This window comes from Rhea pennata, chromosome 1, assembly GCF_028389875.1.
Source record: "Rhea pennata isolate bPtePen1 chromosome 1, bPtePen1.pri, whole genome shotgun sequence".
NCBI lineage: Eukaryota > Metazoa > Chordata > Aves > Rheiformes > Rheidae > Rhea > Rhea pennata.
In genome coordinates, this window is record NC_084663.1 from 11,549,848 (window position 1) to 11,621,936 (window position 72,089).

Below are 72,089 nucleotides of genomic sequence, written 5' to 3' on the forward strand. Positions count from 1 at the left end.
ATGCATGTAGGTATATGTTGAGCACTCTACATCCCAGGCTCAGCAGCCTAATCATACCTTGAAATATGGTTACTCAATGCCGTGTTAGGATTTTTTGACTGTGACAGGAGGAGTAGGAATAGTTTGTATAGCATTCCTCAGACTAAAGCACATGACCAGGAGATGAGACTTGAGTATTATGTTCTCTTCAGTCTGAGACAACTGAAAGCTAAAGTTGCTGTTTCTCAAGGGGAGGAAGCTCTCGATACCTGCTATAACTACGGCTGCTATGAGGACATTCAGCAGCTCTCGTGTTGAAGAACAGGCCTCTATATCTATAGTTCAGGTGTTCAGGGAGAAGGAAGCATGGATTCTAACCTTGTTCATAACGACATTTATTTACTTACTGTAGTTAGGAATTAATGAAAAATGCCCAAGCAGTTTCTAGGAGCCATGTGCCTGGAGAATGCCCGTAGTAGCAGGCAAGAAGTTGCATCCTTCTTGCCTACCATCTCTCTAAATATAAGTTTTCCTTTACTTTCTGCACAGTGGCACTGCTTCAGTGGGAGGAATGGTTTCATTGTAGGCTTCCTTAGATGCTTTCTGGGCAAATACAAGGAATTCTTGAATTCAGATCCAAAATTTCTGCTAAGTGCCTTAGACTGGACATGCCTATTTTCGTTTCTCAGAAAGCTTAGCCAGTCTGACACTGAGCAATAACAGTTCCAGGAAACTGAAGTCTGCCATGAGTGAAATGTAAATACTTAGAGAAACACAAAATCTTGTCTTACTACCTTGATGAGGCCCTATGGATCTAAGTTTTACCACCTAAAATGCAGTAACCACCTTCAGAAAGGTATTTTTGATTCATAAACCTGTGGTCCCACAAATTTTCTAGCCCTTTATTTCTGTATCTTTTCAGCATGACTTTCACCTGCTTAACAGATATTGCTTTCTGTCTATTAGTGACAATGAGTCAATTTCTGACATATTTCCAAAGATGTTAGAATAATACATATGCTCACAATAGCTAAATGCTTTTTTTTTTTAATTTCATACCTTATGTGATCTATACCATTCAAATGATTAAAAGAAAAAAAAGTTTGAACATGTTTCTAGAATATACTGCTCAAGAAGTTTAAAAAATTGCAGATATTAAAAATTTTAATGTGCATGTTTTGATTTAATGCAGTACCTTCTGATTTTCTTTTGTTGGATGCATCATAAATAAACTTCAGTTACAGCATGCAGTTTCTGTGGGTGTTTTCTTTCCATAAAATGAAAATGAAAAATAAGTATGGGGTGACTCACTTTGAATTTATGTGTATCACTGTTTCACATTTAAACAAAACCAATACCTTTTCTATTTACATTTTCTTCTCATTTAAAACTGTGCAGCCTATCTAATTTCATAGGAAAGAAGTAGTATAAGCCATTGTAGTGCAGCTATTCTCAAAAGCAACAAATAACTTCCAAAGGCTACATATATGACTAATTTAACATTTCTGAACATAAAAAGACTGCAAAAAATTCCTAAACAAATTTGTGTTTTACAAAAGACAAGTATTGGAATATTAAATCATAAATAGTAAACATGGAATATTATTATTGTTATTATAATCAATCATATTCTCTTCTTATTTCTCAAAATATTCCAGAACAAATGATAAAACAGCACATATCAAGAGCCTAGCTTCTTCTGATTTCTTATCTGGTAATCCAAACAATCCCAATCACTGTAATGGTGCTAAAGCTTAATGCAGTCTACTCAGGAACAGGTAGTGATCTATTGTTTTTTTAAAAAAAGTCTTGTATTTGGATTGTACTTTATATAACACTAACTGAAACTGAAGATTTTTGGCAGCTAGCTACTATTCAAGCAAAATGGTCATTTTTTGGACTCTTCAAATACTTTATTTTAGTATGAATATATTGTTTAAACTTCTTTCTTACAGGATCAATTGATTTATGTTGTTGCACAGATATAAACAAAGCCAGTATAGAAATCTGATGAATCTCCTTTTATAAACATATCTCACATATCTAAGTATTCTCTCTTATGATCCCGGAAATGTTAGATTGAGTCAGATCCAGATGTTACTGTGTGTATGACGAGAGTTTTATACATGTGTTTGAAGGCCATAATTTGAGGGTAGATTCTCCCTGCTTAAATCTTCGCTGAAGCTGCTGGAAGCTGGACTCCAGCACTTAACTCTCCTAGTGATTTCTGTCCTGCATGAAAGAAAATAAAAGATAGATAAGAAATGTTCTTAAGGGAAGAAAATAATTTTATTATGGAAAAGATAAATATATAGTGGGAAAAAAATTACTACCCAGATTAGACAACATTTATTTCTGGGACAGATATACAATGTTAAGAACTGAGTACAGAGATCATTCAGGCAAGGCAGATGATGTTAATAGAACTGGAAGAGAATGATGTAGGCTACAAATTTTGACATCTATCCAACAAGACTATACTTTCGAAATGAAAGTGTATTTTTCTTAGTTTGGCAATTTTGTATTTGTCACATAGCTTTCCACTTATTGCATTTTATGATATTTTAATATTAATAGAAATAACAAATATGATGATGATGATATATTTCCACGATGCTAAATTTTGAATGCTCTTTCAGCAATTCAGAGGTTTATCCAAACTGCTAGCAAACCTCTAGCAGTTCCCTTTTGCCAGTAGTCCTTCAGCATCCTGCATGCTGCTTTTGCTTTAGCTGCATGAGAACTCTCTGCAATTCTGTTGTCTATTCCCATCTCCAAGCTACCAAGCTACTATGAGATTCTTACCTGTGTGCTCATAACCAAGTGTTTAGAAGAAAGTACTGTAGCTAGCAGTCATTTTCATGCTAGCCACTGAACAGCCTTCAAATGGCATCAAAGCCAGATTCTGGATAGAATACCTGTCACTGAACCGAGAAAGCCAATGACGGTGAGATCAAAGTGAATAGTTCACACATCGAGATGGTGACAAAGATTCTTCAGAACCCAAAGCTATACACCATACTCTGTAAAGATAAAAAGGATTCCTCACAGTCCTCCTCACATCACTTCATTTACGGTTTCTGCTGGAAAGGGTATGTTCCCTCTTTCTGCTTTTGTCTTTGGGTAGAACTCGTCTCTCTTCCTCTGTCCTCCTGGGCTCCAGACTATGGGAGCTGGGACCTGGCAGGAGGATCTCAGAATTTACCTGCCACATATCAGACAGGCTAGGCTCTTCAGAATGAAAGTCTAAGTTTTGTTTGTTTTTTAAATGTGGGCAAGGAAGTAGACACTTGGGTTAATCTGCTATTTACTGATGCACTGGTAATTACCTGTGGGATGGTCCCTGTGGGGGTTTGGGTCCCCTTGTGTCTCAGCACACAGCGAGTTAATTACCCTGAGCAGGGAGGGCTCTGTCATCCAGTGAGGCAGGGAAGGCAGTGGAGGCACTTTTGCTGTCTTCGAGGAGGCACCTCAAAAACAGTCCAGAGAGAGCTCTGCACTTAAATGTCACATCTTAATGCTCTCTAATACAGAGGTAGAAAGCGTCATACGATTCTTCTGTCTAGTTCTATTTAATGTGTCTAAAGGAAGATTTATAACGGCTGCAAAATTTGTATCTCTTTTCTACACAGGTACTGGTCAGTGCAGCTTCTGTGCAGGTATCTGGCTGCAGCGTAGTCCTCACGGCAATCATGCTGATCTGCCACAGGCTCCCTGTCTTCCCAATCGCCTGCCACATTGGCTTCAACCCTCTTATCTCCCTGAAGGGCTAAGCTATGCTACAGAATGGGCAGGGCTGTCTGGGGAGGATGGACTGAAGCCATCGGAGAGGTGGGAAGCCCTGAATGCCCTAGGATCCTAAATCACCTGGGCTGGAGGGGCTGGTGTCCAGGAAACAAGTCATTAGCCAGAGAAACATCTAGTGCTTAGAAATTCCTTAAACTCAAGACACTTTCTCAACATGCATACCCAGGATATAAATCCAAAACCAGCTATCTGGTCAAAGGGAGAAGCCTGTATTTGTCTGCGACAGTTTGGTTATTCTTCATCAATCTTAAAGAAGAATAGCAGCCCCCAGCAGTTTCTGTAGCATTTTTTTTTCCAGCCAAGTATAAAGTAATAGTAAATGCAATCATTATGATTTGCTTAAAAAAGCATGTTTTAGCAATAGAGAAAAAAATCCCTCCATACATTCCGAGTCTGTTCAGTACTATTGATGGAATGAGAGGAAAGGTAACACTACTGTGTGTTAACATATTATTGTTTTTATATCAACTAAAAATTTATTTCTGTAGACACCAGATGTTACATGGCAACATAGAACATTCTTAAGATATGCTGGCAGCTTTGATATTTGGCCAAGACAGTAGTATTTTCAGGGAAAATGATACTAATCTATTTTTTGAAAAATAACAGGAATAATTAGTGAAACAGCTTGTTTGTTATATTTGCTTTATAAGTGTCTGAAATGTCAATGAAAATGTTTAGAATACCTGAAAAGATTAAGTAGCAAGTTTCAATGTTGCATCAACATACAAAAGCAGCATATAGCAATATATATTATTATCTGAGCACTGTTCAGTGATCTTGACACAGTCAGAAATAAGAAAGGAAAATATGTAAGTTAACTGAAAAAAGTAGCAATCTACACATCTTAAAAATATCCCAAATTATGTAAAGAAAATATCAGTCTACGAGCAATATTAATTCAGAAATATCAATAAAAATTTAATCTTCTAAAATTGTATTTTGAATATAAGGTTTAGTCTTTTGCATGGATTAACATTCCTAAAGTATGAAAGATTTCCTTTTTGGTTTTGTTGTTTTTGATGCTTAGTAAAGTATAAAAGTTATTCTTAACCATAACAAGCCATGCAACAGGCATGAACCTGTTGTTTATAAAAGTATAAAGATTTCTTCTGCTTTTTATGAAGGAGGAATTATAATGCCAAAGGACTTTTAACTAATAAATGAAGGAAAAATGTGACTGAAAATTTTATAGTAAAATATTAGATAGATTTAAGGATAAGTCAATAGGAAAGATTCCACTTCCTAAACTGAAGAAACTTAGTGTTATCCATTATATGTGATGTTAATAATGTTAAAGATGTGGAAAGGTAATTAAAAGATTATTGAAATGCTTCATCCTTTTTTGTATCAGCTGTAATTTGAATTTATTCAGCCCTAGTCCAAGGCCTGACATTTCTCAGTGGATATTTTAAGGCTATTTCCTTCCTTTGGAAACACTGGGAAGTGAGATGGAGATGGTAGGTGTTTGAGACTTGAGACCACCATTAGAAAGAAAGAAAGAAATAAAAAGTAGGAACAAATTTGGGTGAGAAAAAAAAAAAAAAAAAGAATAGGGTGCTACAGATGAAAAATACCTTAAACTAATGCTGACAGGGAGCAGATAGTTGAATGTATGTGTGCAGAGGGTGAATGTCCAAAACTGAACTTTTGAACTCAAGCGGAAGCTTGCTACTTGCTAACTGCAGCTGGTATAGGCTGGTTGTAAATTTTGGAAACACCTGGACTACAGAGAAGTAGCTTGTCCTGAGCCATCTAATTAGTAATGAGATAAGAGAAAGAGTCACCAGTCTGTGGGATGATCGTGTGTTATATGTTTGCACATAGAAAAAATAAGGGTAGTGGGTCTAGAAAGAAACAGTCAAAAGTGAGATTTGAACCCCCAACACCAAGGGCACCTCATGGGTGAGATGTCGTAAATGACAACTCACAGTGGATATGGATCCTGGGGTTCATTAAAGAGCCAAGGAGACTGCAGCCCTCACCCTCCCAAGCGCTCTCGCACATTTTTGCTCACTGCCCAGTACTGTGCCCACGGTGTCTCCACTCCCCTTCCCAGCAGGGAGGTCACTACAAGTCCAAGAAGGTCATGCAGAAAGTCATATACCTGTAATGGTAATTAATGAGTAAATAATTCAGAAAATTAATGTTAATCAAGTTGTTTTTATTTCCTTTTCTTTAGGTGATTGGCATCCAAAAATTAGGAATTGGCACAGCTCACACACTGCTGATAACACGGACTGTTGTTCCAAACATCTTGGACAGGACAGTCTGCTGCCAGTTTTCTTAAATTTCTCCCTTTCCTGAAGATTTAAGAACAGTATTGTGTGTCAATCTTGCAAGATCCTCCGTGAGCGATGTGACTGGGTGTTCTCAATTTTCCGTGCTGCTGCTGCTGAAAAGCCAAACTTTGCTGTCAGCTGAGCTCATCTGTGTGTGGAGCAAAGGGCCAGCTTCTCCAACACACTCGTGTGACCCCCTCCTGAGGTTGTCCGGGTGTGACCAAGAACAGCTGTTGGCACTAGGAATTAAATAAAGAATTTTCTGTTGTGGACTAATGGTAATAATTGTCCTTTACTCATACTAAAAATATTCACGTGCAGCCCAGCGTGCATTAAGCAATCCTACAGTTGATTGCACTCTGAAAAAAGTCATCCCATGAAACCAAATACCTGAACCAGTAATGTGTAAACCCATTTTAACACTGATAGTAAGGTAAAGTGTTTGGTGTTTGAAATGTTCACTAGAAACATTAAGTTTTAATACAAGAACTTGATAAATTCAGCTACATGCGCCTGAAATTTTATCTCAAGGTGGCTCATTAAATTTATAAATCTAGTCATGTAAAGTGCTATACTTCATGATAATAAATATGAAGGGATTAATGGCTAGAGATCACTAGAAATCTTCAAAGTTTGGAGCTGTTAGAAATCTAAGTCCATTATGATCTCCAAATCTTTTAAACATCCAACCTTGTGTGGTCCTCTAGATGATCTTTTGATAGTTCCAGAAACACTTACAAAGTAAAACTCTATAATGATTCAAAGATGCGGCCTGTCCTTTCTCTCCAGACTGTAGCCATAATTTCCTAACTAATACACGTCTTATATAGCATAACTGTAGCATAAATGTGTGCATGTATAAATATATAGAGTTAATTTTCATCAGCAAAAATAATACTCTAGCTCTGTGCGTTGTCGTTAGACTGCAGAAATACATAGTAAACTGTACAGAATTGTCACTGTCTATAGTATAAAGGGACAAAAAAAGACCTTGCTTATAATTTAGAAAGGCAAAGCTGCTGATTAAATGTTAAATTTTATAAATGAATTAATAAACTGTAATGCTAATAAAAGAATAGTTTAACTCAAAGGAGAAATTAATATTACTTTGATTTAAATATTGATATAGTCTATTGTTCCCTTCTTTTTATTAAAAAAATTGTATTCCTTATTGTGCGTATAATTTGTAATTAACAAAATTCTACAGTTAAAAAAAGCAAAATTCTACAGTTAAAACTATTTCATTATCTGATATAAACCTTTATAAAAGGGCCATTATTCCTACTTTCAGTGAACTAGGCCTCCAAAATTTTTTATTGCTACACTTTCAAAATGAAATGTTTCCATTATCGTTTTTTTTCATTCTGAAATCCTCCTCAATCCGAGTTTTAAAATGTTATGAAATCACAATGTAATGTCCAAAATAAAATGTACTTTTACAGCCACCACATTTTTAGTGTCTCAAGAATGTTAGCAAATTGAAAAGGATCAGTAGCTTTCACAATTAAAATGAGCTTTCTTAGCGTCACAAGCTTTAAAGCGCAAGCTTAACTTGAATTTAAAGCAATATCCTCCTGAATACTTCCTTGTCTAGTATTTATCAAATTACCAAAGCAATAGCAGTTAATTTCCTTGAGTTAATTAATTTGGAATAACATTTGGCATGAGATGCATTACCTGACTTAACCTCAGAAGTCTGCAGCATGTTAGCATCTGACCTGGACTCTTCTGGTTCCCCCACTCTGCAGCTTTTGCATAGAAAACAGTACTTTGGGGGAAAAATTGATTTCCTGCACTCTAGAAGCACCATAATGGGAGCCTCACTCAAATGCGTGCTTTTGGTCAGATGATTTCACGTGGCTGTGAAGCAGATTTCCAAAAACACAGAAAGCAGCAGTAGAATTAAGGATCCCGGTGCCCGGTGAAAAGCGGGCTCTCCTGCGGTGCAGACTGACTCAGACAAAGCAAGGACATGCTTATGCCTGTTTTATGCCTAGAGAAGAAAAACCTCCCTATTTCAAGGCTCTCAATAAGAGTGAGATGCAATATATCTCCCTCTTACCTCCCCATACACAAATTTCCTCCATATCCAAATGCCCTCTTGCCCTTCCTAGTCTTTGAGGCATTCGGATTTAGCTCCATACAATAACCATACTTATGGTTATTAATGGTCTGAATCAAAATTCAGATTGAATCAGATTCAGTCTGAATCCAAAACCAAATGTTGCTGGATGCAGCATTTCTTTTATTTCTGCTCCTGCTTGCCAGCTCATGACTTTCTTTAAGGCTCAATGTCCAACACTGAGAATTAGGCCATCTCTGTCTAATTTTAAAAAGAAACAGGTGATGTTTTCATAGCTGAGCTGTATTAGAGTTAAAAATAACCATATTCCTTTAAATGAAGTCTTCTGATTTCTGAGGTAATCTAATACACAGAAAAGTCATTTGGATTAAAATTTGTACGGCTAGCTCCAGAACTGCTGACTGTGATCAGCTGTGTATCAGGTCAGAGGCTTTCGTTTCTGGCGCTCTCATCTTTAGTCTCTACTCTCAATCTGTTTCTAATGACTTGTTCTTTTATTGTTAAGGTTTAAGTCACTGCAGCTATTTAAAGGAACATTGATTTGTAGTGTTGCAGTTAATACAATTCAAATTGATTTTCAAAGATTCACAAGAACAGATTTTTTTTTTTTTTTTTTTTTTTTTTTAAAAAAAAGTAATCTCAGGTCTCACAGACCTTGGTGTTTGCCACCTAAACAACGGACAGGAGGATGTTCTGCTTGGACTACCTGTCAAGGGATATTAATGTAATCTCTAATGTACATTCCTCAGAACTTTTAACATTTATAGCAACATCATAAGGCTGAATTTTTTTGTTTTTTTCTTCTTCCCCAGAAAAATCCCTAACAATTCAATTTAACTCTATGGTCTAGCAGTTAGGGCTCCTATCAGGCTTGTAGTAGGCCCAATTTGATGTTTTTTCTAGGCTTGAAGATGTTGTATCTTGGCTGGAAGGTATGTTTTTCCTTACATGACATGTTTGGGATGGGAGAAAGTTTCCACTTCTGTTGAGGAAACTTCTGCCTTTTTTGTGGGTTAATTCTAACCAATAGTTAATGAGGTAAATTGAATTTTCTGATTAAAAGTCATATCAAAGTTTTAATGTCAATTACTTAACTTCTGGTAAAGTTGCCCAAAATAGAAATAAATCTGAAAGGAGATTGTGTGGGAGATTTAAATCAAATTTAATTTGATCAATTTTCTTTCAAGAAAATAAGCATAACTATTTCTCTATTTTGTCCATCAAAAAGAGGCATAACTTTATTTCCTAAAATTTCACTGAAGTAGTCAGATTTTTTCTCTCTGATGTGAAACTGAGTTACAAAGGAAATGGACAGTGGACTAGACTTCAATAATTCTGAAATGAAAAAATATCTTTTTAGAATTTTTTTATATGAACTTTTTTCTTCAAAGAACATTTAACAAGCTATCTTCTCAAAATGATAATTTTCATTAAACATATGATTCAATTAAAGAAATGAGTATAAAAGTGTAATGTCTGAAAAAGACTAAAATAAAACATTCAGTTTGAAACAAATAACTACTTTTTCCTGTGTTTAAAAAAACAAGAAAAAGAATCAGGCAGACCCAATCTGACTTTTTGATTTGGCCAAATAAAACATGGCAGGAATGAGTGGTCCATGGTACAAGAGCCACCACTGGCAATACCATGCTTAGAAAGAGTATTCTTATGCGGCTCCACGTTGCTTTCCTGCAAGCTAAATTGAGGCTTATGTAAGGCTTAAATAATTGATTAGCATGCATTAGCAGGTTTGAAATTACTGTGTAGACTGCAAAGGCAGTGAGGATTTGTGCCAAGCTCTGTTTGTCAGGCTAGTTATGTGAACACGTAAAAATATCATGTTCAATAGGGATTAAAACGATGCAGTGTCCTAGAATGGTATAAAATTTTCTGAAAGCTTTATGTATAAAACAGGTTAAAGGGATATATTCATAATTAACTGCCTTTGTAATCAGATATTAATACTAAAAAGAATAAATTAAATTCTAAATGAATGCTATTATCTGTAAATTTCCCTAATATATGCATCGTAGTTATAATAAAAAAACAACTGTTTTTCAGGAACTTCTCATCAAAATTATTTAACTCTCTGGGCACCATTCATCTCAGAATCTCTGGTCTTTCACTGCTACCTGACTTCACCACAATAAAAACACCCTCCAACTCCTCAATGTAAGACAGCCTTCCGGTAAGACAGAGATATTCAGAAAATACCTTTGCAAGATATTTGTATTTAGTTAATATAAAAATATATATATATATTGGGAAAAATATCAAAGTCCCCCAGACATTTTTTTTTTTTTTTGCACTTACCAATTTCCTTCATTCTGAGTTGCTTCTTTGTACTAGGTTTATCTCCTACTTATTTTCACTACAGCCCTGATATACCTGTCCATGTTTATTCACTACAAAATAGTTCAAAACAAACAAACAAAAAGGATCTAAATCCCCATAGTGAAGTGTTCGTGGGCTGATAGACTTCTGCTACCAGTATTTCACATGCTAAAATCCTGCTGATACCCGGGTTTTCCTGAGAGAACGGTGCTGCGCTGCGCCTGGTTAATCACCGCGGCTGGAGGGGGCACCGGGAGGTGGGTACCACGGGTGGGATTCTCGTGTCAGAAATTCTCACGCCTTGTATGCCTAGTGGAAGGTGAGGAAAACATCTCTGGCCCAGCTTAAGGTGGCGAGGAAGACAGGCTGGAGAGGACCGCTGAAGGCTGGAGACATCCTGTGCGAGGAGAATTGACTATTTGTAGAAGATAAGGAGAAGCCAGTCAAGAAGAACCAGGCAAGAGAGGGCACCGCACCTGAGCGAAAGACAGCACTGCACAACTCCCTCTTTATACCTGTGGCATCTCAAGGAAGTATTTTTATGTCCTATAATTAATTTTTCTTTTCTTTGCTTTTCTTTTCCTGTTCACATAAAAGGAGCTATTGATAAACTCTTACTGAATATGCCATTCTGTAGGTTTTTTTTTTTTATATATCAACTAAGTCAGAAAGTGTCTGGACTCTTCCCCTTGATTGTCTTATTCCTTACATTACTTACACACTGATAGTATTTGGAGTTTTGTGTTTCCCTTTTCCAGGAAAAGCTTCCACCTTCTGATTATTTCTATTTTTTCTGTAACCTTCAAACATCAGGGTCTCAGTCCTTGCCAAGACCAGTTGTAAACCTGATAAATCTGATGGAGCAAATCCTTCTCTCACTTCCTCACCTTGCTGCCTGACATGCTATAAACTTATAGTATTACATAAGGAAAGAATCTTTTATTATTATTATTATTTATTATTATTATTATAGTGTCTTTCCCTTCCTGCTGCACTGGAGTAAGCATATGGAGTCTCACAGACTCTTTTTTACTGTGAAAGAAAAATCAGAGATATAAAGTCTGGGTTTATTTCAAGTACAAACTGTTTTTATTTGACTTCACACCTGCCCTGGAATAGAGATGAAAAAGAGCATGCCAGCCACACTCTTTTTCCAGAATATTTTCTTTTCCAGATGCTCAGCATATGCTTCTCAGGGAGTAACTCTGCCTCAAGGGCCGGATTCAAATAAAGCTCAAACTGAAAAACCTCTTAGTGCTTATATATCTGCCTTTTTGTGCAACTCCAGTTTACTCAGAATCCCATGACAACTTCATATCTTTCCAAGACTGACTTTTTTAGGGAACATAATGATAATAATAATAATTACAAAGACTCAGTGTTGACTCAGACACATGAACTGCTTTGTGTTCAGAGCTCTAAAATACCAATTTAAGCTTGAATTATTAGCTAACTGAATGCACAGTCACTGAGATACAACAAAAACTACTAGGTTCCTCTGCTTCTGTACCACTTACTAGATTTATCTATTTTCACTTTAACTTTACACACCAGTTGTAAGTGGATTCCCTATATTCATTTTCTCTTCTTCTCATTAATAAATGAGAATAAAACATGGAAGTACAAAAGAAGATATACATTATGGATTGAATTGTACAAACTTCCCATTAATTGTAGTGAGAAACAGTTCAGAAGGGAGAAATGTAGACCTTGATAGCGCAACAGTAACCGGGAGAGCTCCGCGTGCAAAGGGCAGCACTACAACATCACGTGGAGCGCAGCTATTTCTTTCCTCTGAACTCCCGTGCCTCTTGGCTTTTTCTAGGCTGTCATGTGCTCTCAGCAAGGACAGGAGACAGATTTCATCTTTCTTTAGCTTGTAAGAAATACAGAGCATCGGCGTCTTCCTGATTCTTTCATTTGTTTTGAAGCTAATGACAAGTCTGACAAATTACCCACGTACAGGCAATAATGAGCAGCTCTTAGAAGATACTTATAAACACTTCTTTAGTTTGAGCTCTCAGTTCAACGTTCACTTTGCAGATTTCAGTATTTGCTTTTTCTAATTGGCATAGAATCTTAATCCCTTTCATTGGTTTCTTCTTATATTAGAAAATGATAAGTAGATCACAGTTATCTTAAGGATAAGAACGATTTCCAATAAGCGTTGAACAGTTGGACAGCCCTGCTGGAAGCAAAGTTGATCTAAATCTATCCCAGATGTATTCAATCTGACACCAATTGTATAAAACCTTAGAAAACACTTCTTGTGGAGGTCTGCAGGGTTCAGCAGTGCTACCTCTGGGGAGTTCACTGTATTACTGTAAATTTGTTTGACATGGGTTCTATGCTGAGCTCATAAATCAGCACAAAAGCGCATGGTGAAAGGAGATTTGGGATTACTTTGTTGACAGAGATAACCCTTTTTGTGTGATTTCACCACCAAAGTATATCTCTTTTTTTCTTTAGAAAAACTAAGTTTACCCAGAAGCATGTGTAAGGCATTAGTATGTGTGCAATGGACATAGAACTAGTTTGGGGTTCTATAAAATATTCTAGTTACTACCTTACGGTATTTTGTTTAAGAGAAATTACAAAAAAAAAATCAAAAGATTTCAGGTAAAATAGATAAAAGCAGCTAATAATTATATTTTCACATATGAATCTTACAAATTACAAGTTTAATTTGTTTTCTTCCTATTAAAACTAAGAAATGTGGTTTTAGGAATGGGCTATTAAAAACCAGTCTATAGTTAGGTAAATAAGCTTTTTAACATTTTAATCTTCCAAGTACTGTTAAGAATGAAGTCAAACACATTGATTTATCTTTCTAGCGCATGTTTTATCGCATTATAATTGCGTTTTGTGTCTGTAAGGAAAGACTGTAGTCTGCTCTTGAGTAACCCAGTGTGACAGCTAAGAAGGTGATCGTCATCTGCTCTGGTGACACCTCACCCCTCTACAAATATCTTAACTTTGCATATGCTACCAAAGTCTTTTATCAGATGATTTGTCTCCTATTTTATAATCTGATTAAGCATAAATCCAGATAGTTGATTTAAATCCTGGCTTTACATCCTGATGGAATCACATGTCCTTTGGTTAATATTATCAGATCTTTCTCCTTTAATGGCAGACGTCGGAATTTCAGCCACCCCCCCACACCTATTCAACCCAAGTCTGATGTGACAGAATTTTGTTAGGTTCGGTGGTGGAATTGCTGAAGTTCATTGCCCACAAGGACTTTAATACTCATTGAACTTTATGCAATGACATAAGTGCATAAATGTGATGTCAGTCTCTGACATTAATTCAAGAGTGAGAGAATAGGAAGGTTTAATTCATCCGTCTGTGTCTTGAGTAAGGGCTAGCACTTGTTTCTGTTAAGTGCAGCCAATGGGGAATGGAATAGTGTTGTGTTTTACACGGCTTTGAGAAACAATAATGTGCAGCTGAGGAACTGACATGTCTTTAGATACATTTAGCTACATGTTTGAATACATCATTATGGAGTTTATAAGGGGTTTTTATCTTAACATTTTGATATCTTGATGCCGCTTATCCAGTAATGCTAGAGCAGAGAGGTGATGGATAGCAAGTTTAACTAACTGAATAAGGTTGGAGGACCAGCAGGAGCTGACTTCTATTTTAGAATACCTATGACATTCACTGTTTTGAAACTCACTGGGTAGGTCCTTGCTTCTGGCTAAAGCTTTCTAGGTAGAATATTAGTAGTCTATGTTTATGTTCCAACAATGTGGTGTCAGAACCAAGGATGTAAACATTTTTTGTGTAAATATCTGTTGCTGGTATCCCTAGAGGGTTCTTTGTATTACTGTTACTGGTATCTGAATTCAGTAACAGTGAGCATTTTCTTACTATTAGTAATGCGTTATAATTCAGCTCCCCAAAGGACAGAAAAAAAATAACATAAATGCAAAGATATTTTTTCTCAATTTGCAACATAAATCAACATTTGATTTTTCTTCTGATCCTGCAGGTGATTTTCAGGCTAAATGACAGTACTCATTCCATAGCCTTTTGAGTCAATGTTTCACACATATAAAAGATAAAATCTCAAATGCACTGAATTTCTTTAAACTCACCATGGAGATGAAACAACATTTATTTTTCAGAGTGGTATGCTGGAAAAATGTGTTACCTTCTTAACTCTGCATAGGGAAGAAGTCACATTGTTTTTCGTTCTGTTACCGTAATATAAACTTTCTGTGTATTGTGATGTCTGCAGTGTTACAAATGGAGCAAATCAAAACAAACTTTCATTAACTGATCATGGTTCATTCAATAAATAAAAAGGAGAATAATGCTTGTGGGTTATAATCAACAATATGTACTTAAAATAAAAATCTGAAATAAGATGCTACTGGCTTCCCCAGTTATTTCTTGTATGCCAAACTCTACACATAAATAAATAATGTGGTGCAAATTTGAAACTGTTGTGCATCTCTGGGTGTCATTTAAATATTCTTAATAAATTTTCAGTCTCTTAGAGTATGACATGCAATATTTTAATTTAATATATATTTAGCTTTGTCCCTCTACCCCTCAAAAAAAAGTTGTTTATAAACTGGAGTAGCTCTGTAGAGGACCACTGAGATAGTTGGGGGCTGGAGCTGAAGCTGAGGCAGGTGGAGCTGTTCGTCCTGGAGGAGAGGCAGCTTTGGGAAGGACCTGACGACATTCTCCTAGTGCCTGTGAGGAAGTCCAATGTGAGGCAGAGCCAGACTCCTCACAGTGGTGCGTGGTGGGAGACTGAGAGACGAAGAACACGGTTTGAAACAGAGAAGGGCTGCCTGGATATATGGGGAAACTTTTTCACACTGAGAACAGTCAAGCAATGGAACGGGCTGAGAGACCAAGAGCGTTTCTACAGTCTCCATCCTTGCGTGTTTTCAAGACTTGACTGCATAAAGTCCTGAGCAACCCACTACTGCTGTTCTGTTCTATTCATACATTCGCTCCTTCAGTATCATTTAATTTTAGAAGAATATATACTCCTATGTGAAATCAAAGCCTCCACTGTATATAAGTAATCCTAAATTATGCCTATTATGCCTCTAACCCACATATTGGTCAGATTTATTCCTACTTTTGGAGACTCAAAAAGAATCAAGAATAAATGTTCTCAAATCTGGGACACGAACTTAAAACCATCTCAGTCTAGCAGCCAAAGCTTTTACTAACATAATGGAATAATCATCTGCTCAAGGACTAACCAGTTACTCCTAGCTCATTATTTTGGTAGGGCCTCTGTAAGGGTTACAATAGACTGACCAGAGCCTTTACCAGAGCCTTTTTTCGTGAGGAACTGAAAAGTATAGAATGCATATCAGTATTTCATCTGGAGTAGGCTAAGGACCACCGCAGAGTGGTGTAATTTTTTATGGCTATACAGCCAGAACGTGTGACACACTCCTGCAGTTGCATCTTGGGAAACTGAGCGAATGACTAAAATAGAAAATGTAGTAAAAAAAGTGTATTTTGTAAAGAATTTGTTGTCCTAGTACTTCTTACCACTGTCTTTTTCCCAGACATGAGAGACACACTGAACTCTCTCCCATGTTGTGCTATTTTCTCCAATAGTCTGTATTACCTTCTCCATTTGTTTTTGTTGAATGGAAACGTGTGTCATCATACATCATCATAACACGCAGTGAAAAATCTTGTGTTAACAACCTTAGGTAGTGAAGTTCTCCGTACAGAAAAAGAGGGGTTGTGCAAGGACCATATTCTCCAGAACTAAGATCAAATTTATATTGTACACACTATGTAAAACAATACGTTATATGTTCCAGGATTTGTATCCCTTGGCCCTACTTTCATATAGCCCTCATTAGATTAGTACTCTATTACTATTTTAAAAATAATATTGTGAATATAAATGTGGTGTGTGTATGTATATAATACAAAATATATATATACTTACCATATATAAAAGAAAAGGCAGAAAGGTTTTCTGTTTTGTTTTCTGAATGATGATATTGGTTTTCTGGAAATAAGCCAGAATAAAGGAATTAGTTTTTGCGGTGTTTTTTGTTGTTGTTGGTTTTTTTTTTTAATTTTACTGTAGACTCACTAATTTTTGCAGTCATTATTATATATTCTGTCAGATTTATATGAAATATGTTTAAATTTTATAATGAACAGTAATGGAAGGTGTTGTCAATTCCTTATATGGTTATCCACTGTCGTTTACTTTACCCACTACTGCTTAAATCCTACTGCTTAAACTAAGATCATCCAAACTGAACATGTTCATTTTTGGATTTTAGCTATTTTGTGTTATCTATTTCATTCTTCTTTTAAAGACTGTATTTACACTATTTTCATTAGTAATAAGATTTGTAGGGACAGCTAGTTCTTTACTGAACCAACTGACAGAAAAAAATATCACCTTTCAAGCACACAAGTTATCCTTCATATTATATAGTTAAGATGCCAACTTAACTTTTTTATAGGCTATAAGGATAAAGGAAAAATACCTGAAAAGGTGAAAATGTCCTAAATACAATTTGTTGTATCTTCAGCCAATAAAACTCTCTATTTCATGGAACAACTTTATTTTCTAGCACTGAAAGTCATTTTCCATTGTTTCTGACCATGTTACAGAAAAATGGGAAGTCACAAACCCCAAAACTCAGTAAGCTGGGTCAATATCAACAGCACTATCCTGTTGAACAGTGGAGGGAAATGCCGGATTCCCAGACTTGTCTGCTTAGAAACATTGCCGAGCAGAATCACAGCTCTACAGCTACATTGTTCCTGCTATGCTGGTTTAACTCCCCTGTGAACTCTGTTTCAGAAGAAACATGGCCTTATTCCAGTAATTACTCTGCTCCAGTATAATTATTTCTTTGGATGCAGCATAATTATTCCAGAATAAAATCACCATTTGAAGAGGATGTCCACATGGAAAGTTATCTCTTCACGATTGGAGGAACACAACTACATCGCTGTAGTTCTACTGGGTAATGTTCCCGTGCAGAACTGCCCCTTAATCACAGCATGTGTACAAAGAACCGCTGTAGATGCTTATTCCTTTCAAATTCTGACCAGTTAATGGCTACAAAGAAGATTTTCCTTATGGAATGTTTGTTAAAAAAGGTTACTAGCTCTGTGTACAATTATGAGAAATATAGAAATAGGAGTGAGCTTTTAACAGAAAAGGAAGGGACGATCAAAATAGAGAAGGATTCAGCCCTACATTAATATAACTAAAATTAAGAACGTATGTGTAAGTTAGGTGGCTACATTCCCATTTTAAGAAGCTAATGCCTAGGAAACGTAGTCAGAAACAATTCAGCTGGCCCAGTAGCAAGCTTCAGTAGCCAAAATAGGCTTTTAATGACATATGAGATACTTTAGGGTAGCTGTATTGGTCTGGCAAGTCTGACACAGGACCTCCAGAAAATATATTCCTTTCTGGAGGTTACAGAACAAAATAACATCCGTTACATCCAAAATGGCACTAGATGTTTATACAACCAAGTCATACGACAGCTCTTGGTGATCTGTAATGGGAACTGCTATGCGACTGAGACATTCAGATGTGTGGAACTGGCGGGAGAATCACATTTGTCTAGAGCAGCAGCTGGAGGCAAAGCAGGATTACTTTGTGCAACTCAAATGACAGTAGATGCTTATGTTTAAGACAGAAAATTCAGTCTGCAGTTCACTTGCAAACAATTACATGGCTATATCTAATTATTGGTTTCTTTAACTCAAAATAAATGCCCAAAGCATCTACTTTGGGATGACTTAGTAGCTTTCTAAGCTCCATCATCGTATTGATCAGATATTCAACTCAAATGCTTAAATATAAAAATCTAGTGAGGTATGAGTTGCCTAAGGATATCCTGTTTGACCTCCAGCTGTTGATGCAAAAGGACATTGTTTCCCCATATTTCCTGTACATATTTGCCAGCTCCATAGAAACACTCTGAGGGCACCTCAGCTGGCTCTAGAGGCTTCTCTTTGGCAACTGAATCAAATCACAGGTTTTTCACTGTTTATAATGATCTTTTAGATAACTATGTCATATATTAAAACCTCCAGATCTTGATCTTGAACTAAATCCCACATTCTATGGTCAAAGAGAGGGAGATGTATTTCAATTTGTGCTATAGACATCCAGTAGTGCACTGGAGAAGTCTGTAACAGACGTTCACGATGCATTTTTAATTGAGACAACTACAAAGCCTCTAGAAGTATGGGGGCTGAGTACAGCAGAGAATCACCTCCCACAGTCAGCTGATGACACTCTTCCTAATGTACCCCAGGATACCACTGGTCTTCCTGGCCACAAAGGCACATTGCTGGCTCATGGTCAACTTGCTGTCTACCAAGACTCCCAGGTCCTTCTCTGTAGAGCTGCTCTCCAGAAGGTCAATCCCCTGCTCGTACTTGTGCATGGAGTTATCCCTAGGTGCAGGACCTTGCACGTGCCCTTGTTGAACCTCAGGAGGTTCCTCTCCGCCCAGCTCTCCAGCCTCTCCAGGTCTCTCTGAATGGCAGCACAACCCTCAGGTGTGTCAGCCACTCCTCCCAGCTTGGGATCATCAGCGAACTTGCTGAGGAGGCACTCTGTCCCCTCATCCAGGTCATTGATGAAGAAGTTGAACAGGATGGGACCCAGTACTGAGCCCTGGGGGACGCCACTAGCCACAGGCCTCCAGCTAGACTCCACGTTACTGATGACGATCCTCTGAGCTCTGCCTTTCAGCCAGTTCTCAATCCACCTCACTGTCCACTCATCTAACCCACACTTCCTGAGCTTCTCTGGGCAGATGTTATGGGAGACAGTGTGGAAAGCCTTGCTGAAGTCAAGGTAGACAACATCCACTGCTCTCCCCTTATCTACCCAGCCAGTCATTCCATCAGAGAATGCCATCAGACTGGTTAAGCAGGATTTCCCCTTGGTGAATCCATGTTGGCTACTCCTGATCACCCTCTTCTTCTCCATATGTCTGGAGATGACATCTAGGATGAGCTGTTCCTTCACCTTTCCAGGGATGGAGGTGAGGCTGGCTGGCCTATAGTTGTCTGGGTCCTCCTTCTTGCCCTTTTTGAAGACTGGAGTGAAACTGGCTTTCTTCCGGTCCTCAGGCACCTCTGCAGTTTTCTCCAAGACCTTTCAATGATGGAGAGCAACCTGGCAACAACATCCGCCAACTCCCTTAGTACTCGTGGGTGCATCCCACCCGGGCCCATGGATTTGTGGGTGTCAAGTTTGCCTAAATGATCTATAACTAAATCCTCCTCAACCAAAGGAAAGTCTTCCTTTTTCCAGACTTTCTTGTCTCCAGGGTTTGGGATTCCTGAGGGCTGGCTGTAGCAGGAAAGACTGAAGTGAAGAAGACATTCAGACTGCCATAGTTCTTGGGATCAGGAAAACACAAGGTATGAATTATGATTTAGCCCTTTGTTGGTGCATATAGTGCTTTATTTAGCATAGAAAGAAAGAAGATTTTCAAAAGAACAAAGCTATTTTAATATAAATGATTTTATGGAGGTTGAACATCTCTCTATGTCTATACTTTTGTTAATGTCCCTATAAATTTTAGTGGACCTTAACAATCTACATTTTTCAAATTAGCATTTTAGCTCTTTTTTCCTAACAAAGGAAACATATCCTAGCCAAATAATTCAGTAAAGCTTTCAGTTATGGAAGAAAACTGTCACATGAGCAAATTAAACTTACAGGTTATACTTTTGAATAAAATTGCAATCAAACTAATTTATTTTTAATTATAATATACCTGTGAGCATTTAAGTAGTAGACATAATATCTTTTCTTCTAGTATCGCAGTCTACTTATCTAAAAATGAGTTGTTATTGCACATGTAATGTCATATTTTCAGTGTCATATTTCATGTCAAAAAGAGAAAAATTCAGAGTTTAGAAATCCAAAAATAGTTATACAAAAGTTGTTCGAGTTGTAACTGCATGTAGTACCATAATTCAGTAATTTGCTGGCTTGATACACTATTTACTAAATAAAATGGTACAAAAATTAAAATTTGTGATTATTATCTAAATAGTCTTTGTGACATAAAACTTGTTATACCTAATTATAGTATAATACCACTTGCAACTGGTGCCAAAAATGTAGTAAAAACAAAATCAAACTTTTTTTGGGGGGGCCTACTGCTCTGATATGAGAGGGATCAAGCACTCAAAAGTCTCAGTATGGCACTTGAAGGAAAAGTAAATACACAAAATATTTCCTTCCCTCTCTGTCTGTTTACACTCCACTTCTCTCCAGAAGCCTATTGAAAATACCACTGTGTACTATAGCTTAAACTCTCAGCCAAAAAATAATGTTCAAAATAAGTTATGAGTTAATAAACCCTTGAAAAAGGTGAAAAGCCTTTATTAAAGTATAGTAAAAATTTGTGATACCTTTCTGTCATAAGCACCTTTTCATAATGTTAGAGGATAGAGTTCCTACACAGATATTGCGGAGACTTTCTTTCAGTTCGATGCTTCTCCTTAGGAGACCCATAGATCTGTGTTCCTATTCTTCACCCAATAGAGGGGTTTCTTTCATTAAAGATATATTGTGAAGACAAGTATCTGCAGCAGTTAAAGCAGCTAATGCTGCTATTTGTGAGGTGAAAACTGACAGAGCTATGGAAGCAATTTTGTCTAATCCGTGCCGCGATACGGCTGTGCTGCCTTCTAGCATCGCAAAATAGCTAGCATCATGGTTGAGGGAAGTCTGCAGTCCACTGTCTTTATTTCAAAAGCCATTTAAGTTTTTATTATTTTATTCCTCTCCACATTTTTTTGTAAAAAAGAAAACATATGTTTCTTCGTCCTCAAAGGCTGTGTGTTCCCATACCATATGCTGTGGAGTAAATCCACATCACTTATTGTTTCTAAGAGTCGCATGACTAATCCATCATGCACACAGTAATGGAAATTTCACTTCAAATTGTTTAATGGCTTCAGGAAGCCCAGAGAACTTTTGGCTTTTATGGAAACAAATACTAATCACTGATGACCAGAAATGAAACACTGAATTCCACATATTAGAATCACTGTTTCCCAGCATGAGGAATAGTAAAACCATGAAGGCAATACTTGTCTGTGACTCCTTCTTTCAGTGTACTTCTCTTTTTCACATGCACTTATATGCTAGAAAAAAATAGAGACTTTACAGATATAACTAGATGTCTTTGTATATTTTTCATAAAACTAGGAGTGTAGAATTAGCAGAAATAATATAAATGCTTAAATACTTCAGCAAAACTTTCTTAGCGTGCACAGGAAAGTTAAACAAAATAGAATGTGAACAATGTGAAGTCCACCTTATCTTGTAATTGAAATGTACTGCAAATATTTCAAATATTGGGTAGACATGGACAGGTGAGGTTTCTGCTCACTTACGAACTAATAATTAACATTTATCTTGGAAAAAATTTCATTATCTTCCTTAAAACTAAGCCCCTAAACTTTGGGAGGTGGAGGTAAGTACATAGTAGAGATATCTTTAGTGACGTTTAACAAAGAAATTATTGTCTACCAGGTATCAGACCCTTTCCCTCCTTACTTACATTGGCATAGGAGCTAATTCAAAGCAAACTGAAGTAAGGGAAGTCTTTTCACTTGTTTTCATGGAGTTTTGACTTATTCAACATAATGAGGAATGTTGTTTAAATAAATATAGCTACCTTACTGTTAAACTGATAAGAATTTGGGGAAAATCGAGCCCTTTGTTCCTTAACATTCTCTCTCTGAGATCAATGTACAACTGGAGATAATTTTCTTAGCCCATTTGACCAGTAAGATCTTTTTATTCTTTTCTTCATGGTAGATGCTCCCCTCTGCCCCTTTTGGCAGAGTGATAATCTTTTAACTTATATTAAAAGAAGATGTGAATTTAAATATTTAAACTGATATGGAATTTGTGTGACTGGAAGCCACAGTATAGTCTTAGAGAACAGTACTGGTGCTTATAATTAATTGCAGATTTCTTAATTTATCTTGGGAAAACAAGATCACACATGTATATTTTGGGGATGCGGTTTATGAATATATCTGTTTAGCAATAATACTAAGAAGAATTTTAAAAATGCAAATTAAGAAGTTCAGAAAGAGGAAAGAAATATTTACAAGTTATATTATTAGACCTTTCAAGTAGATGACAAAGGCAATGTTCCAAAATTTATTGAAAAGAAAGAAGAAAAAACCTATTATTATACTCTTTATTTCCAGAGTGTTTATGGCCTCATTGTTCTCTATAATGGATTAAAATTAAAGATGCAAAGTTTGGACGCAGTTCAGAACCTCTCAGCATTTAAAGGGAGGATATACTGATCCAATCTTCTTTTGTAACCAGTGAAAATGCTTCCAGTTATAAGTCTCAGCTTTAACTAAAGTTTGAACAGTTCATCATCTGAACACTGAGTTGGCTGTTGTCTTAACTGTCTTTCAATTTTTTAATCACAGTTGTAAATCAGAGATTGCATTTTTATTTTTAAGGGATTTTTCTGATAGGGTTAAACAAACAAACATCTATCACTGACAAACAATCCACTGAGGCTAGCCATAGAAAAAGTTCTGTAAACACTTTTTCAAACCTCTTTTCTTTTCTGAAGTTCCTCAGACTCAATGGACCACTGGAAGCCATTCAGCTGGTGAGATGGTAGCCTGGAAAAAAGGGGCCAGGATCTAGATCTAGCTGTGAAAAATAATTACCCGAGACCGGGGAACCTGCTGTTTGCATGTGTGTTTAACCATTAAAGAGTTATTATACTCGTATTGGTTGTCACTGGATTACACAATGTTCTCTGTGTTCTCTGGTAGTATTACACAATCAACCCATAGAGCTCTGCTTATAAATAGCCTTAAAAAAAAGAGATAGAGGTAGAGTAGGAAGTATAATTCTTTTGTGAGAAAACAGACAAGAATATCCTATGTTTATAAGCACCAGCATAGAAGAGGTCTCATCTTCTGTTAGGCTTTTAAATATTTCTATTTTATGGACTCATACATATGCTCGTAATGCCTGAAAGAAGCTTTTTCTCTGTAGAGAAATTACCTTATTGTATTCTTCCCTGTTTGATTATTCTTTGAATTCCTTTCCGTCTTCTTCATCCAAGAGAAACATTAAGGAAACCCCCTCCTTCCCAAAGAAAACAATTGCACCCAACTTTGCTAAAAATGAACAGTTCTGGGTAAGGTTCTAATCTTTCAAGTACTAATGCATTTAATTAAGTTTATGGGAAATCTTACTGAGCTCATTGTGATTACTTGCATACAAAAAGGAAAACGTATGACGAGCGGTTACAGACAAGCACAGTTTTATAAGAGTCTGTACTGAGTTTCAGTAGAAGCTGCATGTAATTTTCAGTAAAAAAAAAAGTCTTAAAATGCATTGATGAAAAGTAACTGAAAAACACTTCTAAGTTTAAAAGTATAATAGATCATATTTTGAGCTGAATGCAGGATAAAGAACTAACAGAGGTAAAAAAATCAAGAAAAGAGGATGAAACAAGAAGTGAAACAAGAAGCATTTACTGTAAATTAAGTATTCTAGAAAGAAAAGGATTTAGCAACCTATCCTGTATAGGCATAGGCCAGAAACACTTTGGGATGAATGACCGAGAAAAATCTGAAGGGATGTCAATATATGGAAATGTAATAAAAATATTTATTAGAAAAATCTAATAAATGTACTGCTTTCTATACTTCAGTTGGAAAAAGTGCATATTTAAAGGTAATGACTATTATGATGTAATGAGGTAGTGACTAGATATGCCTCATATTTATTTTTAATTTTTCTTATACCACCAGCCCTAATTCTTTTCAGGCTGATGTTTTCTTGATTTTTTTTTTTTAATTATAGAGCATGAAATAACTCCTGTGCATCTAATTTTCTGTAATGTGTGCAGTTGTGATCTTCCATGTGCTTTTTGTGTGCAAGAGAGGAGATCCCGACTTCAAGCTATTTCTCAACCTGCCTGAAACAAGTCAGAATTAAGGGCGTATGTTAGAACATTAAAATAATTTGTTATTAGTTTTCCTTTGTGAACACTCCTTCATAACTTCTATTGCAAATATGCATTAGAAAAGGGACACCATACCATCAAAAGGACATGGCATTTATAAAGTGAGTGATATGTGGGAGTAAAATCAGTGGCACCCTTTAAAAAAACAGAACCTATGAAAGCTGTATCAGTGCTATTTGGCCAGAAGAGAATTTTTTTTGGTGATTTTTTTTTTTTTCAAAATTTAGTTGTGACAGTTTATCTGTAACATTTTCTACTAGATGGGCAATTTTATACCAGAATTTCCAAAGTGCAGAATTCCCGTGCTAAAAGAGCCCTTGTGTTTGCAAAGAAAGAGATGCTGTGTGCAAAGCTTCTTTTCACAACTGCAGCTCAGAGATCAAGGCTGTATATCCACCTCATGTAACACCTGGCACTCAGCTTTTTTGTTTGACGGGTTTTCACTCCAGACTTTTGCACTTCCTCATGATATCACTAAGTATTGAATTAAGGCATAGCTAAATCCTTGCCTTCCTGTGGCGCTAGCACCCGTAGGCTCGTCTCCAGGCCCGAGCCCATGCGCAGGAATTATAAGGCGTTCCACAGCGTGAGCAACCAAGTGACCTGTAACAGCCCATATGTTGCTCCCACATGTTTCTGGAATACTTTGTCCGGCCGCCTCAATGCACACATTATGCCGGGGGACAGCTGGCCAGGCTTCTGAGGAGCAAGCCGAAGCGCATAGCTGCTCTCTTCTGACCCCTTCTATACATTGTGCTAGCCTGGAAAACACACCTTGGCACTCAACTTGTCATTGGGCGCACTCTCGGATGGAGAGGCTTTTGCTCCCATGCTGAGGGCGAGATGGGGGAAGTCCTTGGGATAAAGTACCGCGAGCTGCCCAGCAGCACAGGCAGCAAAACATTCGCCGCTCAGGAGGGGATGAAGCCTGTTCCCTCCGCGAATGTTAGCAAAAATTCCAGTAACTGGGATTTGATCTCACAGCGTAATTTAGGGATCTGGTCTAAAACTTAGAAACCAGACCCAAAATTCTGTTTTGTCCTTTGCCACTGGTTTAACACAAATCAGTGGGCCTAGTCACATAATTTGTCTGTCACTTGACACATTGATCACGTGGAGGAAACAGATGCCACTGACCTTTGGGGGACTATTTTTCAGTACTAGAAACTAGGTAGGGGTTTAAACATTTTAATTTGAGAATATTACTTCTATTAATATGTACGACTTGTTTTTGTTCCCTCCATCTTTCAGAACAGAAGCTCTCGTGCCTTCACAACCACTTTGTAAGTCGGTAGGGCAATTTGCAGGTATTTTTGGAGAGGGTTTGGCCGAAGCTGGTTTTCCTTGCCTCCCTCAGACCAGCCCCTCCAGCTTTGAATCCCTCCCCACCTCTGCTGTGTCCTGTGCCTTCGGTGAAAATGACTATCACAGACATGACCAGTTCCACTTACTCGTTCCCATTTGTTTAAACATAGCATTTTACATCCGCTCATTCTCTTTACCGATGACAACATTGAATACATCCTTTCTGGTAACTTTGTATCTTGCCATTTCTGCAGCAAGAAAACATCTGTCTAAATTAATCTATAAGGCATACACTAAGGACTGTAATGCTGTATTTACATCCCACTATGAATGCTCTAGAGAGAATATAAATGATAGAGCCAGTGGTTCATATCTCAAGAAGTGTGATAACATATACTATTCACTGTTATTGCCCTGTAATTTACTGCAGCTAGGCACAAAGATATTGTTACACTATTATACATGGGTTACCTGCTGATATAATAAATCTCATATATAAATCTCTCAGAATTATAGTTGGATAAAACTAGCTATTATAAGAATAAATAGCATCACAGTCATACATCAAACAAGGACTGTCTCTAGCTGAGATTCAATACATAGAACCAAAGCTAGGTATTCATCTGATTTATTTAGCAAATTTAATATGAACACAGCCTTTCACAGACATTTTCTTTATGATATTTTTCTCTTGGTATCCTTTACCTGTGCCCATTTTATTAGCCAGGGACTCAAAATATAACTAAATATTCCTGCATTTCTCATGTATTTTATTTATACATAGGGTAGGTTACTGTACTGTAGTCCTCTCTCAAACAGAAAAGCATTTGAACACACACACACACACACACACAAATGCTTTCTGCAGCAAAACAAGGAAGTAAGATAAAAAAAATCATTCAGGATTTTTGCTGAGGGTGCAGTACACTAAGTAGCTCAGCCTATCTAAACAGTATTTAATATTCAGCCACATGCTGTGATTTCAAGGATATTATTAACTTTTCACCCTTTCATTGTACTACTGACTTGCTTCAGGAAAAGATGCACATCTGCATATTCTAATCACAGCAAACACAAGGCTCCCCAGCTCCACAGAGAGCCTTCCCCTTGAGGTCTACTGATGTGGAATCAGGCCCTGCTTTGCCTGGATTAATTTTAAAGATAGATTTTAGAAATGTATTAAACAAAAAAAAATCAACCTTGTTTTTGATACAAAAGGCTATAACTCCATCTTAGGAGATGGTAACAGTCTATAGTTTATTTCCCATAAGTGCTGACGTGTATTATTCCCTGAAGGCTGCAGGTGCTGCCAACTATGAAAAAATGTTGATAAAATTCCTGACTGTTTCGATAATACCAAAACTGAAGTGCTCATGCATTCTAAGACTCACTTTTAGCAGCCTTCTTCTTTTTTTTTTTTTTTTTTTTTTTTTTGAGTTTACTTTTTTTAAGCCTTTCTGAGATTGTATTTGCAATTTAGTTAATGGAACATGAAGTTAAAGAAGATGACAGAAGAAAAAAGTATAGCAATGCTGATTTAATGAGCATATGTCTCTAAAATCTAAGGACTCAAATGAACAATGTAATGAAAATGAACAATGTAATGAAAATAAATATGTATATTCAATATGTATATTCAATTTTATATTTTTGTAGTCACAATTTGATTATGGCTTATGACTGTGGGGCCGTACGTTGGAAACGCACTGGAATATGGTTATTCATTCAGGCTATGTTATTATATCAGTGAAACTGCTAGCATGTAATAGGGTTTGACATGGTAAATGATGATTCCAAAACATTTCCTCAGTCAAGTCATAGCTATTGTGCCATTTTAGTAATGCAACCATACAATACTTTGCCTATTTTAGCTAAACTTAGGAAGTGTTAGATGTCTTCTTTTTTTATTCTCATACAGTTTCACTTCCACTTAGAGCTTCTGAAAATGACAAAAAATGGATCATGACACTTATGGAAAACTACAATTTTGAACTAAAGTTTGACTTCAAATCAAGGAAATGACTGGAAAAAGTACAGGCCTGGAACATTTATTTTATATATATTATTTTATTGTTGGAGAGGCATTTTTATTATCAAAATGGTCGTATCACAGAGTAGAGAACATTTTTACACTGTAATAACATATAGAAACTAATTGGGCCACGTACTCCTAAGTGGTTGCCAGTATGAACTCAGCAATAGTTTCTAGCACTGATATCAAAAAAAAATTAAGAGGAAAGAACAGTGCAGAAGTCAGATGACTTTGCTTCAGATATTTCCAGGGATGGCGAATGAGAAAGGCAGTCTGTCATGCATTCAAGGAGACTGCATCAGCCCTGGAGCGCTGGACACATTTTCACTAAGAGCTGAAAGAATAAAACCTGCTAACAAAGTGAAAATATCTGGTCAGGGCAGGCTCTGGTGTGAGGAACAGTGAGAGCAGTGATAAGGAGTGGTTAAAAGGAGCACAGCAGCTTAAGCCGGGTCTCCTGTCTGCGGAGATTTGACAGTCCCAGAGTGTGAGCGAGGCATTACTGTCGGAAGGGAGAAGGAGCCAGCTGTCCCTGCAGTTGCCTCATCAAAGACGACCGTGAAATGGCATTAGTTATGCATGAAAATTAGGCATTGTACGCTGCTCTGCTTATGGCTTTGTTAGGATTTTCTTCTTTTCTCCATGTTATTTTATTTATTATTTCAATTTCATTAAATATTGTTTATTAAGGCAACAGATTTAAATGGGAAAAAATTCCACACTGGGAACAGAACGTGTATAGCATTTTTTCCAGGTTTCTGGAAGATTTCAACCAATGCTTTCTTAGTATTACCTTTACATTTGAATCCAGCCCTTGTTGCTGGCAGATAAGAAAGCTTATTTGTAGTTAAGTAAAATGGAAATATTTGATATGAAATATACATAATTGCATTTTAAGAAATGTATATATCTTTTGAGATAACAAGCTATAACTGCAGAGTAGAATCTTTTGTTTCTTGCTTAGATCGATGAAATCTAGGAATTACTCGATAAAACAGAATAAATCCAGTCTAAAAGCTTGTTTCTGGCCAGTATTAGATATTATAAGAAAGCTACAGAAGATAGAGCTTATCTAGTATAATCTGACATCACATTTAATTTTTATTTCAGAATATTAGTTTGGCTTATTTCCCTCAAGTAGTCATTTCCTTTGCTTTTATGATATATTTTTGTCACTCAGCTCCTTTAATAATTTAAAAAAATCAGATTGGTAAACCATACTCTTCAGAACAGTTTTCTATATACTTGATCAATCTTTTGCTATTTTGTGAACTAAATTTAGTTGAACATTATCCTCATCTTTATTATATCTTAACCTATCCTTTCTTTCCTTTTTTTTTTTTTCCTGACACCAGATGACGAAGGCTGATACAGATCCATTAATTTGCAAGGAGACATTAGAATATTCCTTGCGTATTTGACCATTTCATTATCTCATTTCCGAGACATTCTTACATCTTGTTTGCTTTTTAACCACAGCTCACACTGAGCAGTGGTTTACAGAAATCCCACAATATCCTTTTTACTTCTGAATGTAGTGTAATATCCTGACATAAATGTCTTCATATAATGCATGTTTATCTTAAAACTTTCCATATGATGGAAAGTAAGATCTAGATTAGAGGAAGTGTTACTGCTGAATTAAGAATTATATCCTTTTACATTAATTTTTATGGAAACATTGCCCTGATGGAAAGAAACAATCTGTGCCTGGATGCTCTGGTTCTCAGACGAGACTCAAAATTAGCAAAAAGATTGAAAGAAATTCTTCCAAAGAAATAGTATACACTGTAAATTTAGCTTTATGTTCTCCATGAAGATTGTCTACAGGATTATTATAACTTTCTCAAATGTAAACAAGAATACTTTTCATTCTCATTTAAACATGTGCTAAACAACACTGTAAGCTTTATATTCAAAGATTTTTCTAATTGGAGCTGACATTTTAAGTTATCAAAAAATGAGATTGTCAGTGTTTCGTAGAAAGAAAACAATAAAATGCACCTAGCAAAATTTTTATTTTGAATTGTTGCAGAAGAAATGTATTTTCATCATTTTATGAATGGATCATGAATATCTTCAATATAAGTAAGTGGAGCGCTTAATTATGATTGAAAATCACTTCCTAGAAAGAATGTCTTATTCAGTTCTAGTAGTTGTAGTCATTGGTATAATTTGGTTTGATTTTTGAAAGATCTGAGTACTAGAGTTATTTGGAATATCTTCATAAAATGTTGAAATGTGAACATTAACTGTAGCCTGGGGAGATTTAAACCACAGAAACAAGACACAGACAAAAACTATTCAGTGATTTAGTGTACATCTCTGCCAGAAAGTATTTCTAATGATGATTTTCCTTATGTTTTATCCCAGTCAGTGATGAAAGACCAAAACACCAGGGCCACTACTGATTCTGTAAGGAACATTTTCTACAGCCCAAAACATTGCCAGAAAGTTTTATCTTTGATTTTACACTTTTAGTTTGTAGTTTTAATCTGTCGGTCCAAGTTGTCAACTGGTCATTAGTATTAATATTTCCTTTCTTCACATTACCTTCTTCACATTACCCATAGCTAATTGTCATTAGTCAAGTTCATAACCATCTTCCCTTCATTTTGATCATATATTTTATGTATCATTATAGCTAGAGTCAACCAGAACTTCCTGATAGGAAGTACCAAAGTTTCTTGATCTCTGTAGAAATTAAAGAAAACAAAAACTACATTTAATGTCCTAGTATCCCTTCTGGGCAAGTCTACCATACTGCTCAGAACATTAAATTTAAGGATTTAAATTATCACAGTACTTCTGTGCATGGCTATTTTATGATCTCACTAGTTCAATCAATTAGACATATGCTATGTAAGTTCTTTCATCACTGAAAATTCAAGGTAAGTCATTTTTCAATATAGTGGTAGTATAGTCATCCTTCTGCCTAGCAATTATAGTTATTGCATTTCAGAAATAAAATAAAATATGGATTGCAAAAGCTAAAACTACAAAGTTCCACCTAAGATTAGTGTTCAACCATTAGGAAGTCCTGTCTTGATGAGTGACTAAAGAATAGATTTCTGTAGTGAAATTTAACAAAGAACTTCTTGAGTTTGAAATGGAAGAGTGTAATATTTCATCGGCCTGGATGACAACATGTAATATTCATAGTTTTCAAACTCAATATGGTTCTCTAATTCAATACAGATGCTTATAACAAGTCACTCAGTGTCTGAGTGACACAATTAACATTTTGCTGGTTAACTAAAAATCTTAATAATTGCTTCACTTATTCATCATAGGCTGATGAATGCAGAAATAGTTGCAGATTTAAACTTGACCTTTCCTTTCAGTCATCAGTCATTTGCATTACACAAGCGTGTCACAAGTATGCCTTTCATTTGGAGTAAAGGGTGCAAAGTTTAGCTACAGGATTCTAGTCAAGATTGCTTATTTCTTTAAATATATAGGAAATGATGAAGTATTACACACATTACTTTTACGAGATATGCTATGACTAAGGAAATAGTCATGAGAAAGCACTCAATGATTGAGAAAAAATCCATCACTTTTCAGAAAATCATCAACAGCAAGATTCAGACTAAGTTCCATCTGTGTTGGGACTCATGCAGCGTGGGAATGCCCAAAATGTACAGGGTACAATCTGCACTTGTGGGAGCACCTATGGGCTAATATCCTTGTTTTGACACACAGTTCTGTTTTTCGGTGACAGAGGCACAACCAGTATGCGGGACAAGTCTTAGGTGTGGTCCCAGTTCTTAAGTTTTTGAAATACCAAGTTGCTGGAGGAGGAAACCACCACCAGGCCCTCCCACATCCCAATCAGGTACTACCTTTCACGGAGTTATGGAGTTGACTTTCTCTGTGCTTGCCCCTTCTCTGTCCTCAGCTGTCCTGAGTTCCCCCAAATGGCCAAACTTTAGCAGCTTTGGACAGGAGATATTGACAACTTTACAGTCTGCGACAGAACAGCTGCCTGGAGACAGGTGAGCTGCACCTTTCCAGCTCCTCAAAATGGCAACAGTGTTGAAGAAAGCTTCGCATTTCCAGGATGTAAAATCTTGGCACTTCCATATTCAGCTGATCTGGAGAGACACATCTGAGCTAATACCTATCAAAAGGACTCAGAGTAATTCTGAATTATGAAGGAAGGTTCAGGTTGTTCAGATATTCAGAGTTATAGAGAAGACAACACAGCTCTGTTAACATTTTTTTTTTTTGCCTACTGAAAACTGAGTCACTTTGCTGCTGCCTACAGAGATCCTTAAACTCAGCACACAGTCAAAAAAAGGTATAAGCATCTTGAATCACTCTATGCAGTCCGTAAATAGTACAGAAAGCCATCCTGAATGCATTTTATGTCCTGATTCATCCAGCTGAGATGAGATCATTTTTCTGGACAACTGAAATAGGCTACCTGATTTGGAGTCTTAATTCTAAGTGTTTTCAATATGACCTACTAATATTCTTACAAAATTCGTATATAATCTTAAGGACTAGAGAAAAGTAGGATTTTAACCTCAAATAAAAGTCCTTCCTTACAAATTGAGTCTAAATATACATAGTTTTAACATCCTGTGGGAATATGGGAAAAGATTTCTAGTCCTTGCCAGTAGTAAAGTTTAGGTGAGAAGTGAAGAATGATCTCCTTTAATGAGCCTATAGATATAAAAATAGCATGGAATATTACCCCATCTGAATTACCCAAACAGATTCAAATTGCCCAATTTAAAACTTGTCCAGAAGCCAAGTTTAACATTTCAAGTACTCTTGCAAGCAGTGCAATGAGATTTTTAACGACCAAAGGTGCAAGACTTTGTTTCAATGACTTATTCATAGTAAGTTATGCCCCAATAGCATTGTAGGTGGCAGTCACAGTTGCAGTATTTGATCACAAAGACTCCAACTATTAAATTGCTCATACTGCTTCTTCATTATTACGATCTTCTCTCTAGAAGTACACCAGTCTAGTGAAGGATCTCTTAAAAGATCTAATTTCTCATTATCTGAGAATTTGCAACACTTACCTAATTCTGGACAGTTCTGTAGATAGTCATAGATCATATCCGGTACAAATACACATACCTGCACAGACATACATATCAGCAGAAGGTATTCAACCAACCTGCATCTCTACCCCCACACCAGCTATTTTCTCTTACTTACCTATTTCCTATCAGGTATTTGTGGTGTAACAGAGAGTTATCACTTGTGGTTCGGTTATTATCCAGAGCAAGGAAGCCAAAAGAACAGTCAGAAGAAACTACACAAAACACATTATTGTTTGTGTTTGAATCATAGCAGGATATTTTTCTTTAAAAGAAAGGATGTAAGCTGCATGACTGGATAGACCTATGAGTTTGGCCATTTCCAAACTTTAGTTTAGTTCAGTTTAGTAATTTCCAGTGTGAGAAAAGGTGTCAGCAAAAGCACTTATGAACTGCATATGTGAATACATTAGAAACATTTAGCAGATAAAACATCATTGGCTATTGAAATACTAGTTCTTTTCAGAGTCAGCACCTCCTCTCACAGTGTCATCTACTTACTGGCATTAGTATAATGTAATATTGAAGAAATATCATTTGTAGTAAAGACAGAATATGAGATATATACTCTTTATAAAAGACTGGAAGTAATATTTTATTTTTCTTCAGAGAATTCTATTTCATACAAGGCAGAAGACTGTATATTGATTTTAGCATTAATTAGAAAGACTTCTTTTATTTTCAATCTGCAGCATCTAGTGTCCAGTGAAGACAGGTTACTTTCATGATCCCTGGCAATGCAACAGCTACAGTTAGCCTGGAGGCAATCGAAGTAGTATTTGTGCGGAGAGTTAACAAGCCACAGGGGACCTGGAACATGAGCAAAGGCATAACCATCACAACAAGCCCATGTTTTCTTACAGCTTGCTTGCTGTTGTAAGGTCATAGGCTGTAAAGCTGTGGTTAGCAAGAGAAATTAGTCATGAAAACAGCATAACTCAGTGGGGATTTATAATACATGAATCAAGCTCAATTTATGTTTGTTTGAAAGAAACTGGCTTGAAAGAAACTCTTATAGCATCCTAGTGGCACAAGCCCATGTTTGGGAGGGTTTCTTTAAAATGCATCACACTGAGTAATTTCACTTAGAGGATACAACACTCTAAAAGTAATAATAATACCAAAGATTTGACATTCCATTTCTGTCTGGAAAACAACCACACCTAGTATGAGAAACTACGCTGGTTTCCTGTAAAAGCCACCAACCTTTCTTGCTGTAATTTCTTTATGAGGTGGTGTCAACTGCTAAAAGCAATGTAGAATTCATTTACAGAATTTACAGTTATGAAAAGCTCTGCCAGGATTTAAAACAAATAACATAGTTTGGGGTGTTGGCATAGCTGGACTGGTAATGGAGTGTCACTGAAGTACCTACCCCAAGATGATCTGCAGACATAAACACCTGCATTAAGCAGTAGTAAAGCAAGAGGCCTCAACTACTTACTTTTGAAGAGCAGAAATGAGGGCTTAGAAATGAAATGTTACCAAGCAGCGGGCTGATACTAGTTCTGTGCCTCAGGCAAATATTAACATAGCAAATGCAGCAAGGGAGTGACTGTCCCTGCCATCATTACAACAGCTATGGAACAAGTGCTAGGCTGAAAATACCAGCTGAAACCAAGATAAGCAGCTTGTACATTAAAAGTAAGATATGATATGATAGCAGAGAAAAATGTCTGGAGAGATCATTAAGCTATTTTCCAGTTCTTTCTCTCTATTTATGCAGTGGATTTGCTTCATCCTTGCTCTCTCTAAGACTTGCACATTCCAACAGCTTTTATGGGGCTCAATTTATGAGGTGAGCCACAGACACAGTTTTACTGAGCAAAGATGCACACAGGCCAACGGGCATCACCTATGAGTAGAATTTGAAAGAACTGCTCAGAGTGGTGAAAAGGTGGATTATGAGGAGACATCATGAAAAGCTTCAAATAAGTAACAGGTAGTTTCCAAACGAATGGAAATAAGTTGTTCTGCACGTTCACTGAGAAAGCAATTATCTATAATTGCAGTGAGGATACTGAGATTAAAAGTTAAAGAAAACCTTCTAAAAGAAAAAATAGTTAAATAATGGAATAATTTATCCAAGGAGATTGCTGAATTTCTATTACTGAAGTATTTAAGAGTAGACTAGAATAGTACCTTTCAGGAAAGGCTTTGGTAAGATCAGACTAGATGATCTATCATGATAACTTCTAGCTCTATTTTATATTTATCTAGATTTAAACATAACAAACATCAAGACAGGTAATAATTCCATGCTGAAAATGCAAAATCCCATTTCTCTTTTCCTGGATCATGAGTGAGACCCAGACCTCTGCAATGGGCAAATGCATGTTCAAAATATATTCAGCTGCCTGGAGGAAAATAGTGATGATTCTGAAAATTTTTCTTTGCTGTCAGTAAAACTACAAGTACCAAAGGCTAGATTATATGAAAGAGAAAGACACCTTGTAGCATGGCCATAACAGTAAAGCACAAAGTATGGACAGAAAGTGTTTTTCTGTCATTCTCAGCGAGACTGTTCAACAAAAAGAAATAAAAATCTGAAGGGCTAACTAGGCCATGTACACAGACAATTATTTCATATCTTGCAATGAAGAAGAGTAATTTCTTGTAGTGTTATAAATTAATAAACATGGCATTATCTAACAGAAGTCTGAGAAATGCTAACATGCTTCTATAACAGATGCTTAGACTCCAGATAACATTATACATGAAAAAAACCTACTTTCTTGTTTAGTTGTAAAGTCAACTAAAAGCTACAATAGAGAATGTTTTTCCACACCAAGGTTTTGCTGTCTCATGCTTTTCTATATACAAATAGTGCCAAGAAGAGAAGGTGACTATGATAATTTCAAATATTTATTTGACAATTTTGTTATTAACATAAGTTCACTATGTCAGGAATGTATTAACAAATAGAATGCAAATATTTCTCTTGTTAAGGCATTACTATTATTGTTTTCTTTATAAATTTAGATGTCTAGATAAAAAGACTTGAAAAAATGTAAAAAAGAAAAGCAAAGAAGTCAGAGATGAAGTTTTTCTTCAAGGCATGAAACAAAGTGAATGAGAGAATACAACATTCAGCATTTGCAAAAAAAAATAAAAGAAGAAAAAATAAAAACAGAGAAATAATAATGGAATTAAATAGCTCGGATGTTTAATTTACAGCTTTAATATAACTCTAAGTTAAACTATTATTGAAAGAAATTTAAATTTCTAGTTTGATTATTTTTAAATACTTGACCAGGAGTCCAGTCGACCATTCCACGTTGTACACAAGCTCCTCCCTACCATGTACTCTGAGTTTCCAGTTTTATTACAACTGGCATTCACCTTCTTCCCCTCCTTTCAGTAATGCTGGAGACTTCCATGTTGTCATATTCCCACAGAAATCATTTTTTATTTCCTTGCAAATTAGACTAGTGATATCAATTTCCTTCTTTAATTCTAGGAAATATTATAACTATAAGGTAATTGCATGTATTTTGCAATATTGATTCATTTTAACAGACTCATATAAGCTGTAGTTAAACATTATTCATTTTAGTCTCTTTCAAAAATGAGGGCCTCATGGGTATATCTGAGTTCATGATATGAATTGAATAAATAAAGAAGTGAACTTAAATGCTTTAGTAAAGTACATTAGGATTGGAGAGACTTATTCATCACTATTCAGGAGAATACATTGTTACAGAGTAATGAAAAGCTTCTTATCTTTACACTCTATGGGTTTACAAAAGCCTAACAGAGACTGAATATGTCTAACTTCCAACAATTTATTCAAGGAGATTTACCATTCCTATTACGCAACACATTATAGTAAGGGGCTATAGTATATTGACATCCTTGAGTGGAAATAAAGCCCTAAAGATTTTTTAAATGTAGTGGAACAAGTAGAGTTCAAATTCAGAAGAACTGAAGAAAGAAGGAATGGGCAGTAGTAATGTTATATAAGTGATAATGTTATAACCACAGTCTCCCAAATCAATCTCCTCCCTACCCCCCCCCCCCAAAAAAAAAAAAAAAAAGAAAGAAAGAAAGAAAAAAAAAAGACTGTGGAATAAAGAAGAGATTTCAGTAAAGCTTTAGTCAATTTTTATGACTGTAATTCAGTTCCCTGGTTTGTACTCAGTTTTAAGGAGATACAGTAGAATAATCAAAACTGTATGTTTTTCACAAAAATTTGTCATAAAAGAGCTCACTTTGCAAACTTACCATCTTTGGGGGGAGAGACCTTTTTGCATAATAAATTAAAATAAAATGTGTCATCTTAACCTTTTTTAAAGTATGTGCTGAATTTTGCATATAATCTGTTTTTCAGTCAAGAAACATCTCAAAAGAAATGATATTTGGAATATACTGAGCAGTTGCATTTTCTGGAAATCACCTCTTATAAGAATGCTGACATTGAGATGCTAAAAACTGTGAATTATGAGCAATTCAAGCAGTTATTTTTATTAAAGATGGTATATTTGCCAACATGGAGAAGATGTGTTATGCATCCATTTTGTGTCACTGGATGACCCCAGGAAAAAAGACAGCACATTGAAATGACTAAAAATTTCAAGTGGGGTGTGACTGTGTTGACTAACATTGCCTTAGCAGCCTGAACATAAGTAATAGTAAAGTTGAGAAGGAGGATATGAATAAGTTGAGAAGGAGGGCTGTTAGGCTCTCTGGATTATAAACTTATTTTACTGAAAGAGTAATTTTGTTTACTGTGATTTTTTAATAAAAATATTAAATTTTGTACTATAGCTAGAGTAGAATAAATAGAAAAGAATGGATATGGTGAATGGGAGGCCTCAATCTTACCCCATCAATGCTGAGTTCCACTGCCAGATGGGAAATTATATTTTCCTTGGGATGGCTGATGAACTTTTCTGCAACAGCTGAGATGGAGCCAGGTGGTTACTTGGCCTGGGGACCGTACATTATCCTTCCATGTGGGAAACACTAGCACATCACATAACGCAGGAGAGAGTAGATATTCTCTTATTGCAGTTTTTGTACGCTAGGTATCACTAACTCACTTCTACAGCTGCTTCTGTCCCTGCCAGAATTAAGATTTTTCTGTCTTAGTCACTAATCATGTCAAATGAAAGTACTGATGGGACAGGAGCATCAGTTCCCTTCCTCTGCTATCTCATTTGGTCCTCACTGCTCTTTGATCTGTTGTCTTATTTCAGACTTATTGCTAAAATATGTTATTGATTCACTTAAATACTCCACAAAGTAATATTGTGAGTGACTGCACCTTTTTTCCTTTTGAGAAAAAGACTCATTTGCCTGGAATAACCTCCTTATTAAATTTTATAGAGATTGGTTTCAGCATTTTCATTTGGGGTGTATTTGAATCTACTGAGGATATTGAAAGATAATTTGGACAGCAGTTCTTCTGAATTAGTTATCACATGCCATGCTCACAAGATCTTCTCTAAAATAATCGCTTAAATTGCCTTCTATTTGGGCAGCATCATGTGGCCTGAGAATTGGCTGAAGCAGCAAGTAGCGGTGTCCAGCAGAGTACTGCAAGATACAGATCTCAGCTTCTCAAACATCTATAATGAGCTTTACATTGTCTATGCAGATGACAATTAAATTCTCCAAAATACTATGCTAGTTTAAAATGAGAGGTTTAGTAACAGTCGAGAGAAAATAGACATATTTATAAACCCTAGAAATTAGAGATAAAAAACCCCAAAATTCAATCCAGACAAGCACAAAAACACCTAGAGAAAAACAATCTGAAAAGCTACTGCTTAATTTTCAAGGTGGTAAAATCAGTAAGCATTTGCAGCAGTGTGATTGTTCAGTCAGTTTAAGTTATGTGGGTGCTAAGTACCTTGCATGTGGTAGCCTTAACAGGTGAAGATTACTGGAAAATACACTGAAGATAGCATTGCAGAGACAATAAGCATCTTGAAATTATTATAATGGTGTATAGAGTGGGATTTGGAGACACAAAGGTTGGCATAATGCTCAAAATTGAACAGTCAATTTGACTACCCATGACAAAAATATCATGTAATGGAACAGTTCATTTAGCATTTATTTAAAGTAAATCTAGCCTTTTTCTTCACAAAGGGATGCATACTGATGTAAACTTGAAATGTAAATTGATCAAAACAAAATTCATGAAGTAATGAAAAGGATAAAGAAAACTCTGAAGCTCACTTTAATATAAAATAATGCATTCTGTGGTCCATTATAAATAAATATCACCTAACTCTCCTTAGAGGTTTAGGCCAGCTCACACATAATGATGTGACAGTGGAGGAGGAAAGAATTAGTTTGTCTTTGTAACTGAGGTGGAGTGTGGACGAAAACGTGTTCCAGCCCACTCTGAATTGCTAATACAAGTACACAGATACTGAGTCAAAGCACAGGGAAAGATTTTTTTTTCCATACATAGCATTACTGATATTATATTTAGACTACTATATAGAACTTGAGAAAAAATTGTTGATTCAATAGTCCAAAACAAGAAATAAAAAGTATCTTGCTCTAAATGTTGGATTGTAATAGCTTTAGAAGTTTACCAAAAGTGGATGCAGAATATAATAGCATTTAAGGGAAAAAAAAAATCAAAAGAACGGAAACATCAAGTATAGCCAAGTGATAATTATCTTCATGTATTTAATGAACTGTCTATGATTTTTGTGGATTTTTTTGAGTTAAACTGTAAAATACACTAAGAAGAAGAAATTATATTAAATCAAGACACCTGTAGATATATTTTCAAAGGGAAAAATAACATGCTCCCGAAAAGCAGTCTGGAAATATTATCACTGAATGACAGTCACCACTACCTTAACTCTAACTTCTAGAACTCTGGGAAAAGGGAAGAAAATAGAAGCCAGTCGATTAGCTGCAGGTCTTGAGGTTTTGGGGCACTTCAGGTATGTCAGGTATGTCTATGAGTATGTTTTTGGTATGCTTGGTTGATTTTTTTCCTGATTTCTTGTTTCTGTTATATTTAACATGCATAAATGCCATGAGATTTCTAACTAGTGTTTTGGGTCATACTCCTCCTGATTTCCTTTCAGGGCTCTGAATACAAACTCACAATCCTCCATAAACAACCACCAGCGTCTGAAGGTGCCCAATATGCTGTTGTCTCCACATTCACCTTTTTCTGCCTGTCCTGTCAGGGCACCGTATGGCCAGCGACTCTGGTGCTCTTCTCTCTTACATGGAACAGTTCAAGATCTTTGAGCAACACAGTAAAAAAGCAAATGAGACCTTTAAAACTGCTCGTTAAAGCACTCCACTGGGAGGGGAAACTTCGTTTCCCATCTTTACTGCAGTGAACATTTATATGTCTGTATATGGAACTATCTTTAGATTAAATATTTACCTATCCATCACATTAAGTGCTCAAAACCGTGTTTCCCACCTCTGGGAAAAAGACCCAAACCACTACGGGGTCATAACTGCTCTCTCTGCTCTCTCACTCTCTCTCACATGCCTTTTTTCCTTTTTTTTTCACTTCTTCCATTTCACAAAGAAATCTAACACTAACGGAGAGTGCACCTCTGCACCTCCAAGTTTTTCCACATACTCTGCAGTCACATATCTAGGTTATTTTCGTGGACAGGAGTGATTTGCGGGTGAAACTGCCATGTCTGACACCTGCTTCCCCCTCCTTCTCCCTGCAAACTGGAGATGTCCTGTCCTCCCTGCGCTGAGTGGCACCATCAGGCTGCTGCAGCTTTCGTATTCCCGGTCCTGTGAACCTCAATGTCCGACCTTGCCTTCAAAGGAAGAGATGAAGACCATCCACAATATCATTCTTTTGTGGCCAGACTGGTGTAATATAGCATTTCTCTGTGATTCTGATCACTGACAAGACTTATTTTGACTTAGTATCTACCAACTTTTGTCCGTGTTCAGTGGCCTCATATCAGACCCTAAGGAAAACTTAATGTGCCCCATCTCTGAATAATGCAGAACCAGTGCAGAAATGCAACAACTAACAAGTCACATTAGAGCATTTTTTACCATGAAAGTGCTCAAAGGGAACCCTGTGGCCCAGAGGGGAAAGCTAGCTGACTATGAACTTCTCCTGGCTTATGCAGAGTCTTGAGAACAGGAAGGTACTTGTAGAGTAAAACAATCTCATTCTACAATACGAACTCACATTTCTCTACTAGTTTCATGGGTTTGTTACCCATGCTAATAATTCTACCTTTTTACAGAAATGGCTTCATATTTGTCAGTGTTACATGTCCTCATCCCATTTATGAAGCAGGTTCCTGAATCCTTTGAAGCTTGCTTGTTCAAGACCCTGTTCTCATCTGTTTCCGTCCCCCTCCTCCTCCCTACATACTTAGAGATGAAAGCTGAATGATTAATCAAGATTAAAAGCAGCAGAGGACCGTGCATGGTGTGCTCAAGAGGGTAGCACTTCATTATTTTTCACGCTTACTAACAATGCCTTCTGAACAGATCGCTGTGTGTTCTCCTTCTTAATAACTTCCTTATACCTCGTACTTAAGACAGAACTTTATGACTTGTAGGTTTCATGTGAATCTGTGACAGGTTATCTGAAAGTACAAATTAATTATACAGTGTTCAGCACAAGTGCTACTTCTCACTTTCTCTAACTTAACTGATGAACGGCTACAAATGCTGCTGGGTAGGTCACAACAGGACTTATATAAGCACACAGGTGGGGAAAGACATATGTTGCCTCCTGTGTACTGTTTTACAGCAACTGTGATGAGATTAAACTTGAAGGACAAGGAAAATAGGGCAAAAGGACCAAATCTGACTTAGGAGTCAAGTACCTCTGAGCTTATCCTGGCAATATACAAATTTATGATAATGTAACTTTGTTGTATATATACTTCATTAATCCTTTATTTTCAACATCTATTCTGAATCTTTATTCACAAACAGACTGATTAATTCGTGACTTTTTTTGGTAAACAAAAAAAAAAAGTCAAGATTTCATTTGTTTAAAAATATAACAGTTTGTCTTCAATACAGGCAAAAATATCTTAGACTCATAGATTTCCAAATTATGTACAAAACCAGCTTGTGTTTTATTCAGAAGTAAAACTTTATCAAATATACAGTACTATGAATTCTACTATTAAGGCTATCAGCCATCCTTAAAGTGTTACTACTAAGTTGTGATATACAATTCCATATTAATATTATTAAAAGAAATTTATGCCGCGTGAAGATGCATCAGAACCCTGTTGTTGCATATCAAAGAACAGCTTGAAGTTTTAATGCTAGAGGATAGCAAAGTGCCTGGCTGCATAAGTGAAGTTAGCACGCTTTGTCCGCATGTTGCATTCCTCTGGTATTTTGGCTGAGTTTTTGTTACTAAAATGCCTTCCAGATGCCATCATTGCTATTACAGATCTAATCCAAGTTTAGAATACCTAAACAGGGTGGGGCGAGGGGGCAAGAGTCCCAGAATCAGTTCTTCAGGGACTGGACTAATCGTTTGGGAGTAATGTTTAAGGCTCTGTCCCACATTTATACTTCATACTAAGATATAAAATCCAAGAGGCAAAAGACCTGGTTTATCAGGATTTTATGATGCTTTGATATGTGTTTATATTTTTTTATGATAGCATAGGCCTTCTTACTGAAAAACAGAGATCCTACAGTTTTGGTGTATTCAAATAATAGCAGTAGGTAAAAGTAAAAAAGTCACGTTTCCTTATTATGGAAATGAAATACAGAACAGGGGATTTTTTTTTTCCTTAAACAATAAAATAAACACTCTAATATTCAGTTACTAGTTCATTTTCTGTCCTATGAACTGCATTTACAGCTAACTTTTACCAATATATTAGGCTAATAATGCAGTTACATTTCAAAGTGGTGCTGTCAGATGACTATATGACTGATGCTGACTTTTGGAAAAAGATGAATAATCACAGATGTATTTATCCTCACATGGAGTCAAAGCAATAGCAATAAATATGTTGCATTTCTAGGCTTTTTAAAGGAACAATGGAAACATTTAACCCATGCAGCTTATACTAGGAAAGCATACTACACTGTGTATATATATTCACAGAGGCTATGCTTCTTCTATAAAACAGTAACATTTTTATGAACAGAAATTACCCTGAAAATGTTCTTCTGTGCAATGCAGAATCAAACTGTATTTGAAAATTTACTGAATTGTACTGATGAGGCCAATTTCTGTAGGAAAATGCTATTTGATATATCTTATTCTGAAGCTAAATTTTAAGGTACAGAAATGTTCTGAGAAATTAAGTCCTATATTTCTTTACTGCAGTGTGACACTTGGTATCCTTCCTATGTAGGACCCTAACGTGACTCTTTTCTGTCCGTCTCTCTCCAAACCTCATAGCCACGTAGTCAATTACTTAATCAGCTGGGATTATTGAAAATACAGCTTTAAACCGGTTGCTAGTGCTTTCAGGATAACTAGCAAACAATTTTTGTGTCTCTGGCTGTGGTAAATCTGAAATCTCAGGGTCCCAGCCAGTTTCTCAGAGTTGCAACATTATGGATCAGTTTAAGAGCTAATCACTTAGGACAGTATTTGGAATAATTTCCCTGGGCTAGCATGAACCTGAAGCACCATAGCATATAAGAGGGCGCTGGGTAGACCACATGAGAGGTGACCAGCATTGGGTTAGCTATTATGCAACATTATGTGGTATACTGAACCAACAAGAAGCCTTTAAAAATGCAGATATACTGTTTTAAAAATAAAATATTATTTCATAATATATCAGAAAAATAAACAGTCACTAAGCAGCTGCAGAGAGTATACTGGACCACATAAACAGAACAGAACATTTTTCAGCAAGAAAACTTTCTTGTTCACTACCAAATTTATTGATTCCCAAGCTGTTAGACAAAAAGACAAAGAGGTAAAGTGCACCACTTTCATTATTCTGCTCTTTGCAGAAACTGCCTTTATTTAATTTCCAATTTTTACAGAGAACTGCTGATTAACACAGAGTGGGCTTCCTGGAACAGCCCTATGTCCTTAGTTCACCTTGCAAAAAGTGTTAAATCCCTGAACTGAAGTTCTTATGCATGCTTCTTGTCATCTTACCATCTTATCAAGTCTTATATTTCCTGGCATAAAACAAAGAAATTGTTCTAAATTATAACTCCAGTAGTTTATTTTCCACATTAAATGAGTCATGTATCAACACTTGAATCCAGTATCCTGAATCCTTTTGTCATTTTGAATATGTCAGCTCTTGCTGACTTTATTATCTAGCAGAGGTATGTGCATCTCATTTCCATTTCTTAAACTTCTTTTTGAAAACTTAGAATAGAGGCACTTACCTTTCGATTGCTGCTGGTTAGGACCGCAACGGGAAGCCTGGGTTCTGCAGATGCTAAGCTCCAATAGTCCTCACAGAAGTCGGCAAGTGCTGAGCTTCTCTGTTTCTGAAAAAGATTCAGAGACCATCTCACTAAATTATGGGCACCATAAATACTTATGCTTAAAATGCAGCTGCAGACAATTAAAACCAGACAATAAATATATATAATTAAAAGATGGACACGGACACTTAGTGTAACAATCACAAAATCATAGAGGGCATAAAAATTATGAAAGCAAAACTTCCAATGATGTGACACATAAATTGCAAGCTAACAAGTGTCACTGTGAAAGTCACACACGTACAATGCCTGGTCAGGGTGAATAGTGACAGTGAAGGACATGCTGACAAGTCTGTGTTTGTAATGTAATTACTCCAAGATGTCCTTCTGTGCGTGTTATATAACGTGGTTAGAGTCGGAGGGGGGAGGAGAAATCATTGTTTTTTTAATTTGGTAGTTTTTGCAGATACGTATATTATATTTCTGCCCATGAATGGACTGCTTTTAATCTTATTCTATGTATATGATATAATACGTATATGTATATCCTCTTATCATAGAATCACAGAATCACAGAATAGTCGAGGTTGGAAGGGACCTCTGGAGATCATCTAGTCCAACCTCCCTGCTCAAGCTGGGTCACCTAGGGCATGTTAGACAGGGCTGCATCCAAGCAGGCCTTGAATATCTCCAGAGAAGGAGACTCCACAACCTCTCTGGGCAACCTGTGCCAGGGCTCTGTCACTCTCACGGGGAAGAAATTCCCCCTCACGGTCAGGCAGAACTTCCTGTGCTTCAATTTCTGCCCACTGCCTCTTGTCCTGCCACATGGGACAACTGAAAAGAGTTTGGCCCCATCCCCTTGACACCCTCCTTTCAGGTACTTGTACACATTGATCAGATCCCCCCTCAGTCTTCTCTTCTCCAGGCTGAACAGGTCCAGCTCTCGCAGACGTTCCTCATAGGGCAGGTGCTCCAGCCCTCTGATCACCTACGTAGCCCTACGCTGGACTCTCTCCAGTAGCTCCATGTCTCTGTTGTCCTGGGGAGCCCAGAACTGGAAACAGTACTCAAGATGAGGCCTCCCCAGGGCTGAGCAGAGGGGCAGGATCACCTCCCTTGACCTGCAGGCAATACTCTTCCTAATGCAGCCCAGGAGACCATTGGCCTTCCTGGCCACAAGGGCACATTGCTGGCTCATGGTCAGCTTGTCATCCACCAGCACTCCCAGGTCCTTCTCTGCAGAGCTGTTCTCCAGCAGGTCAGTCCCCACCTTGTCCTGGTGCCTAGGGTTATTTCTCCCTAGGTGCAGAACTCTGCACCTGCCCTTGTTGAACCTCAGGAGGTTCCTCTCTGCCCAGCTCTCCAGCCTGTCCAGGTCTCTCTGAATGGCAGCACAGCCCTCAGGTATGTCAGCCACTCCTCCCAGCTTGGTAGCATCAGCAAACTTGCTGAGGAGGCACTCTGTCCCCTCATCCAGGTCATTGATGAAGTTGAACAGAACAGGACCCAGTACTGAGCCCTGGGGGACACCGCTAGCCACAGGCCTCCAACTAGACTCCACTTCATTTTCATCTACAGTAACTTCATTATTCAAACAGATAAACTCTCATACTGCAGCTCTGCTGTTTTAGGTCTCATTTTGGACCTGACAAGTGCATTCTTATTGAAATCTTATCAATTTGAATTTTGTTTCTCTTTCTCTATAACATACTCGCACACAAATGCATGTGAACAGTATCTCTTTGCAGAGTAGCAGAGAAAACATATGTACTGTATCTATTTGAAGCTTTACAAATAATGGCAAATGGGGGAGTAGGCTTAACTCAGCTGAATTCGTACCTAAATGTGTGCTCCTAAATGCACACTGATTATAATAACATGTAAATGTTGGTAGTTCCTGATCAAAGCAACAACTACTAAGTGCAAATACTCTTTAGGTGTCTCTTCATTTTTCTTTGTTTTCCGGAAACTTTAGAAAACCTTTGTCAGATAATCAAAGATTACATTTTCGTTGTAAGAGCCAGAAAGGAAGAATATAGATATCTTTGCTCATATTAGGAGCTTCCCAGAACTTCTATCAGCTGAGCTGAATGACATGAATAAAATTACTTGTTGAGGAAGATCCAGTGATGGCTATTTAAACTGTCAATAGCCAACCTAAAGTTTTTTCTCTTGCGTGATTAACTTCTAATGTAGTGATAAAAGTTTTTTCTTTTCTGTATTGCTAGGTGAATGGTAGTTCATGGACCCTGTAAAAGTTTGTTAGGTTGCTGCAACACCTTAATTTCAGCTATGTGAACCTTGTTCTTCTGGGATCACAGGGACAGGTTGATCTTATTAACTCCTATGAGATGTAGAAAAACTTTATTTTAAAAAAACGTTGATAAGTGAAAGAAAACTTGGTAATGGCCAAGTCTGGAGAGAAATTCTGAGTATTTAAGGACTTAGAACCACTGAACCTAATAAGAGCTTTCCCATTTAATTACTGTTTAACACATGACAGGCAGACGAGGCAAAACAATCTGCCTTCCATTCATATTTTTTTATAAAACAATACATAAGGACAGACTTTATTTTTGATCTTCCTCGGGGATTGCAGGTTCAATGTAATTCAAAATAGGGTTTCCATGTCAAAGAGTTCTCTGAATATTTTTTAAAAGGGCACTTATAAAGCAAACTATCTTGCTGACAATAAAATTGCCAGTAGTATCCTGCTGTATTATACCTTCTGCTAATGGATGTTGTAATATGAAAATGCTAGTGTAAAAGGCAACAGCTCTGAAAGCAATCAGTGTGAAAGTGGTTTTATAAAAAGCTAGAAGAATGGCAATATTCTCAGAAAGACGAAGTATAGAAAACCACAAGCAATAAGCTCATTCTTTCTACTTCACTATGTTCTACTTCCTCTCTGTAAGAGTTCTGGATTTGTTACAAGGCCAATGAAATAAAGGAAAAAAAAAAGAAAAAAAAGAAAAAAGAAAAAAGCAGATTGTCTTTCAAACTTCAAAGAGAAACTAGAATTTGTCAAAATTTATGGACCATTGACAATCTAATTCTTTTTTTTCTTTGTTTTTTTTCCTTCCTTTTCTATTCTAAAGCCTGGGAAGAATCAAGCATGCAATTCTGAAAAAAATCTCTTATTCTGGATATTATTGGTAATTAACATACATCCCTTACTGTACTGGGGCAATGGGACATGATTTGTAAGACATCTGGACAGAATGATGGATAGTCAGGTTGATAGATGTGCTCTTGTATGTTGTTTTTTTTTTCCAGATTTAGCCAAAAAGATACATTGCAACACAATGACATACTTGAGTTATTTGATTTGGACTGATCTTCTTAAGAGTTTAATTCTGCACCGTTCAAGTTAATAGAAGCCTAGACATTAATGGATTTAAGATCAAGTTCTAATAACATTAACATGTTTTTCATAATCATGTGTGCCTTTGGCTGACAGTTATATTTAATGTTTAAAGGCTGAGTTAAAAAGTCAAAGTAAAACCCCAAACTCTTTTTTTTTCTTACAGCATCATTGAAATAGAGTTAATTTTGTTTAATAGGACAATGTCTCTGTACCTCTATTTTACAGTTGTGAAAATAAAAGTGTAATAAAACAGTAGATCAGTGATTCTGTGGAGAAATAGAAGCCTCTTCTCCTGCACCCAGAATCATGTCTGCCTACTAGGCCAGTATATCTGAGAAGTTTTTATGATTTCTTATAAAAGAATGCTAGAAATTGTCTTGGTTGCATTACAAGGTGTTCTGTAAAATTAGTTTCTGTGTGTCTCACCCTCTGAGTTTAAGGATTTAAAAGGTTATAGTTTGAGCATGGGCAGCTGGTAGTTTCTAATTGTGCTTTATAATTACAACATTTTCAGACTAGTCTACATATTTAAAACAAGATATTAATCACTTTATTTGTGAGATGAAGCCATTTTATTAGCACAACAAGTCAGTAAGCGGTTTAAATCTAGCTGCAAGCAAGGTGCTTTAAGAAATGATTTCTCAAGCAAAAGATCAAACTATGTGGTGCCCTAAGTATACTACAGATCATTGCTCTGGCAGAGCAAGGTTACTTTAGATAAACATTCCTGCCTAAAATGAGATTTGTTCCTGTCTTACAAGACTGTTTTATTTAGTGTTGGAACAGTTTGTAACTGGAAAAAGACATAGTTGATGCCAGATCATTAATATAAAGAGACAGCTCTTTTAGAGTTCAAAGTTATGGCACTGTTTATTGAAAGAAATTAGAAAACTTTGTTGAATGTTCTAACCGAGTCTATTCCTGGGCAGACTTGCTCTGTTTATATTGTCTCAGCATCCCCAGAACTGTCCAGACCGAATCCTCTGACCAGCTCTGATGCATCCCTCTTCCTCTGCTCCTTCATGCCTAGCTTGATCCTGTCTGTCATATAGCACCCTAGATATGTGTTGTCATCCATACGCCAAACATCCTTGCCTGAAGCAACCTTAGTGTGCTAACATCTATTCCTCACAGCTCTTTCCCTCTCAGTTCTTCACGTCATGCTGCAGCACCCTTATGTATGCATGCACCACTTTCAACCTACTTCACCAAAAAATATGGCTTCTCATTTATAATATGTAGCCACTATGGTAAGCCAGACATACCATCAGCCTGTGGACTGTCACAAAAAAGAAGAAAATAAAAAGAAAGGAAGTTTGTTTTTCTATGTGTTGATGGAATACACTGGAACTTACAGGTCTAAAAGGAATAATCCCATCAGAGTCATATCTCTGTGAAGAAGAATGACTAACTGGGTCAACAGGCCATAGTATACTGAAGACCAACAGAATAAAAATCTGAAAGATATATTAAGTCTATTAGGGGAATAAGAAGGGAAGGAAAAGGGAACTCCTGTTTTAGGCATCACATGGTCCAGAATGTCTTTGGCTATACACCCATCATTTATGCTCACAACTTCAAAGCATAAACTTCAATATATCCTCGGAGTAGATGGAGTGTCAGAATGTCTTACTGTGGAGAAGATGATATTGAAATATTTGGCATATACATGTGGTTGTGGGTCTCCTTTTACCAGTGCAACAGCTTATGACCATGTCAGGATATGACAAGTTAATATCAGTCATGGGAGTGAATTGCTATCTTTATTTATTCACAAAACCGTCTCTTGTTCCTCAAAATCATTTAGCAACCAACACTTGTTGGACAAAGTAACCTCTACAGTATTACCACTAGTGTCATCTGAGAAGTAGAAATGAGGCCTTGATATGTTGTTTTTGCTGTTCTTGTTGTTCTTGTTTTGGTTTGGGTTTGTTTTTTCGTGGGGGTTTTTTATGTGTTTTTTTTTTGACATCCTCTTATCCTGAGAGGATAGGAAAAGGCACCCCAAGAAAGAGCTGAACTCAGCTGTTGGACACTGACTACACAGTAGGAGACAAGGGAAGGTATAATCTCAAACTTCATTCTAGCACTCTTACTTACTCATGGTCTTTTGCTTAGGCTCCCGGCATAATCATGTAACAAAGTCTCCGACACCACGTGGAGACTGGGCTGTAGAGAAGAGCCATAGCTGTTCATCAGTTGAACGCATCTCAGCTCACCACATTCCATGGTCAAGGAGAACACTACTCATCAAAGAATGACAGCTTTATTTTTGTGTTTTCTCACAAAATATTTGTAGGCTAGTGTTAGAGATCCTAAGTGAGTTTCATCCTCCTTTTAGAATGACCAGACAAAGGATGGCATACAGTAAGTTCAGTGTGGAAAACCTGGGACAGTTTCCATCAAAAATAGAGGATTGCTTGTGAAAGGAGGAGGAATTGATGGAGCAGTATTCCAAGGAACTGCAGTGATTCATCTGACTTGCTTAAATGCTTGCATTAGGAGCATGAGGGGAAAGGAGGACTTGCCAACACCATAAATTCTAGCAAGTCGGAGTTCAACTGGTAACATTAGCAGAAGGTCCAAACTTTCTTGGCCAAAGGTAACTCTAACTGTTCCAGAGGTTTTTCCACTGGTGAGCCAAGTGAGATAGTTGCCTCTGCAGCTGCAGACTGGGGAAATCTGCTGGATGGAAATCATCAGCTCAGCAAGACAATTAACAGCCATGGGGATGAGGAAGCTTGTAGCCTTCTTCTTTTCTTTTATTTTTATTTTATTATACTGATACATATTTCGCTATGGAATAATGAATTATGCTAAATAAAACTCTTTATTTCTCAGGTGGTTTGAACGACCAAGACAGAATTTGCCGTCTTTACATCCTCTGTCTTTCTTTGCATAAGCTGCTGTATGGTAAAGAGGACTTCTGGATGCATTTATTTGAATGGACTATTCCAGTTTTAGATAGGTGCAATGAGCAAGAACAACCTAAAACTCAGTTACCTACCATAGCCTTCATACTGACTTGTCCTGACCTTGTAACACTTGGCTTTCCTGAGGATCTGGACTGCCCTTTGATTAATGTATGTTGTCTCCAGAAAGGAGGACTGATCTATATGTAAATGTTTTCTCTCTTCTCTAAAATATTTCAAAGGGCAAGAAGTTCCAGGTTTGCATGGCAGATTGATTTGTAAAGTTTACTTCCTCTCAGCAGCCTTTCTATGCAAGGCCAATCAAGTCTGCTTATATTTGTCAATGGAAAAAGATTTTCACAGATGATGACAAGAAAGTATTACAGTAATTTATAACACGTTTGAACTTCTGACTCAGTGACTTTTGGGAAGGAAGTCTCTTAGTTCTGCAGTGGCCTTCCCTTTAACCCTAAACTGCAACATGCAAGTGCCATTCATCCACGCCCTGTCTCTGCATAAAGCAGATCTCCTCTCAGTGAGTGGCAGCATGGTAACGTGTTGCAGAAGAGAGGATATAGTGAGCCATATGCCAAGGACTAAATAGAGATTGCAGGAGCTGATCTTGGGATCAGGCAAGACAGAGAATGACAAGAGTCCATGAAGCAAGGCTTGAAATTCAGGTGCAGCTTCCATCCCTAGTTTGTGTCAGATATATTCACTTCTTTAACATATTCAATCCCTTGACTGGGCAAAGAGCCCAAGTTAGAGCTCCTGGAAAAGAAGAAAGTTGGTTGAAAACCTTGTCTTCACATGCATGTGTGCGAGCTTGAGAGTTCATGTGTCTATGTGTGCATGTGTTTCGAACAGGTAAGATTTCTGAACAGATGTTCTTCTTCCAGCCGGGATCCATACACCTAAAAAGCATATTTCCTAGGACAATGCATTAGGAAACTAATTTTCTGTGCAACAAAGAAGTCTTGGAGAGAGAGAGGAGGCTAAAGGAAGTAGAAGGTCTTTTGTCCACTTTGCTCATAGGGTAAAAAAATAAGTATAAAAATAGTGGATGGATAAGTTTGTGGGAGAGAGTCATTTGGACTTTTGGGAGGTTATTTTCAGGAGGTAGTTTCGAGGAGAACAAGCATCAACATGAAGATGCAGTTTAATTTCTTACAGAATAGCACTACTAGAAAGTTCCATTCCTAATCATATTTTCAGATGCCATAAACACCCGCTGGAAACTAATAGGGACAGATTAAAAGATTCAAGAGGGTCTTATCATCTTATAACATTACTGGTATAACTTTCTTTCCACTAATTAGTTGTTTTAAATATCCATGTCCTGGTTAGAACAGGGAAAGCAAAAAGATGGTTTAGCAAAGAAAGATACAATGCATGATTGGAAGGGTTTGGACGGGAACTTGACTTAGGAAAGAAACAAGGGGAACAATCACAGAATCAAAGAATCAAGAATGGTTGAGGTTGGGAGGGACCTCTGGAGAGCATCTAGTCTAACCTTCCTGCTCAAGCACGGTCACCTAGAGCACACTGCACAGGATTGAGTCCAGGTAGGTTTTGAATATCTCCAGAGAAGGAGACTCCACAGCCTCTCTGGGCAACCTGTGCCAGTGCTCTGTCACACTCACAGGAAAGTTTTTCCTCAAATTCAGGTGCAAATTCCTGTGCTTCAGTTTGCGTCCATTGTCTCTTGTCCTATTGCTTGGCACCACCAAAAAGAGCTCATCCCCATCCTCTTGACACCCTCCCTTAAGGAATTTGTAGACACTAATAAGATCCCCCCTCAGTCTTCACTTCTCCAGGCTAAAAAGGCCCAGCTCTCGCAGCTATTCCTCATAGTGCAGGTGCTCCAGCCCTCTGATCGTCTCTGTAGCCCTATGCTGGACTCTCTCCAGTAGCTCCATGTCTCTCTTGTACTGGGGAGCCCAGGACTGGACACAGTACTCAAGATGAGGCCTCCCCAGGGCTGAGTAGAGTGGCAGGATCACCTCTCTCGACCTGCTGGCAACAGTCTTCTCAATGCACCCCAGGAGACCATTGGCCTTCCTGGCCACAAGGGCACATTGCTGGCTCATGGTCAACTTGTCATCCACCAGCACTCCCAGGTCCTTCTCTGCAGAGCTGCTCTCCAGCAGGTCAGCCCCCACCTTGTCCTGGTGCCTAGGGTTATTTCTGCCTAGGTGCAGGGCTCTGCACTTGCCCTTGTTGAACCTCATGAGGTTCCTCTCCACCCAACTCTCCAGCCTGTCCAGGTCTCTCTGAATGGCAGCACAGCCCTCAGGTGTGTCAGCCACTCCTCCCAGCTTGGTATCATCAGCGAACTTGCTGAGGAGGCACTCTGTCCCTTCGTCCATGTCACTCATGAGTATGTTGAACAGGATGGGAAGGATTATATAAGGATTTAACTTAGTTGTCTTTTTATAATGTCTTTTGGAACTGAAATTCACAGCTTCTTCATCTTGCTTTTTTGGAACATTTTACCAGAATTATCAGTCCTGCAACAGCAAAGCTAATAGGAGGAGAAAATACCCCCTACTAAGAATACATAAGATTTATTTAGAAAAATCCTTAGGATTTACTCCAAAGTTTGAGAGCAAATGATTATTTTTGCAGTACGTCAAACTAACATCAAAGGCTCTGGAGGTTAATGTGCAATAATTCTTTGACTACTATAGCTCTTGCTCTCTGTGACAGAAATAGAATTAAAGGCATAGACACATCTGGATTAGTTTAATCAGTTCTCAATTATAACAGGGAATGAAGGAGACAACTTATAACAGGGAATGAAGGAGAGAGGAGAATCTGTGTAAATTTCTGTTTGAGCAGAGAGAAGAGGTCATGGAGATATTTTACTGCAGTCAGAAAGGGGAAGTGGGCAAAAGCTGCAGCAGGAAAGGTTCTGACTAGATATTCAGAAAATTTCACAATGAGGCCACTCAAACACTGGAATAGGTTGCTCAGAGCAGCTGTGAAATTTCTTGTTGTGAATACTCCAAATTTGTTTGGAAAGGACTATGAGCAACCTGATCAAACTTTGAAGTTGGATCCAACTTTAAAGCTGGCCCTGCTTTGAGGAGGAAGAACATACTTGGACCAGATGACTTGCAGAAATATGAAATATAAGCAATGCTAGTCTCCTCCTCTGGAGATGTTGAAAACCTGCCTGGATGCAATCCTGTGCAATGTGCTCTAGGTGACCCTGCTTGAGCAGGGATGTTGGACTAGATGATCTCCAGAGGTCCCTGCCAACCTCAGCCATTCTGTGATTCTGAGATTCTGTGATTATATGATTTAGTTCAATTCATAGTGATGTACCATTAAGGTAGACTCTGATCAATTTCAATTTCTACAGTAACACTGCAAAAATATTTCTGCAATTTGCAACAAAAATCAATGGACTTTCTTATGACTGTATTATAATTTTTATAATGTAGCTCCCACCTCCTCAATAGATGTCAATAATAAAGTTTGCACATGACGTCTTCCACACCAAAGCACATCCTGGGGTCATTTTTGTTAAATAACTAATTTAAACTATGGCAATAGACTGGCAATCTTTTTCTGTGTGGAAATTATAAAAAGAATACAACAAACACTTTGCCATTATATTATGATTGGAACATTAGATACAATTATTTTCCACTTCTATTTTTAAAAGCTTATTAGAATCATATTCTCCTACAGATGGAAAAAATCAAATAATCATAATATGAAAAGATTTTAATATAAAGAGTAAGTGCTTCATACTTACAGAATAGAAATGGGAAATTACTAAAAAACGAGCCGATCTTCCAAATCACTGGGTTTTGTTACATTCTGCGAATACAGGTTTAAGAAGAATAAACCCATAAATTCCTGTGTGTGTGTGTGTGTGTGTGTGTGTGTGTGTGTGAGAGAGAGAGAGAGAGAGAGAGAGAGAGAGTTTCTTTTTCAATAAGCAATGCAAGCATTATATTATTTATCAGTGGGATTTACAAAAGTGTATCAAAAAATTAAAAGAGCATTTTAACCAAAATCTCCAACTGAAGTTACTGACACAGAATCAATACCTATCAGGTAGCTGACTGATAAATCAAAAATTCATATTTTACTTTTCTTCTATTTTATCAACAAGCATGTAAAGGAAGGGGAATAGATTCAATGACCTCATGAGCTTCTTAGTAACCTGAAAATTCAGATTCATTAACTAGTTTCTACAAAAGAGCTACATTGCCCCTTTTTCCAAGCAAGGAAATTCTCCTACTCTCATGTTCACAAGTATGACTCAGTACGAATAAAATCTCTTTAATTACTCTTGTAATTTCCAGGACTCTGTAATCGACTTTCAGAGCCAGCTATTTCACATTTTTTATCTTTGTTTTTCCCTAAAGTCTTGACATACTTAAGTTACACTTCTTCTCTTTTCCTAAGCCTTCTCTAAAAACCTTTTCTTTCTTTATCCCAGCCTCCATTTGAACCATATGTTGATTTAACATGTGTTGTGCAATTACTCTACAAAGAAGATCCAAAATCCCTCTTCTGTATCCTTGATAACTGCCTGGTATTTAGTACTCCCTGTAGTATTGTGTTTCAGTAAAGCTAACATATTTGCAGCTGGTTTCTCTGTCCGTATCATTTATGTAGATTAGAAACATAAAAAGATTTGGAGTCATGGCACCTGTTGGACTTCACTCTGTATTTATTTGCAGGTTGATACTTTTCCATTTGACATGTAATCTGCTTTCTGTTTCAAAATACTTTCCTTTCCATTGCCACATATGCTCCCAAATAATTCCCTTGCCATCTCCTCTCTCTATCAGAAAGCACCGCTCACAGCAAAGGCATGAATGAAAACTTGTGCAGAATGTATGTCAGAGTCACAACCTTCAGAAGAATTTGCAGAAGAAGTAATACTAGTGATAGTACTCACTATACTTGTCTTCAGTTTTATTTAAAGTTTAATTTAATTTTTATATCATCTATTATTCTCAGTATTATCATCACTATTGTCGTTCTTGTTATTAGGGCTCTCATTAATCTTCCAAAAAAGCAGAAAACATAACAACTAACAGTAGTGAAACATATTTCAAATCATATTATTAATACTATTTTATTCTTCCTATTATAAGAAGTAATGGGGAAATTCAAATGGGTTTGATAGATGTTTTGCTTTACATACACAAAAAGTGCAAATTCTAAGATACAGTGAAAACTTCAGGCAACTTCTCAAAAACAAATATTTTATTCTCTCTGCTCCCACATATCCTTCCCTTTTACAAGCTCCCTAAAGCTTCAACAGGTTGACTAATTCTCTTCTGAGCACAAAACAATATTCACTGAAATTTTAAATGATTTTCCAGTTCTCAAAAGGCAGTCTTCATGCAAACTGCTGTCAATGCCTTACAGTTGATTCCTGAGGAAGTTCACTGAGAAATGAGTAAAGAGCATTACTACCGAAGAGCCAGTGCAGAACAGTGACAGGAGCCTTTCCAAACTGATTTAACAGTGTTTCCACAGTGAAATATCAGAAGGGGTTAATACTCTGAAACCATATTCTCTTAGCTATTAGATGTATGTACCTTTATGTTAGCAAAACAGAGCTGCTGTCAAATTACCTGAGAAGTCTAAAGCAAGTGGACAGTATCAAATTCCTTTGGGCCAGAAGGTTTGAATCTGAAACAATTAATTTGTTGCATCTTACAAGAATTGATTCTTTCCTTGTGCTGTTCTATATTAAGCAGAGCTGGAAAACAGTTTGCCTCTATCTATACTGCTGTGCAGACACCACATCAGGGCATCTTGAAAACTACATTGTCTACAAACCTTATACTGCTTAGCTGTTGGAGTCCCTTCAACTCTACCTGCAACAGCCATGTCTCAGGATATTTTATCCTCTATTCTGTTTAGGACATGCTCAAATATATCCTGTATTTGTGGGTGAGCTTTGTCACTCTTCAGTTGCCCTTGAAGCTTTCACAGTTTTCACGTGCCCATAAAGCAGTATCATGAGACTAGGCGACAGTCTTTTCTGTGTAATCCTAAACGTTGCCTCCTGCAAAGGATGATGGACTTAAAGAAAACTGAAGGTGATAAGATGTGTTTGAGAAGTGCCTTGGGTTTCAGAGCTATCTATACACATAGAACCAATCCCAAGTAAAGGGTATTTATGATTAGAACACCAGAAATGTAAAGAATTTGGATGAGAATTGTATGTGCTCTGCTTCAAAACCTTTTCTCACCTATTCCAAAGGATCTTGTCAAAACTAGATGGAGAGAGTTAGCATGAAGGGGGTGGTAAGTAAACGTGGGAAACTGGCTGGATCCTTGAATTCAAATATCCTGTGACATTTATGAAAGATTAGAATGACCTGATCATAGGCCCTAAATAGCGCTTTTGTTTCATTTTGGATAGCATGATTAGGTTATATATATAGGTTTAATAGGTTATATATATAAAATGAATATATGTATGAATATATATAGAGAATGAATATCTATATATATGTATATTTATATATGTATGTGTGCGTGTGAAGAATAGTTTTATATATGTGTGTGTGTTTTTATATATATGTTTTTTTATATATATACACTCATATATGTATATAACTATTCTCCTTTTACTCATTTCCATTTCCTTTTACTAAGATTGCTAGCGCTTTCTCCTTTTTTATGTTACAGTGCAAAAACTACCATGTAGGACTAAGTCTTTCCAGTTTTTCTGCTTGTGCAGAAAACTGTTTGCATTTGAATGCCATCACAGTACAAGCTCACAAAGCAGGGTACTATTTGAGCTTTTCATTTCTGAGAGAACATTTCAAAATACTGCTGAAGAATAGATTGTTCTAGTTATGGATGACATTCTATAAGCATCTAAAATTTTCAAATATTTTTTAAATGACGGATGTTTTCCACAGCCCTTGTTTATTCAGTTTGTTGGCCTTACTCTCTTTGCTTTTTATACTTGTGTATCTGTAATAGATTTCAGGACATCATTTATCAAACTTCTTTTTAATTAGCAGGATATATTTTCAAAAATTGCCTTAGTTTAAGTCTGCTTTTATTGACTCCAGGAAGAAAAAACTGTATTTTAGGGCACCATTTAGATTAGAATTATTTTATTAAATTGTATGAATGTTATTAAACTTTATTTTAATCTTGTAGCTAGTTATGGTAGCTCTAAGAAATTAGGCAAAAGAGAAATATTCAAGTAAATATATTTAAGAGGTTAAAAATCACAAAGGTTCATTGTATTTGATATAACATCAATTAATCTTATATATTCAATAATTTGCTGCCTTAAAATATTCATATTGAGTAAAGATGTGCACATCATTCAACAGAAGCTGGGCAGAAGTATCATTTAAGTAGCCACGAGACAGCACTGAAATTTATCCACTCTAATCTGCCTCAGTTCTCTCTTGTCCTTGATCGCATTATATCAGGAATTAAATTCAGATGCAATGAGCTGTTTACTCCAACAAATTCCATGCCAAAAAGTCTTAATCTAAAAATACATCTGATTCTATAGTGCCTATTAATAGGATGCAAACGTGATATGTAATATAAAACACTTAAGCTCTTCCTAATTTAACACAGATTTTAACCTATATCCCAAGTTCATTTTGGATATACATATGCCTGATCACGATAAGCAAATATTTTTTGAAAGTCCATGGCGCTTGACTTCAGTGAGGTTGCATGGGGTATAAGTCAGAACAGTGCAGTCCCCAGGAGTTTTTATGAGGCATGACTTTCTATGAATTGGAACTTTTTTATATGATTCCACTATTTGTTGACTAAACAAAATGAAAAAGAATTATCTTCAGAGGGGCCACGCACCAGTTTTCAAGCAAAGATGTATAGCCAGAAATAAAAAAATTAGACTACTTTTTCATGCTCACTTACTATGATTAATTTCTTCTGTACGAACTGCAGTTTAAAAGACATTTTAGACGTTAGAAAAATAAGATATATTAAGATTTAAATGAATTAGTCGTATAGTCTTTCAGCTCCATAAAGCAATCACCAAAACATTTTTTTCATGAAATAACACATTTTTTGAAAATGTAGAAATACTTCAAAGCTCCTTGTTTATATGTCACTCATTTATAGAAATTGGACTGGTAATTTTTCTTATTTCAAATACAGTTAGTCAGATTTCTAGAAATGGTGTAGAAGCAAAAGAAATGACTCATATTATAGCAGTAATAGTCCTGACTAATGGGGTTTACACTGAAACCACCAGAGTTATGTCGATTTACATAAGGCAGGGATATTGCTCTTATAAATAGTTTGAGTCTCAGTCTTACTTATGTATGCTCAATTTCAAAAGGGACACTCATATTCTTGAGATGAAACTCAGAAATATTGGAGATATAAAAATAAAAATATTCATCAGAATCAATACAGAATGTGATATAAAATGCCTTGATTATAGGAATGTGTCAGGATTCTTTGCAGTTAATAAACAGACTATAGGCACTCTACACAATCACTTATGCCATTTCATTCTTTTGAATAAGAATGAGAAAAAATAGATTTTTAGTCCCTTTAATATAGGAGTGTTACAAGGGAATTGTACCGTGAGATTCTACCTAGAATAACCAAGAAGATTTAAAGAATTATATGCCAGCCTACATAGAGGAAATATGGTGGCCCTGAAAGACAAAATATTGTACAAATCTGTATTTTGGTCCATAGAAATTGGTAACACAGAACCTCAATACTCTATCTTAATGATGAAATCATATAATTGTCTATATAAACTAATATCAAACTTTAAAATAAACTTCTGTTAAACTTATTTAGCTTATTTTTTCTACTGTTCAAAGGATTTTCTTAGAACACATTTTTCTGCTAACTAACTTTACCTCCTGTTATCCAGTTGAACTTATGAGCAGACAGGTTTTGTCAGTTTATAATTCTATTGTTTCATCAATTATATTTCCACTCAGCCTTTGCTTTTGGAAGGGGAATAAAATATTTCAGTCTTAAATGACATAACTGGGTCTCCGTTCCTGTTAGTAGACTTTTCTGCACCTATTTCAGGATAAATCCCTTTCCTCTAGATGATGAGTTACCAGTACTCTATGTAGCAGTCTGCTATTCCAAATGAAACCTGGGGAGAAGTCTCTAGAATGACTTCATAGGGATATGGATGTTGGAAGAGAGGATTCATGCCATCACGCGGCCAGTTTCCTCATGCAGACAACTAGCTAAGCAGGACATGAAGTTCTGCTGCGTAGAACACCTGTCACAGAAGTTTGACATGGATTGCTCACCTCCACGTGGCTTTGTCTACATTAGTGAGCAGTGGGTTTCAACAGGATGGAGCTACGCAACGTCAGCAGGGGCTGAGCATGCAGTGTCCATCCCACAAGCATTTCAAAAGTTGTATTTTAGAATATCTCTATCCTAGTCCCATAGGCTCTATATGGTATTTGGAACACATTAGGCAAACTGAATAAACAAGAGTTTCCTTTCTGAATTCATTTCCTCTGAGAAAAATCTGATTTCCATGCCCTGAGATGCAAACCACAGCACCATAAATGAGATAGCCAGGAGATTTTCTTCAAGTGTGTATTCCCAATTCTCATTAAAATGAGAAAAATAGACCCACCCTTCTTGTCCGTATTCTACACTAAAGTATTGGATGATGTTTATCTTGCATTGATCCTTGGTAGTATCAAGATTTGTGTTATGTTGTACAACATAGAATAAAACATATGGGACACTTCTGAAAAATAAAAATTGTGGTGTTGAACCAGTAATATACTGCTGATGGTTTGAGTTAAAATGAGTAATGAATACATTTCAGAGTAAAAATATGTGAAAAACATTTTTTCTTTGTTTCTTTCTTTTCCTTTTGTCTCTTTACAGATATGTGATTACTTAGTCTTGTTTTGCTGGTAAAAATGGAGAGCTCCCCTCTGTATTTATTCTTTATTTCTCTCTTCATATGATCAACAGCTATTGGTCAACACAGCAGGGATGCAGACAATAGACTGTTTTGTTCCAAAGAACATACGCAACTCCTTAGCAAATATATTTAGGTCAACATAGTACCATTTTGACACAGCCCATATGCAAGTAGTGGTATGGATCTGAAGAGTGAAGCTTTTTGGCATCTAAAGTCTTTGGTTTACAGTGGTCCTATACAGTTTCCAGATTTCCTGGAATTTCTCCTGGTATTTGTGCTGATGTGGATGAGGGGGGAATGTATGGAGATATTATTCTGTGCACTCATCTGAGCTTTCTGATTGAAAATATAGTTACATGTCCACTTGCTCAGGGAAACATTGGTGTATTTTTGTGATTATTGGAAAACCTAGAAACAATGTGCTTCTTGACCTTTAATCATAAACCTTTACAGACCTGCTGTGCAAGCATCACCCTGCAGTTTTCCTTTTGGTAGAGGACAGTTAAAGCATACCTGTGTATTCAGCAGCACAGCGAGATCCTCCCAGCTCAGAGAGACACCTGCAATAAACAGCAGTGAAGCAGATAATGCTTTGAGATCTTAAAACATTTTCCACAAAATTTTATTTCTTATGTAGCTTCTACTGACAGGCTCTTTAAAGTGCAGTAAATACACTCAACAAAATATTTTTGTGATATGTCTTCACTGTGTCTCACAGTGATCAAGCTTTTCAGTCTTGACTTTCTACATGATATTGGAAATATTCAAAAACCATGGAGAGCAGCGTGTGCCAATCTTTAAAACATTCTGGACTGACCTACAGTTTGGGGGGAAAATACTTTTGCCAAATTATTGTGGAATTCCTAGCTTATTTAGCTTCAACACATTAAATCACTATTGAGGTTTTAAAATAATAACAAACAGTAAATCAGATTCTGCTCTCTGTTGTGTTAGTCGTTAGCAGATACTTCTTTAAAGGGTTTTGAAATCAATTACTCGAGGTGAGGTTTGAGACCAGTAGCTCCCATGCTCTGTATAAATTTAGTGTATATGTACAAAAATTTCAGTCTATATCAGTATACAGGTGTCTATCTGTCATGTATTATAATTGAATTATTATAGTTGAATCTTATTCTTTAATAGTCTGTGACAACAAGATCTGTGAGTCCTACTGTAATCCTAGAAAACCAAAATCATTTTGCATTTCTGAGTGCAGCTGGTCTCACACATTTTCCAGTTATTTTCTTGTGAGAGCCACATTAAAACATGACATTGTCATTGCTTTAGAAATCAAGCGGAAGAACCAGCCCGCTCCCACTGAGGGGAGACTGATTAAGAACCGCATGTGCCTTCAAAAGCTAAACACAGTGTAAACCACAGCTTCCTCCTAGATAAAAGGTCATTGCTAACCTTTGTGACAAATGGTTGCATAGTTGTTTCTAAGCAAACACACAGAACTCAATGGAACAAAATTTTGTATAAAGTAGCTACTGTAGTTTTGCTTATGCTCAGAAGTTTAGCTTTGGTACACCTAGTTTGGACAATCTGAGCAAAAAAAATAATTCCTAGGCAAAAAAAAAGAAAAAAAGAAAAAAAGAAAAGAAAGAAAAAAGGAAAGGAAAGGAAAGGAAAGGAAAGGAAAGGAAAGGAAAGGAAAGGAAAGGAAAGGAAAGGAAAGGAAAGGAAAGGAAAGGAAAGGAAAGGAAAGGAAAGGAAAGGAAAGGAAAGGAAAGGAAAGGAAAGGAAAGGAAAAAGAAAAGAAAGAAAAAAAGTGTTAACATATGGGTACAGTGTAAACTGGTAAATAATGTGGTGTACAGATGGGTTATACTGTAACAGTCATAGAAGCATAAACGGGTAGAGGAGCTAATTTCCAAAGTATAGCCAAGATTTTGGCAAATATCATCTGTGTTAAAAGGCTATTGCCTAGGCTGGAAGGAGAACAGGGTGCCGACTGCCAAACTAACTACAGGAAGAAGTCTTGTGATAATCCACCTAGAAACAGCTAGGGTCCAAACCAGAAACAGACCAGTCTAGGGGGATACCTTTGGAAATCATACAAGGCAATTTTGGAGGCTGAATATAAAGGATATGGATATCCTAAACAGCTGAAGTCTCTTAATAGCTTCTACATTTGATGGTGAAGAGGAAACTCTCGTAAAAGATACTTTGAAAGTGTTGGTCATAGGAAAACTAATGTAAATCAGTCTGCGTATGGTGATACATATATAAGAACATAGTGGAAGAAATGGCTTGTGTTATTAGAAACTGGACTGTGCAACTTGCAGTGAATATTCTCTAGCCGATCTGAATGTTGTAAGTTTGGAATTTGGCTGGTTTGCGAGCGCTGCATGTTTAGACTTGCCAGAATATATGTTTACTTACTGGCAATGTGTTTTATATTTTGGACCAAAACATGAGCTATATAGGTAAGAAAATGCTTTCCCGTGTGCTAGAAATCTCTTGAAGATTTTTAGGACTCTCGGGCCTGAGTTCCCTTCTGCAAACAACGGAGTAAAACAGGCATAACTCCATGGCAACCAGGAAGAGGAGAGTCATGCTCCATCTGCAGCTCTGGAAACATGCATGTGATTTTAATAGGAGGGCAAAACTGCTGGATTTAACTAATTTCCAAAAGGAAATGCTGCCAATAACTTCTCAAAATTAATAGCTCTCCATTACATTTCTCATCTCTATATTTACTCTCTTCTATCTCTATCCCTGGAGAAGGCTTGAGAGAAGTGTTTCGCAGAATAAACCTAAGGCCAGCAGTTCTTGTTGCGGTGGGTTAATGGGATAAAAAACAAATAGACAAATGAGTAAACTCAGTTCTACAGGCATCTAAGACCTGTATCATCATGATTTTCTTGTATCCAATAACTTGCTAATCAGTTATTTGTCATGATAATCACACCTACAATTTGGGATCCAGTGCAAATCTGAATTTGTGACAAAGAGTTTCTTACAAGGAATTCTACTTATCATAGGGAGAGCTGCTTTTTCAACATGTGAGGTGGTCAGAATGGAGTAAGAAGCCATTCCATATTGACTGCACTACAGTCCCACATTAACTGAGCAACCTCAAGATCCTCATTGAAAGAATACCAAAATTTATGAAGTTTTATCAAATATAGATTATAAAAGGAAAGCTTACTACCTAGGAATCTATGTGTTGCCACAGACCTGAAGGGACAAAATTTTTGTGAAAGTAGTTTTGCAGTCCTCTTAAGTAACTGAAGTGGAAAAAAATCTACCAAGCTGGATTCCATGCAAGGACGAAAAGGGTTCTGAGACACTTGCTCTAACTCTGCTTTGTGTTTCCCTGTAGATACTTTGACAGATAAGTAAAACCACAAGCAAGAGCTACAAATTTTCAAAGTAATTTATGATAGTGAGTATAGAAAGTATAGGTTTAATATAGGAAGTATAGGGAGTCCATAGGTATGGATAAAATATATGGACTCTCACAATCACAAAGAATGTCTTACATTAAATGTGTTTTAATTTCTTTGTTGTGGGACAGAAGATAGGAGGTCTGCATCAGCTATCAGATTTAGCAGATTAGATTAGATAGAATAGATCCCTAGCAGATTCAGTATCAGATACACATCAGATTTAGCACTTTGTCTGCTTTGCTTAATCTCACCTTGTTAATTCTTTCTCCTCAGTAAACTAGATTCTGTTCTGGCATATGTCATATTCCGTAAGTAAGGCAGTCTTTTTTTTAGATTGCTTAGCACTATACGGTGGTCAATTTTTAAATCCAACCACTGAACCAGAATTGGACTGGAAAAAAAAACAGTATAATAAAATATAAAACCAAATATTTATTTTAAGTTTTGCTTCAATTAAATGCTTCCTTCTTCCAGTAAAAATGTTTTGTTTTCAAATAAAAACAGTTGAAATGAAAGTCTAGAATTGCCTATCATTCAAAAAAACAGTGGGAGTCAGATTATCTTTTTCCTGTTTCCCTAACAACCTACTTGCATAGAGCATGGAAAGCTAGAATTCAGTTCCCTTCTTTGGATGATCTTCCTTTTCCACGGATATTCTCCGGACAATAAAAAAGTGCTATGAACTGCCTTTCTTTTTTGATCACTGTTGAAGTTATCAGTAGTTTGATTCAGATCTTTGTTCCGAATCTAGCAATTTGCTTTCCCAGAATATGTTGGGGCTCAAACCAACAAGCTAGAAAATCTCCTAATTATTCTTATCAGAATTGTTCAGTTTTATATAAAATACTTTAATGTTCTGAGCGAGGCACAGAAAATGAGATAGATTCTCTTGCCCAGTGATTGGGTCATTCACCCGCAAAGTAGATTGCTGTGGTTTTTTTGTTTGTTTGTTTGTTTTTCCAAAATAACCTATCATGTGAAAATTTTTCCTGTGAAGTGGAAAATAAATGGATATGATTTTCCTCAAACTGTGGAAAGGTTGTGCATCTCTTGCATCATAGCCAGGAGATCTACTGCTTTCATACTACACTCCTGAGGAATGCTGAGGTAACTGCTAATGTTCCCTCCTCCTCTTGACAAAAACACTTCTTCAAATGTATTCCATAAATTGTTTTAATTGTATTTCTGGCAAATAAACTGTTAACAAAACATGTGACCCCTATCCGTTTCTAAAGACAAAATCCCAGCATCTTCTACTCAGAAAAAGGTGAGGTTCTGTGTTTAGTGACTCTCGGGGACTCCGGAGAAAGTTTTCTTTGGTATTTCCTAAGTTTTAGTTCTGGAAACTCTGAATGTTTCTTTGATTTCTTTCTCGTTAAGTCTACTGGGAACACCTTCTTGTCTCCAGTTTCTGCTTTTAGAAATGAAGTAAAACTGAGGGCAGAATATGGTCCCACGGTTGAAACTTTGTTCAAAATAACTGGTAATATGGGACCTGAAACAGAGTATGACTCATTTTCCATAACCGTTTGGCTCTGCAAGGACCTAAGGCTCCTTTTTGTCACTAAAATATTCAGCTGTAAGCACATAGGAACAGGAATGTTAAGTTTGAAGGGAAACATTTTCTGATCGCTTCAGTATTCATGCTGAGGCTACATTCCAACCCAGACAAACTTAGACCCACGAGGAGCAGCTGATAAAGATGGTAATGTGGAAACTGCTCAGAGACCGAGGTCCTACCTGGATCTAGCCAAAAAAAAAAAAAAAGAAAAAAAAAAAAAAAAAAGATTATAAAGAAGAGGACAGGGATGGGGACAGGGAGAACAGATGGGATGGAAGGCAAGGCAAGGCAAGGCAAGAAGAAATGCAATGTTTTTCCTTCCACATTAGACAATGTGAAGAAATAAAGCCAGGAATGAGAAAATGAGAAAGAACTAAGGAAAGCAGAAAGGGCAAGTATACAAGTAGGATACAGAGCTGACCAAAGGGAGGAGATGAGAATAAGAATTTATCAGCAAGGGAGTGGTTGATCTGAAATTATATATATATATATGTATCACTAGATTTTTCTTGAAAAAATGGTCATTCATAAAAATGCCAGACTCTGACAAATCTCAGTGTTTTCCTAGTTTTATTATATTTTAAATCAATTGAAAATTGCCCCAGGATCAGATCCAGCAAATCACCAAAGCATATGCTTAATTTTACAAACAGATTGACTGCTTTGAAGGGACTGTAAATGCTTTCATGTTTGAACAAAAACACCTGCTGAAGTACTTTGAGAAAAATTGATGCTCTGCTTTTCTTTTGTTCTCCGCTTTTTTTTCCAGTTTTCCAAAGTTATTATATTTGTTACCTACATTAGCAACAGTTTTTAAAATGGGCACATAGGATTGGAATTTATCATGATCTCAATTCTCTGTAAAAATTAAGCAATATGTAATAGTTTACTTTTTTCTACAGGCTTTGTTATTCTGGTACCAACATTAAACTATCTGAATGAAATATTAAACTATCACAGAAATGCAAGCTAAAATGAATTTGTGTGATAAATGTCAACTATAAGAGTCTAAAATTTGTATTAGAACTCTTTATATGTACATGTTAAATAATGCTTCGCAAATGTTGGAATTCAAAAATGTAAAGGAGATTTCTTAAGGGATTCTGTGCTTTGACAAGTTCAAAAACAGAGAAAAGTGAGTTTAGAAGGTAGTTATGATTTCTTCTATCTATTCTTTTTTCTGCAAATATCAAATCAGTAGCTATAAACAATCTTATAACTTGTCTTTCATTTGTGCAAAAAAACCCTATTTCCCAGAGTTTAGTAAAGCAAATGAATTATAACGACGTAAAGTCCCAGAAATACTGCAACCCGTCTCTCTTCTGAGATCTATCGTATTTAGACCATCCACATTAGTCTAACTTCTCAAAACTTCTCAGTGTCAGTAATTCCATAGCTTTATACAGAACAAATTTCTATATTCACCTGTCCCTACCAGCAGAAATTTTGCTAAGATCCATACTAAATCTTCCTTAGTACAGGGTAGCATGTTATTTCTGGCACTCACAATGGTCACAGAGAATCAGTGATGGTATGCTATTCTAGGCTAAAAACGTGTCTGTTCTTTCAGTTTTTTCTTATGAGTTAAGTTTTCCCGGTCACTAAACATCTTGTTCCTCCTGGATTGTCTTAATTTTATTTATCTCAGACTAACATTGGTGAGCCTCACTGGGTTAAGACTGGACAGCCCAGTGACAACTGGGAACCAGTAAACTAAAATACGACAAGCAGAGGAGGTAAGTGCGTGTTAAAGAATAGTTAATGAGGGTCACAAAATGAGCACCACAAGGCGAAAGGAAGAGTGAAATCACACAGAGTCTCCGGAGCCGAGAAGGCTCTCAGCTCTTCTTTCATCTGCAGCTACAAGGGCTGTGTTCAGATAGGGATTTTTGCCCTGAAAACTCAGGTCCTGGACAAATTTTCAGCTTTTGTTTTACAATTACTCATCATTAACAGCCAAGAAAGGTAGGATTTCTAGTGTGAGGATTGCCTGAATCCTTCTGGGAGCAAGCAGAAACTCAAGAATAGGTGGTGGTCAGACTAAGACTTAGGCATCCTTAAGGAACTTTACCCGTATTGATAATGATATGCAAATCTCAGGAATAACAATAACATCAACAGCAACAACAAATCAGAGGGAGAATTTTCTTAGTATTGTTGCCACCATCAAAGCCGTATAAGCAAAGTCTTATTAAATAGGTGTCAGCTACTTTTGTGGCCAATCAAAGAGTTATAGGAACCTAAAGCAAGACAGTAATAATTAGAAAAATCAAGGAGTTCGTGTGAAGTTTGGCATACACAGGAAAAAACATAAACAGTTTTTGAAAGCAACTGTAAGCCAGGTTGCTTTCCATATGTAATGTTTATTTTGGCTTGGAAAAATTTTTTAAGCAAGCTTTTGTTTAAAAACCAAACCAAATGAAAAATAGAAAGCAGTTCTTCCCTAGCTGGTCAGGAGGGTCACAGCGGCCTGGGTTATGACTTAAAAGGTTTTTAATGGACAGATTTGAATTTTACAAGATTTGACAAGTGGCAAATCTTCCGACAGCTGTGACAATGATGCATGTGATTTTATGTGATTTTCCACAGCAGTAGAATTCCTATTAGCATTGTATTGTTAATATCCATCTTTGCATTTGTAATTAAACACAGTTTTTATTCAACATGGGCTTTGTTCACAAGTAAAAGAGAAAAAATGCTTTACAAAATCAGAATGCTGTTGAATAAATCCCAGATCAGTAAAATCATTCATCTGAAGCCAGAAAAGTTCCTTCAAATTATTTTGTTTACAGAAAGTGTAACAACCTTTTAATCTGACAGGAATGATGATACTGTACAATTAGGTCTTATTCCACATTACACCATGATATTATACCACGGAGTACCTAAAGTTTATACTATCTTGTGTGTGTTGTTGAGCTTGTAGTTAAAAATATTCTAACAGAAGTTAGAATTTTCAAAAACAAATTTTCTGTGTGATTTTCTCAGAAAACTGAGTTCTAAAATAACCAAATAATAATATTCCATGGATACCTAAACTATCTTAGCATTTTTGTACCAAAAAGTATAAAAAATACTGAAATTTCTGCATATTTTTGGCTAAAGTATATCAGAATAATTCAGTTTTCGCTTTTTTTGAGGAAAACAGAAATAATTCTTGATCCTAATGAAATCTAAGGTTTAATCTTATATGTGAACTAGAGAATAGTCTATGCAATGGTTCAAAAGATATCAAATAGAAAGTACAAGTTTGAAGAGAAATAAGCATAGATATGACTTTTTTTTAGACCCAGAGAGTCTGTTTACCTTCTCTGGCATTTATTAAATTCCTTGACATTGTCTAGTCATAAGAAAAATAAATATACACTCTACAAGCCTTTAAAGTGGAAAAGCTACTCTGAAGTTACACAGTGTCTTAAAAGCAAAAGTTTTCAGATCTTATATTTTTGCTTTTCAGTACTAAGATATATTTTTCTCCTATTTTTTACTTATTTATTCCTGTTAATAAAAGAATATTAGTCTTCATGACATATGGAAATTTTCTGTCAATAACCAACTAACATGATTTAATTTTTTTCTTTATTATGTGCATCTTCCAGTGCTCAACAGTTTTCTTTTTGCAGGATATCTCCGTACCACTAAGTGGCATGAAGTGGTCTCACTTCGTTTCTCTACTTCACCTGTATTCTAAAAGAGGATGCAGCTCTGCAGTGGCAGAGGTGTTCAAGCCTCAATGAACCAGGTTTGGATTGGATCTGGGGGTGAGGGGAGAAGACTCCTTTTGTCTGAAACAAAAACAATTTCTTTTCCTAGATCTTATTATCATCTTTGCCCTGAATTACTCTTCAGTAACATTCTCACAAGCCCTAGGTCTTGATTAATCATCCATGAAGACCCTGCTCTACAGCCAGTTTCTGTCATTGGTGTCTCCTTTTTACTATTTTTTTATTTTTCAGTTGGGTGCTGGTGATAAACAGCTTTTAAACTTGATTCAGTCAGACGATATTCAAGTCTTGCATTCTTTTCGACTTGCCCTGCATACTTCATGCCAGATCGAAATTGTACACCCGCGCAAACTCAGCATAGGTCCTGCTGGGAATTTAGGATGAGTAAGAAGATACTGGTATGTCTGCCAGACTTATGGTCTGGGTTCACTTCGGGGAAATGTTTCTACCTCAGCCAGAATAGTCCATGTATGCTTCTAAAATATTGTGGTTGCATAAATATGCCACTCAAAGCCATCTCCCAGGGGTTTCCACTGGATAAATTCTGCCATCTCATTACATGTATCACTGATAATAACTGGGTTATTGTTACAATAAAGTTTCATTTAGATTAAGAATGAAATATGTCAGCATTCAGCATCCAGTTTGCAGAGCATAAAATCAAAATTTCCTTATTGGACTGATGAACTTCTGAAATGTTGTGAATCCATTTTCCTGATGTAAAATGAGATCAAAACTGTTGTCTCTCCCTCCTTAATAATGAAAAATGATTTACTCTGCAAAAAAGGCTGGGTGCAAAATTTTTAATATATTTTTTAAAGCGCAAACAGCAGTATTTTTCACAAAGACATATATGATAAAAATGCATTAAAAATAGGACTAAGACTCCTCTATTTATATTGTAGTAGAATTTTTCCTATAATTTTAAAATGAAATACATTCATTTATATTTTCATATTATATAAATATTTGCTACATATTCACAATCAAAATGAAGTGTTTCAGAATATAAAAAATACTTTAATTCAATGCAAAATATGTATTTTTTAGCATGGATGTTGCTATAGAACAGGTTTTTTTATTTACAGAATGCAAGCATTTGATTCATTTTGTGACCACTCTGTAAAAATAAATTATCAGTAAAAACAGAGACACATTAAATATACAATTTCCTGACCACAGGAGCTGAGGATCGTATTTAACTGATTAAATTAGGTAGTTGTAATGTACACAATTATGTAGGAATTAATTACTGTAGGGTCCTTTTCCATTCAGTAAAGCATGCTAGGAACTTTATGGGAATAGACCACTGAATAATAAGGTGGATCAGCAGAATCATACCGTAAAACTATTTATTTTTCACAACTGATTGCAAAAAAATCCTTAGGGAAATTGGTCAGAGACAGATATTTACATTCATCTCACTGCAACTGCCTAGAGCTTATAGACAAATGTCTGTAGTTTATAGAGAAAAGATTTTCACTCTATATGTCTAATATATCAGTGCTGATGAAAAATCTACAATAATCATGTGATGTCTTCAAAGCTAATTAAATCTATATTTTGAAAGGCAAATGAATATTCTATTTTAAAATCATGTATTTTAAAACTTCTGGTTGAAATAGTGCATAAGCTAAATGTGTGCATGTATGAGGAAGGAAGTATACATATATTATGAAGTAAATGTGAAAGTATGGGGAAAATATAACATATATACATGAAGGAAATATATATCTATATAAATATGAATGTATATAGAATACATATTTGCTTCACAGTTGTTATCATTGGCAAATCTGTTTACACTAGCCATTTGTTTTAGTCTGTATGAACTATGAAAAAACTGTTATTAAATACAACAGATTTTAAAATAATAGGATACTTATTGTAGAATTATTACATTCCAAATATTTATTGAAAACATGTATATGCATGGAGTTTTGGTGATTCTTTTGGAAAACTGTATCTGCTAAGCTTCAATGAGTGCTTGTTTAAAACCAGCCATTGCATTTTCATGTGCATTACTGCCAAGCTCCATATGAGACATCCTCAGGCTGTGGCTGATTCATCTCTTCTATTTTTTTGCAGATGTAGGGTACTGCTTATTTTCATATGACAAGGTTGTGCTAAAACAAAAGAGAGAATATCAGCAGGAAAATTATTCTTATGTTAAATGTTAACAATTTATGACAATGAATCATATGTTCCCCTCCCCGCCCTCAAGGAATACTAAAGAGTCTATTTAATATATTTGGTATCTCTCATTAATTCTACCTTAGGTCACACCTATGTACTGAAAACCTACTACAACATAATTGCTCTACTTTCTAGTCAATATTACATTACTCTGTACTATGCTACACTGTGGACAGATATAAAAAATCAGGAAGTTCATGTTCATTACCATCCAAAATGGATGGAAAATTACAGCCGATATTTATAAAAACTGAAACTCTATTGATAACACAAACAAATAAAATGCACATTTGTGGTTCTTTACCCACTTAAGTCACATCCTGATTAAGACAGTCAATGACTCCTAGAAGTGAAGCTTTTATTTTTCACTTTATCAAAAGAAGAAATAAATTCCATCTTCTTTTACTTCATCTATCATATCTTACAACTACTTTTCTTACTCTGTGGAGGAATACACTTCACAACATTTGAAGCCCTTTTCAAATTTACCTTTATATTTTACTGCTTTCTTCAAATTTTAGGAAAGATGGAAAAAATGATAAATGAAAAAATTGAGATGTGAAATCGTACATTTATGACTAGGATACTATAGAGGACTACTGCCTGAGCAACCGATTTGAGTCAAAATCATTTGAATCAGTGCATTTAACTAGGCTCTTTGGAGACAGGGATAGAGCTGGTCTGCCTGGTAGGACATGAATAAATGTGGGACAGTTTAATACAATTAATAATTAATGTTATAGG